The sequence below is a fragment of the Orcinus orca genome, chromosome 10 (assembly GCF_937001465.1).
Source record: "Orcinus orca chromosome 10, mOrcOrc1.1, whole genome shotgun sequence".
Classification (NCBI taxonomy): Eukaryota; Metazoa; Chordata; class Mammalia; order Artiodactyla; family Delphinidae; genus Orcinus; species Orcinus orca.
Window position 1 is genome coordinate 78,016,921 of NC_064568.1, and position 72,089 is coordinate 78,089,009.

The following is a 72,089-nucleotide window of genomic DNA, read 5'->3' on the forward strand; positions in this document are numbered from 1 at the left end:
TAGTGTTTTTGTTTTCTTCAGGTAAATACCCAGAAGTGAAGTTCCTGGATCATATGGTAGGTAGTTCTATTCTTAATTTGCTGAGGAAGCTCCATACTGTTCTCCACAGTGTTTTCACCAATTTACATCCCACCAACAGTGGGATGTTTACCAGTGCCAGTGTCATCAAGGTAGAACAAGCTCCCCAAAATGGCTGCCACCAGCATCTCCATCCCCAGGAGGAGTCCCAGTTGCCTCCTGCCTCTCTGGGAAGCTCTCCAAGATTAGCAAGTGGGTCTGACCCAGTCGCCTTTCAAACTACTGCCTCTGTGCTTAGACTTGGAGCGGATGACATTTTCCACATGCTCTTTGAGAGCATAGTCTCTGTTTCCTATAGCCCTCCAGCTTTCCCAAACCTAAGTCCCACTGGTTTTCAAAGCCAGATGTTCTGGGAGCTCATCTTCCTGATGTAGGACCCCCAGGCTTGGGAGCCTGACGCAGGGCTTGGACCTCTTGCTTCTTGCTCCTTGGGGAGTACCTCTGTGGTTTGATATCTCTTTAGTTTAAGCATCACTAACCTGGGGTTGTGGGTCCTGACTATACTGTGTCTCCACTCCTCCAACCCATCTTGTTGTGGCTCCTCCTTTATATCTTTAGCTGTGGAAATCTTGTCTGCTAATCTTCAGGTTATTCTTATAGATAGTTGCTCTGTAAGTGGTTATAATTTTGGTGTGCCCGTGGGAGAGGGTGAGCACAAGGTCTTCCTACACTGCCATCTTGGGGAAGACCTCTACTCACTTTAATCTTTTAAAATTTTTGTGGCTTTTACTCTCCTTTACCTAAAACAAAAGCACTACTTTTTTTTAATTGTTCAACATCTGGTGATGGCAATAATAAAAATGAAATTATATAAGACATGCTGCAGATGATTGAGAAGTGTTACTCAAAATATGGACCTCAGTCAGTCAACCGAGCATTACCTGGGAGCTTGTTAGAGGTGCAAATTCTCAGTCCCCACCACAGATCTACTGAATCAGAATCTCTGCAGAGATTCTGGGGTAGGGCCCTGAAATCTGTTTTCAGTTAAGCCCCCCAGGGGATTCTGACGCATGATCAAGTTTGAGGAGCATTGCTGTAGATCACTGCTGCTCATCATGAGGTCCTGAGACTGGAAGCGTCAGCATCACCCGAGTGCAGAATCTTGGACTATGTTCCAGCCTATTGCAATTATATTTTATAAGAGTCCCATGTTATTAGTAAACATATTAAATGAAGACCTAGATAAGCTCTCACTGGACAACTAACTCCAATATATTCCTTACATCTGTCTCCTGTCCTAAAATTGCTGATATTCATCTACTATGAACAAAAATGACTGTTTTTGATGGTTTTAATTCTAACCTTGCCTTTTCATATTTATGGAAAATGAAACCTAGGCAGTAATGAAATAGTAATCCACCGATGGGCTAAGTCTACTGACCATGATTCCTTTATTATCCCTAAACGGTGTGGTGGAGTTCGTACCAGCACTTCTAGTGTTGGTGTACAATTTCTCCTCCATTGCCCTTGCCAAGAGGTAGATTATTTGCTTCACCAATATTCTGTGTTAAAGCATTGAAACCTTTTGTCAACATGCACTTAGGGGATCCATTACACTTCCATCAGTCAGTACTGAGACTAGAATTAATTTATAAGATATTAAGCTGTGGTGAAATAAGCATTGGTTATGAGTCACAGCATGCTATTCAGCCCTAGTATAAATATGCATTAATTGTGTTTTTTGATAGTTCATAGACTGTTCTGAAGCTCAGTTTATTGATATGAGAAACATGGGAAAAATTGAATTAATAATTTTATATTGTCTTGAATTCCAACTCAGTGATTCAGTAATCACTTCAGTGACTTCAATGGCTAAAACAGGGTTATCAAACAGGTTTGCTTTGTAGGGGCAGAAGGAATCAGGCAAAGAAAGGTTCAGCACAAAGGGGAAGTCATTGGGGATAACACCATGCAAACAGGCACACAGAGGTATCACCAATTCTTCTCTGGTGCATGGATGAGTGTTAATAGGGCCACCAACGCAAGATCCTTTCATGGACTCTTTTCTGTAAGCATTAATGTTTGACCGTACATGTTATCACTTCCATTTTGAATGTCAGGTATATTTGTGCTCTCCATTCATCATAATTTCTGGATCTATTAGGGAAATTCTTGTTCCCTTTTGCCCCTTTCCGAGGCTGTGTTGGGCACAGCAGTGCTGGGGAGTCTGACAGCAGCTATCCCCAGACACAACAGACTTCCCTGGCATGCTTCATTTAATAAAAATAGTTTTTGGCACTAGCATAAAACCTTACATCCTTGAGTGTTAAATTATTTCATAAACATTAATTCTTGCAGAATTCCTGCAAGGCAGACATTATAGAGTCACAGATTCATGGACACTTGAAGATAAAAAGAACTTCAGAGATCATCTACTTCAAGTCACTTCATTTTTCACGTGAAAAAAATTGAAATCCTAAAAGGTGAAGCGACTAGTCCAAGCAGTTCTCTTTTTAAAAATGTAAATGCAAGACAGGTGAATAACTCCAAGCCATAGAATGCATTTTTAATTATTGTAGAAATTAAACTTTAAATTTCATTTATTAGTCTAGGGAGAAAGTTTATTCTATCTTTTTAAAGGCAGACCTAAAGGGTAGAGAAATGGGTAGAGATGGGTTAATAAAATGATGTGTCAGTAATGAGTGATAATTTAAAGTAGCATACCAGAAAGCAGAAGAAACAATGTTATTTCTACTCACTTAATCTGAAGATATGGAATGAGACAAACTGCTAGAAATGAGTCTCTCTTTATTAAATCTGACAACCTCTCCTCCCATCTTTAATCCTAGATAGATCCAATCGCCTCTTACCATTTTGTCACTCCTTTTTCCCACGTCCACATATTAATCATCTGTCACTTTAAAGGAAGAAGGAGTTTGGAGGGAGAAGAAAGAAACTGACCCTGAAGAGACCTACTAATCCATAAAGACGGTTGGTGGGAAGGTCATCATGGGATCTTTTTGCTTCTGTTCAGAGACGGGAGACTGACACAAAAGCTACTGAGATAATAATATTTATCCCTTAGGTGCAAGGCGTCTTCAGGGATTCAAGGCTGCTGTTTGAGACTTCACAGGCAGCAGAAAGATATCTTATACATACTAGAACCTACCACAAAGTTATAGGTACTAAATGCATAATAGTGGTACAAAGGAAGTGCTATGGGAGCACATGGAAAACATATGATTTCAAAATGGGTGGATTTGGGGAGACGGGGGGGAAGAATTCAAAGTGAGTCTAGAGAAAATGATTAGCAAAAATGAGGGTGATAGGGAGAGGGCATTCCAGATAAAAAGGAATATATTTAATCAGAAGCATCATGTTCTTTCTTTCCTTGAAAAACAAAGAGAAATGGAAGAAACTCCTAGGGATGAATAACAGTATTATGGTGCAGCCAAAGGACTAATTTGTGAAAAAATAATGCAAGAAAATGAAGATATGAATCATGATTATTGACAATGAGAAGAGTCCACTTGAGGGAACTTATTTGGAGCATTTTGGGAGAACTTACTGTTGGGTTGATAAATAAAATGAAGAAAGGTGAAACAGGATTACATTTCAGAGAAAATGAAGAAATATGAGATCGATTAGAAGACAAGGAAGGCCACAAACTCCTCACTTAATGCTGTGTAATACAGTCAGCTAAGCACAGCATTGACAGAACATTGGAAGACATATGGATTTGACCTAACCAAATAATAACTTTACCTTTCTAAACTGGGGCTAGCTTTTCAAAGTCTTCTTTCCCGAGAGACATGACTAAATCTACAAATGTATACCTCAAAAGATAATACAATGGAAGATGTGTGATTGGTAGCCTAAGAAAATGAGCAAGAGTTAGGGTAATATGGTAAATGTGAGTAGATGATGATATTTTAAGTAGTAATATTTTAAGATAAATGTGGTATCTCCTCCTTGAAACCATAGCAGGTTAGAGCAACTGTGACTTTAGGAATTATTATTAATATGCATAACAGTATAGATGAGTCTCAAAATATTTCTATTGAGGAAAAGAAGCCAAACTTCCACTCCCCTACCCCCCCCAAAAGAGCACATAGTGTGTGATTCCATTTATAAAAAACTCTAGAAAAAACAAACTATAGGAACAGAAAACAAATCAGTTGTTGCTTGGGGATTGGGGCAGGGTAGGGCATGAAGAAACCTTTGGGTACCATGGATATGTTTACCATCTTGATGCATAGTTTTATAGGAATATATATGTGTCAAAACTTATCAAACTGTACAGTTTATACATGTGTATTTTTTGTATGCCAATTATATGAATTTAGACATGAGGGAATCACTAGAGTTTCAAAATATGGAAGTATATAGTCAATATAAAACTAACATAGGGCTTCCCTGGTGGCACAGTGGTTGAGAGTCCACCTGCCAATGCAGGGGACACGGGTTCGTGCCCCGGTCCAGGAAGATCCCACATGCCGCGGAGCGGCTGGGCCCGTGAGCCCATGGCCGCTGAGCCTGCGCGTCCGGAGCCTGTGCTCCGCAACGGGAGAGGCCACAACAGTGAGAGGCCCGCGTACCGCAAAAACAAAACAAAACAAAACAAAAACTAACATAAATATATATTGCATTAAACAAGTAAAAATAGGTGAATACACTAAAATAATCAGTTCAAAAATAATTCATGATTAAATATTTGACTTTTACAATGGATAATTTTGGAGGTATATAAACAAAAATTAATATAGGAGTGCAACCACTAATGTCCATAATTTTATTTCCTGTTAAAATAATTTTTGCAATGTAAATCTAAATTAATTTGTAGCAGCTAGTTAAGTCATGATTATACTTCTCTGTTATTTAATGGTTTAATATTCATGTGCCACCATAGATCAAAGACTGTTTTCTTAGAAAAATATTGACTAAATTTAGCTTTCTCTTGGGAAATAAAGACTTGTAAAATTTAAATGTGCCTGAGAAATGCAAGCACAGCTTAAAAAGTAATGGTTTTTAATGGCTTTTAATCAAGAAAATGGCTTGTTAATGTAAAGCAAAATAATCAACAGATTCTTTTCAAATGTATGCGGTAGAAAACTTGAACGGAATGAATTTCTTCCCTGACTAAAGTCAGTATCTTTGTTTGGCCTTGAAATTTTTAACGATTACTGATGTGAACAATATTTATGTTTATTTTCTCAGTATCCAGAGTCTAGTGCTGTTTCAATGTAGATTTTCGTGTTGGGAAGATTTGAATTTAGTATAGACCCTGAGCGTTTCTTGCTGGGTAACTTTAAGCAAGTTATTTGGCCTAATACTTAATTTCTTCATTGTCAAATGGGGATAATACCAATATTCAAATCATAGGGTGTTGCTATGGTTAGATGAAAGTGATTCTAAAATACATAAATAGTGTTTGATATACAATAAACTTCAATACAAATTAGATATTGTTTTTATTGCTGTTGTTGTCTGGACTTGTTTGGACTGAAAGATCAATATGGGACCAATTATCCTTGTCATACTAAGTGCATATGCCGCCCTCTAGTGAATGAAAAAAGCACCACATTGGAAATTAAGAAGTGTGGCTCTTGTCTCAGGTCTGATATTAGTGAGCTGTGTCACCTTGAATGTAATATAATGTCTCTGACTCTTAGTGTTTTTTTTAAGGTTACAAAATGTTATTGGTTAGTAGCTTTTTAAATTTTCTTAAATTCTGTTGAAGTATAGTTGATTTACAATGTTGTGTCAATTTCTGCTGTATGGTAAAGTGATTCAGTTGTATATATATATTCTTTTTCATATTCTTTTCCTTTATGGTTTATCACAGGATATTGAATATAGTTCCCTGTGCCATACAGCAGGACCCTGTTGTTTATCCTGACTCTTAGCTTTTTTCATCTATAAAATGACAGGGTTGGACCATCCACTGGGTTTCAAAAATGCATATGAGGAGTCCTAGAAATATAGACAATTCCTTAGTTGATGCTCATTGAATGGGAGAAAAAGGGGGAGGTAAAAGAGATGGGGTTCAACTATCTCGATCTTTGCTTCAACCAGAACATCCTAGAGAATTAATGTTTAGTTTTGAATCACTTAGAAGTATTTTGCTTGAACAGAAATCCCATAGCTTTATAAGTTTGAAATGCACTAGATTTCATAATTTCTAAGGTTTTATTAGCTCTATAGTTTTGCAACTGTGTTTGACTATTATAAGATCTGACTTCAAAGCCTTTCATTAATACAATCATACTAAAGGTTGAAATAATTGTATTTTCTCATTAGGATGGAGAAATTCATATAATATGTGACAAATATAATAATTAACAGTTTTATGCCTTTATAAAAACCTTTTAAAAGAGGCATCATTACCCCATTTGAAAGACAAGGACAATGAGACTCAAGAAGTTTAAATCATCCCATAGATACATGATAGATTTGGAATTTAAACTCGCATCTAGCCAACTCCAAATATAATTTTCATCCTTTTGCAATTAACAAATCACCAATGAAAAGGCCAATAACAGAGGAAGAACTATCCCAAGCTGCCACCCAACCTGCTTCTGTAAAGTCCACATTGGGTCTCTGGATTGTTGAATTCAAGCTTTCACTGAGCACTTACTCTGTGTCCAGCACCTTAGATTATATAAGAATAAGTGGAGTGGAGGACCTATCTTCTAAGAGCTTATAATCTAGCCAAGAAGCTAGACCTTTAGTAGGAAGCTGTTATAAGAGTGAACACAGGTACATGGTATAGTCTAAGTTTGCTGAAGGTAGGAAAAATCAAAGAGATCATAAATACAGAAGCTCAGTCCATCTGCAAATAGTAATATTTCCAGATGTACATGAAATAGGGTGAGTCTGGCCAAGTGCTTCAGCAGGAAGGAGAAGGCACAGGTGTCTTTTAACATCAACTTCAGAAGGATAAGGCAGAGGCAAGCAGAGAAAAAGTTATGCTAATCATTTAAGTCTTTGGTTGGTAGCTGAGTTCCTGTATAATATCTGTCACAGTAGAGCAGCCAGGTCTTACAGCCTCAGTAAGCATGGCCATATAGCCCTTTTTAAGGCTGCCAGCCATAATCACCCAAACGGACATTGTCAGAAATCAGGAAAAGTCCAGGAGCAAGCAACCACTGAGGACACCTTCAAGTATCATTAAGGCCACAGCAATCACCATGTAGCAATTCTGCAAGAAGAACTGAAATTTTGAATGAAAGGGTACAAAATAGCAAACATAGGAGTTGCTTTAGCTTCAAAGAAAAACAGTGAAATGAGTGCAAACCTAAAAGGATGGAAGGAATTTCATCATTATGAGACTGCTGTTTCCCTTGGCCAAATTAGGTTTGATACAATCTAATGCATAAAGAGAGTGATCTTTTCGACATAAATTCTTCTGCGTTTGGGGAAACTCTAGAGCTGTCCTTATTCAATCTGAGTGGCTATGGGAAAAAGAAGATTCAAATAATGGAAATAAGAATTGCCATCAACTCTAAGCTATAACTGAATATTGGAAGTAAAATTAAGTATTAGACTGTAAAAATGAAATCCTTTAAAATGCTCAATAAAGAGCATATTGTATCTTCTGTTCTTTTTGAAGACTTAAGTACCTAGATACAGATTCCTTAAAATGAAAGCAAGCTCTGTACCTCTATAGCATACCTCTACAGCAATTTGTTTCATATTAAATAGTGTTTCAGCTATTTTTGTCTGGGATTGGTATGACAAAGAAGCTTATTTGTCTTCTTTTTATTTGAGAAACTGCCTCCTTCCTGACAGTAATGAGGTTGGCACAGCTGATGTGAACTTGATCCAGATTTCTAATGCATGCTGGGAGAGGGCTTTCCAAATTGCAGGATCGCTGGAAAGTGATCGCCAGTCTGCACAGTTCCAGTCCTTAAAGGGAGACCTGCTTCCAGTCATTAGTGTGGCTGAGCATGTGGTAAGGGGCCTCCAATAGAAGCAGGCCTTCTGGACACCCTTGGACTTCTACGCTTCTGGAATTTGGCATTGACTGTTTGCACTTCCTGCTTCATTGAGGTGACCCAACTCTGGGTGCATCTTTTCTGCTCCAGGCCCTGTAGACAGGGCACAAATTCCATACGATAACAGTAACATAAGATACATATGAGAGGCATATGAGAGCTGAAAAGGAGAACCACTGGAGTGGAGATGTGGAAGACAAGTCACAAGCACGGTGTTGACCAGTTATCTCAGAACCCAAGAGCAAACCTTTTACTCTCAGCCATGTTTTCTTCATTATAAGTCAAGCAATTCACTGATGGATTTACAGCAAAGGAAACATAATTATGACATGAGGTTTAGGGCACAGAGTTTCTGAGCCTCTTCTGCCACTACCTCCCTGCGTGTCTGATATGAACCCCTTGGCTTCTCTGAGTTTCATTATCCTTTAAAGTAAAATTCAGACCAGGAATCTTCAAGATTCCTTCTACTTCTAAAGTCCTAGGATAGCACAGTTTTATTGATATCTATTTTAAAATATGTTTTAACAATCATAGAAAAAAATGAATACAAAATAGTTCATTCTTCAGAAAAATACATTTCATATGTAGTGAATACAAATATATAGACAAGAATAATACCTACAACACAAGCTAATGTCTTTAATTTTGGGGTTTTACTGTTCATTGATGTTATTTTTAATGACATTTTCAATCTGTGATTTGTGTTAAATCCAATGGCTTTTTAAGTGCTGGAAAGACAGAGTTATTCTCAGCTCTGACTCCAATAATGACTTACAGTTAGGGTTAATTTGGGAAATTGTCTGAAATTGCAGAAAAGGCCCAGATCCTATTCTTCTGAGGTAAATTTGGCTGGTGGCTAGTGTGTTGCATTATCACGGTTTTTTCTTAATCTTGATGCATTGTATTGATAGATGAAACAAATTTATAGTTAAGCATAATTGCATAGCATCATAAACCTTCAGGTTTATAAAGTGTCTCAAGGATCATCTGGTTAAATCTTTACTCTGTACTTGAATCTTTTCTCCAATATCCCCCTAAGCAGTCATCCATCCCATATTCAGAATAGTTTCCAAGGTGCTCTAAGATTCTGACACCGAGTGGAGGCTTCAACGAGGTGATCTCCTCTGTTGGATCTGGAATGGAGTTCCTGCACATCTCTCCGTGTAAGGCTTGTCCTATATTTGCATGCCCTACCCCAAGTCTTATTATAGCTAGTACATGTTGGCTCACCATTCAAACTCAGTATGTCACTGCATCTTCTTCTAGGAGTGTTTCTAACCCCAAATTTTTCAAATTCTAGTAGAAGGGTGTATTTGTCACCTTTAAAACGTTTCTTCCACTGAACACTATCGTGATCATATTATCTTACTGGTGAATATTACTGGATTATCCAGGGTTTTCAAAAGCACCATTTTTAGTTCCGTTGCTTGTGGATTTATTTCTCAAGATACAGAGCACCTTTATTATACTCGGGTGGTATCTGGTGCATCTCATCAAATTGCTACTGCCTGTACTCTTGAGATTAAGGCACTATTATGCTGTTTCTTAAACCTGGTGTATTTTTTTATAGAGCAGGTTTTATTTTGTTATTTTATTGATAGATGAAATGAATAAATGGTTAACATAATAGTATAATATCATAGATCTTCAGGTTATTAAAGCATTTCAGGAACCATCTGGTTAAATCCTTATCAAATACTTGAATTCCTCCTCCCCCATCCTTCCAAGTGGTCATACATTCTATACTCAGAATATTCAGTCCTATAAAAAGTTTATTCTTCAAAAGCTAAATATTGACTTATCATATGACCTAGCAATTCCACTTCTAGGTAAATACTCAAAAGAATTGAAAACAGAGACTCAAAGGATACCTGTACACACATGTTCATAGGAGCATTACTCGTAATAGCCAAAAGATGGGTGGAAAAAACCAAGTGTCCATCAACAGATAAATAAAATGTGGTTTATATATACAATGTAATATTATTGAGCCATAAGAAGAACGGATGTCCTGAAAGGGCAGCAGCTGGCTTGGACATTTACTTCTAGGCTATGCAGTAAGCAGAGCTTTTCGAAGTAGGCATTCTGATCCAGAACTTAGAATACAGCCTTTTAGACGTAGACTGAATATACCAGAGTGTTTGGGTGCACATTACTATGCAAACAAATGTCTACACAAGTAGGTTTTCTACTAACAACCTCACTGGAAATGTCTCATGTGTAATTTCTGTTAGTGGCCATTTTAATGAAGTTCAGCACCACATGCTGGGTTGATGGTTTTCAACAGCAAGGTAAATGCAGACAAAATTACTATTACTGAGGATAAATGGGCCAGAAAGAGCATAGTTAAAATAAATAATTATTGGAACATAGCTTATAAAATTGAAAACAATCTAGAACTTTTAATCCTCGATGATATCAACGTGGATTCATGAGAGGATGTGAAACATGCTAAAATTTCTGTTGCATTAAAAAATGTGGATATAGATACTGAAAAATACCTTAGATTAACTAATTAAATACATACAAAATAGTAATGTAAGTCACTAAGATAATAAATATAGTTTATAAAATGTCTAAACTACTAAAAAAATTAGATTGACCCCAACTGAGTGAGGCCTAATGGAAATGAGATGCCTGTCTTTGCACTGTCATTCCTTCTCTTGTCCTTCTGTTGATAGAATTGCTCTTTCTAGTCATGGTACCTAAATCCCAAGCAACAACCATTGGTCTAACAGTAGTCAGAAGATCAAAACTAAGTCAGTCTGAATCCTTCCTGCACTTTGTCTTACTGAGGAAGAGATGGAAACGATTTCCCTGGCATGCTTCATTTAATAAAAATAGTTTTTGACACTAGCATAAAATCTTTCATCCTTAAGTCTTAAGTTAGTTCACAAACATTAATGCTTGCAGAATTTCTGCAACACAGAAATTACAGAGACACAGATTGATGGAGACCTGAAGATAAAAAGAACTTAAGGGATCGTCCACTTCAAGTCATTTCATTTTTCAACCTGAAAAAAACTGAAATCCCAAAAGCTGAAGTGACTTCAAACTACTTTTGCCCAAGTAGTTCTCTTTTTAAAAATGTAAATACAAGACAGTCATATGATTAACTCCAAGTCATAAAATGCATTTTTAATTACTGTAAAAATTAAACTTTAAATTTCATTTACTAATCTTGGAAGGAAGTTTATTCTGTCTTTTTAAAGGCAGACCTAAGGGGTAGAGAAATGGGTAGAGAAGGGTTAATAAAATGCTGTGTCAATAATGAGTGATAATTTAGAGTAGCATACCAGTAAGCAGAAGAAACAATGTTATTTCTACTCACTTAATCTGAAGATATGGAATGAGAGAAATTGCTAGAATTTAAAATAGTATACCAGTGAGCAGAAGAAACAATGTTATTTCTACTCACTTAATATTCTGAGTTATAAGACCATGAGCCTATAGGTATCACTATTCAAGTAGGAGACGTTGGGAGGAGAAAGCTGAGGGAATGATGCCAACAAAGAGAGGAAGCTTCAACTGGTAACAGAAATGTGGGGAGATTGCCTGACACCATTTAAGCCCTGACATCCTGTGGACCACTGGGCCCAGCTTCCCTTTCACTACTCTGTTTTCCTTGCTTTAGCCTATAGCTAAACATAAACACACGTGTACTTTTTTTTACTTTGAATTGTATATCACTTGGAATAGAGAATCCTGATCAAAAGCTCAAGAAAAGAACAACTTAGGTAACAAGTTCACATGATAAATTATTAACCTAAAATAATTTACTGTGTTTAAGTCTCATGATATTGAAATAAATAAAAATAATAAAATGAATAAGTAAATCAAAAGTAATTAAAATAAACATGAAGGATTAAATTTTCCTATGAGACAGATATCACTGGATTGGGTAAAAAGAATGTAAACAGAAAAACTCAGAATAAAAACAAATAGAAAAATCAAACAACATTCATTAAACGCTATTTTCAAGAAACACGTCCCAAACAAAGTGACACAGTTTAAAAATGAAGGATGGAAAGAAGAAGTACCGAGTAAAAACTTATTTTAAAAACTAGTGTGACAATATTAATACAACAAAAAGGTAGAATTTAATGTGGAGATTATTTATTTGGATAAAGACGCCTATTTTATTATGATTCAAGGTCTATTTTTCTAAGAATCTGTAACAATCAGAAGACTTTATTCTTCCAGCCACATCAGTTTAAAATACACAAAGCAAGCACAGTGAAACATAAGGAGTAGCAGATAGAGACGTAATCAAAGTGGGAGACATTGACAATTCCTCTCAGATCAAGAAGTGTTACCATGGGACTTCCCTGGTGTTGCAGTGGTTAAGAATCTGCCTGCCAATGCAGGGGACATGGGTTTGAGCCCTGGTCCAGGAAGATCCCACTTAGTTGCCGCAGAGCAACTAAGCCCAAACGCCACAACTACTGAGCCTGTGCTCTAGAGTCAGGGAGCCACAGCTACTGAGCCCGCGTGCGGCACCTACTGAAGCCCGTGCGCCTAGAGCCTGTGCTGTTGCAACAAGAGAAGCCACTGCAATGAGAAGCCCGCCTACCACAACGAAGAGCAGACCCTGCTCACCACAACTAGAAGAAAGCCCACGCGCAGCAACGAAGACCCAAGGCAGCCAAAAAAATCTTTTTAAAAACTGTTACCTTAATGTGAGCAAACATGACTCATGGGTGCAGTCATAAAGAAACTCTATTCTGCGTCTCACTGTCCTATTGTTTTTGTTCAGTGCCGCTACTTTTCCCCTTTACCCAGCCCAGGTTAACTGGCAGCCACACAATTTACCCTAAAGGAATAATTCCTGTTTAACTTATCAAACAGCGCCTTATTTCAGAGATTAAAATGTCTAGTCTTATATAATCATCAAAAACTCTAATCTTGATTTAAGTCCTCTCCTGGAGATCCCACTGCAGGGAAAAATCTAAGGAAAGGAGGTTAATTGGCTTTTTCTCTCTTTCCTCCTGTATTTCTTCTATTCCTTCTCCCCTTCTGGCTAGCTGGCTACTCTAATTATGGGATGGATGGATAGGAAATTGGGAGAGAGGCCATGCTGCTCTCTATAAATATCTGGTCCATGGAAATTGCAAGTCTTTTCCCCAAAACTTTGGAAGAGCAGTTTCCTACCAAACTTCAGGCCACTACTTTGCTCCCATGGAGGTCTCCTCAGCCAGTATGTTGTGCTTTATTTAGCCTCTTGGTCTTGACTCAGACCCCTGTCTACTCCTATGTCCCTCTAACTGCAGAGTACACAGGCTAAACTCTGAGTGGTCACCTGCAACCCCCTTTCTGTTGATGTGGGTGGAGCTGAGGGAGAGCACATTCCTCACTCTTTTTTCTTATGGGAGAGAGAGGGATTGTGACTCAGAGCAGAGTTCAGGCTAGAGATACCCTCTTCAGCAATTTCCTCCAAATCAACTCTTGACTCTAATATCCTAGATGTGAGTGAGGGACAACATGAATATTTCCTTTGAAAATTCTGCACTGCGGGTCTGCTACCTCACCTTGAGATGTAATTTGTAGTGTTCATGAGTATCAGCCCAAACTTCCATTGTCACATCTTCTGATATAAGTAATAACGGAAAGTTTTTGAATAACAATTTATTTTTTCACACTTTTTCCCTCCCAGCCGGTTCTCAGAGAAACACTTACAGCCTTAAATGCATTTAACAGAAAATGAAATAAACAATGAATAGATTAAGCCTTTAATTTGAGATCTTGGAAAACAATTCCAAGCACTTAGAGAGATAGAATAAACAAAGATAAATTCAGGATTTATAAAACAGAAGAAAAAATTTAAAAGTATATGTGATTTAAAGAGCCAAAATATAGATTTTTAAAATATATATTAATAAATAAAATATTTAAAACTCTAGCAAGTCTAATTAACAGGAAAAAAGAGAATTCACTAGTAATCTACATTAGAAAAAAGAAACAGATATAATTATAGATGTTGAAGAAATTAAAAATAAGAAAACACTACATGTAGATTTACACCAATATATATGAAAAGCTAGATGAAATAATCAGTTTCTAGGAAAATATGAGTGACCAAAGAAATGACTGAAGAACAAGTAAAGTACCTTAATAAACCAACAAACAAATTTTTTTAAAAATGGAAAAGTATTTAAAGCAGAAGTGCCTAAATGACATCTGTTTAGCTTACGAGTTCAGTCAAAGCATCCTATAAGGCACTTAATAATTCCTGTTACTTAAGCTGTTTCACGGTAAAGAAAAAGATTAAAGATTTCTTATTCATCACATGTCTGCTATTAACACCAAGCCAATAATACAAGAGGTACTGTTGTACCTCCTGTCACAAAAACTTAATAATAGTTCGATGTCACATAGAACATAGATATAATTTTAAAAATCAGCAAATTAAATTCTTTTCTTGTTAAAAGACTAAGATAACATAACCAAGTATATTTATCCCAGGACTGCAATATGATATATCATTAAGGAATTCTTTGTAGTTTATAATAGAAATGGTATTTCAAATACTTGAGAGGAAAGACTTGCTATTCAATAAATAGTATGTTACAATTGGATACCCATATGGTAAAAACTAATGTTATAATTCTACCACTCATCATATACAAAAAGAAACTCCATATAAATTGAATATCTATATTTAGAAGTTCATGGGGTTGTTGGAGGAAAAAAAAGAAAATATTTTTATTCCTCTGGGATAGCAAAGACCTCCTAATATGCTACAAGACCAAAGCCCCTAAAAGAAAAGATTGATAAACGCAACTCAGTGGATAGCAACATGTCCTGTAAAATGCAAGGTATCTTAAATAAAGTGAAAGACAAGCACCAGATTAGGAGAAAATATTTGTAAGAGAAAAAAACTATAAAAGTTTACTAAACTTAGTGTATTTTTAAAATGTTAACAATTTTTAAAAAGGCAAACAATCCAATAGAAAATGGAGCAAATAATACAATTTATAACTATAAATTACTAATAAATGGTAATAAATATAAAAGGGTATGCTCAATCACACAGGTAATCAGGGGAAAACACATTAAAACCACAGCGATGTGCCGTTTCCTGCTTGGAAGATTGGGTGAAAATGAGAGAACAGTGAGATTCTGCCAGGGTCTGGGGCAACTGGCATTCTCATCAGTGAGTGTGTGAATTGATGCAGTTTTCTGTAGAATTATTTGACTGAATCTATTAAGTTAAAAACAAGGTCTTCCCTTTGACTCAGCTGTTTCCTATCTAGGTATCTTTTCCACACGATCACTTATACGTGTGTTCAAGAAAATAATTTTGTTTGGCATTGTTGTAAGAGCAAAAAAAAAAGGGGGTGGGGAATGAGTCATCTATAATGTTCTGTCACTAAAGAATGGTTTAAAAGTTTATGCTATTAATTTATTTACTGAGGCGATATATGGAAAGTGCTTAGAACAATGCCTGGAACAGGGCAACAGTGAATAGCAGGTCCTCAGTGAATATTTTTAGAATGACTCTTATATACATGTAATGCTCTTTATTCTGTGATTGCCCCTCTATACCCATCCTCTGTCCTTCTCTGATTCCTAGGAAGATGACTTGCATTTCCCTCTGCTTTGGCCTTCTGTTGGTTTGGATCAACCCATGGAGGCACCAACAGGATGGGAGAGTGAGAAAGTATTTCTGGTATTTCTCCTTTGCTACTTCTCTGCCATACTGTGATTGGTAGTGACAGCATCCTTCTACCTATGGCCAGACCTCCCACTGGATACATATGGGCAAGCACCCAGGCCCACAGTCCTCACTCGTTCGAGGACCAAATCTCATTCTCTCCCTGCTCCTCAGTCCTCGAGGTGGTAACTGTTTTCTTCTGTTGCTGACACCTGGGTGCTTCACCATCCCTTGCTGGTTCTTTTAGTCCTGCCCATGCACGTTTTCTTCTTAGGAACACAACTACTACACAAGCTATGTAATACCATGCAGCTATTAAATAGTGTGAGGGGGTATTAGATGTACTGACATAAAAACAATTCCACAATGGGTATGTTAGGTTTTAAAAAGCCCAATACCCACAGATGTATTTATCCATATCCATTTATCCATAATTAAGATTTGCCACGTTTTGGTATAATGCTATTTCCAACACTTAGATATTTCAAATCCACAGTGCACTATAATGGAAAAAGATTAAAATATATAATACACATTTGGACAGTTCAATGGTTTATGAAGAACTTTAAATGTCAAAATATGTAAACGACTGATAATCTTAGAAAACTTGTCATTCCAGCAGCGATACTGGGGCATTAATGCAACCCTGCCTTAAGTCCCACACATTCAGGCTGTATCACAAAGAACAAGGATTCCATGGCAACACCAACTGGCTATTCATAGGACTACCACCAATCAGCATGCACTATAGCACAACAACATCATGCACTCTAATAACTTTAATTATGATGACACTTTGGTTTATAAACTGATGATCAAAGAACAGGCTATAAAACTTTAGAAAGTTCTGGTATTTAGACATCCAGATAATGTATCTCCTGACAAATTTAAATTCTGCTGGTTCAAAACCTCAGGAGTTCTCCAGGTGAAATCTGAAACTAAGGCCCATACATGAGGGCCTGGAGAGACTGAAGGAAGAGGCAGCTACTCGGGAGTGGTAGTTGGCAGGTTTAATAAGCAAGAGAACTTATGTAGGAGGCTTACCTTTGGTGCCACAATCCCCGCCAGGATCTTGAAAGTTTATGTAGAGGCCTTACCTTGGTTCAGTCGTGTGTACTGTCCAGATGGTCTCAACAACACATTGCTCTCTCATGGCTGCGTCCTCGAAAACGGCTCCCATTGTGGGAACAGTGGGTAGAATGTGCATCCCAAGGACAGGGGAGGGAATTGAGGTGCCTCCCATTGCCTGGGTCCAGCTCACGGGTCAACCAGTGGTCATGTCCTCTCCATGACCTCCTCCAGCAAATGCCTAGAAAAGGATATTGAAACATCAACGTATGAATGACAATGACCTCTGGGAATGGAATTAAAATTGGTTTGGGCATGGGGAAATTTACCTTTTTGTTCTCTAAACTTCTGTATTACTGAAAAACAATTTTACAGGGAACCCATGTTCATTTTATATTATGTAAATAATTTTAAATAAAATTTGATACAAAAATGATAGGATTTTCTTTTTTTTTTTTTTTTTTTTTTGTGGTATGCGGGCCTCTCACTGTTGTGGCCTCTCCCACTGTGGAGCACAGGCTCCGGACGCACAGGCTCAGCGGCCATGGCTCACGGGCCCAGCCGCTCCGCGGCACGTGGGATCTTCCCACGAACCCGTGTCCCCTGCATCGGCAGGCGGACTCTCAACCACTGCGCCACCAGGGAAGCCCGATAGCATTTTCTAGAATGGAATTTTGACAAAATTTTGGTAATTCTATGGAAGAGAAAAAGAAAAGAGAACAGTTTGACTATACACAGAGCTCTCTGAGGTCAGTATTTAAAAGAACGGGTTAAAAAAAATAGGGAGAAATTACATAGAGAGGTCATTAGGATCACTAAATGGATAGTGTGAACGAACTGCCTTAAATGGAACAGTCAGATCTGCAGCAAAATGGCCAGGATAGCCCAAAGCCCAGACTGTGTAGAGACCTATGAAAAAAACTTAAGACAATTATACATATATATATATATATTAGTTAAGAGCAGACAAGAAAATAAACTGAACAAGAGAAGAAACTGTTTAGGAAGATGTACACTTTTGTTAACTTAACAGAAACAACATACATACGCAACTATTATTTAACAAGGAGCTGTAAAGAAAGGGTGTCAGGTGGAATTGAAACTCATGAGAGAAGATAAGAGGGCAACACCTAGACCCTTTAAATGGTATTCAGTTTTCAGATACCAAAAGACTATATTCTAGTGTAATAAAAGAATTTACAAATGTGATCAAGAATACAACTGATAACCTTTCTGAATAGGAGAGGTTTCATGGAGATAAACCAATATCCAAATGTTTTAAAATGAGACATAGATTCTAAGCACTCAGTCTTAAGGAGGGTTGTGTGCGTGCGTGTGTGTGTAAAGTGATCTTTTAATTTCTAATTCTGTCAGTTTTTTTTTTTTTTTTCAGAGAATCTGTGTTAGTTTGCTAGCGTTTCCATAACAAAATACCACAGACTGGCTTAAACAGCAAAACTTTATTTTCTGACCATTCTGGAGGCTAGAAGTCCAAGATCAAGGTGTCAGCAGGGTTGTTTTCTTCTGAGGAACTCCCTCCTTGACTTGCAGACACCGTCCTTCTGATGTCTTCACATGGTCTTTCCTCTGTCTGTAGCTGTGTCCTAATCTCTTCTTATAAGGACACCAGTCATATTGGATTAGGGCCCACACTACTGACTTTGTTTTACCACTTTTAAGACCCTGTCTCCAAATACAGGCACATTATGAAGTGTTGGGGGTCAGGGCTTCAACATATGAATTTGGGAAGAACATAATTCAGCCTGTAACAGATACTTATCACCTTTAACTGAAATTTAATTATTTTAGTGCATATCTTACTATTGATGTGATTATGTAAACTTCTTAAACGATGAAATGCTAGTTTGCCTTTATATCTCATAGCATCTTTAACCATCTAGGTGATCATTAAGTGTTTGTTGAGAGAGAATGAATAAATTAATTAAAGGTACACAGTATGAAGCAATGCCTTCTCACCTCTGGAAGTGCTCTAATTCCAACTGTAAGATCATGTGTGAACACTGCTGCTGAAGAGAGAGAAATTAGAAAATAAAAATCCGAAGTTCCTTCTGTGATTACAGAGTGTGAGCGAATCATGACAGGTGCAGGGACAGCTGTAGAGAGACCTTTCATATCTCTTTCTTCTCCCAACAGGATGATGGCAACCCCCATCTCATCAGCCCAGTCTCCTCTTAGGAACTCATGTCGTATCAAGGCAGAGATGGCTGGCTCAGCGAGGTCCTGGCTCTTATGCACGAGAGGCTGGACCAAGGTGGAGAGCCAACCCCTCTCAGAAAGGAGCCTCCCGTCACCTTTGAAGCAACCACCCTTCAGAATAAACTCAGAAACTTTCCCTGTCCCTTTGTGGCATTTAGTGTCTTCTTGGGTTCTGACTGTATATCAGACATAGCGTATCCTTCCATAAACACGGTAACTGGATGATGAATTTGGACTTGGTAATGGACTTGTCTCAGCTCTAACACTTTTTGACAACCCTTCAGACAGTGTGACCAGAGCTTTTCAAAAACATCCTTCTGCTTGCCTGCTTGGTCCTACCCAGTGCTAATCCCTTGGTCGTCAAGAAATAGGAGTCTTTATGATCCTGATCATACTTGGGAGCTGGTTTAAACCTACAACATGCAACCCCATCTTGACCCTAACAAGGTACTGGGAACCTCATGTCATTAAATTCCACAGCCCTGGGAAGATGAAGGCTGTTCTAGGGAGCTGAACATAAATTAACAATTTATTTCATATCTTCATATGCTCAGAAATCCAAATCCCTAACTTCTAAACTAGTATTGTGAACTTTTTTTTTCAGATGAGGGCTGTTAGAAGAAGTGTTTTTCCAAGTTATCACAATTAATTCACATTTATGAAATATTCTCATTTCATTTCATTCTGTAAATAGGAGGCAAAGGAGAGAAGTGATCACCATCTTTCCAGTATCTCGTGACCTTTCCCAAATGTGCCTTTACACACATGCCTCTGTTCTGGACCTTGATCTGAAACGGGAAACTGGTTTACATTGTCAGTTATGATGGGAGGTGATGAAGCACAAGGGCAAAAAGGGCAATCACAGTCTCTCTCCAGATTTCCAATTAACAAGCAGGAAATTAACAAGCAGGTTTCCTCACCCATCTTGACACTACTTGAAAGCTTGATGGTTTCATTATCATTAAATTCTGCCCTTAAATGTTTTGGATGTTTTCTTTCTTTCTTTCTTTCTTCTTTCTTCCCATGATCAACTAATCTGTTAAGTCCACACCACAAGAGGTGAAAAATCCAAAAAGCATTGTCTTAGACGGTTCCCTGGATGAGACACAGGGTGACATGCCAAAGGTTTGGAGGAAGTATGCCCAGGAGATAAGCTTTTAAGGAAGTGTGGAAGACAGAACAGGGCAGAGGGAGAAGCTAGTCCACTACGGGGCTGCAACTGAGCCCTTGGTCCCTACTGGGAGCTCTGGGGCTGGGATGGCCCTTCAACATTTTCCGAAATTGAGATTCAGGGGCTTAGCTTTTGTATTCCCACATCAGTCAGTCATTGGCCATGGCTACCAGAGGTGTGGGCAAAACCTTGGGTGAGGTGGTTCTAGGCAACCAGCTGAGAGCAGTTCCCTTTGAGGACACAACTATGATCCATCAGCTGTGACATGGCTGTCTTGGTCCTGGTGATCCTGGTGCAATTTCCAGAGATCCTCTATAGCAATACAAAATCTAGAAGGAAATTAACTAACATAGAATGGAATATAGCTCTAATATAGCTCTCTGCTTTACACCTGAAAGTTATTTGAAATATTTTGTCATGAAAATTTTGTGAATTTTGCTTTATTACCTAAAACATGTGTGATTATTTTAATATAAGAGCAATGCTTTAAATAATTTACCAGTTTAATTACTTAATCTTTCTCCCTTAGATCTTCTAATAAATTGCTTATGGCTTATGCTGAGGCTTGGAATAGACTCCTGACACAGCATTACAAACCTTCATTGTATAACTCTCCCAGTTTGAGAAGAACAAGTAAGGCAAAATTAACAACAACAAAACAGTAATAATAGTAGTAGTAGTAGTCATAAAAATAATAGTGCCCAACATTTGTGCAAAGTGTTGGAGTTTTCAAAGTGAGCAACAGTATAGCATAGGGATTATAGAAATGGGTTCCAGATCCAAAGAGACTGTGTTAAAATCCCAGCTCAGATATTTACAAGCTGTGAAAGTCTGAGTAAGTTGCTTAACCTCTCTGGGCCTCATTTTTCTCATATATAAAATGTGGATTATAATAACCCCAAATCACCTGGTTGTTTTGGAAATAAAATGAGTTGATGTTTATAAAACATTTCAAATAATGCCCCCACAAAGAACACTCTTTAAGGTTTGGGTACGATACTACCTGCTTTATAAATAATGCTATTTTAAACACTGTTTCATAAGGTTTAAAAGTGAACACTATTTAAAGGTTGGCTAAATAAGTATTTCAACTGATCTTCAAAGCAAGGCTGTAAGACAGGAAATTTAGTCATAATCCATGCATGCAGATAGTGAGACACAGTAGCAGTTAAGGTCCTTAGCAAACTCATACAGCTTGTCAGTGGAATATTTAAGTAGAGGTTCCGTTTATTAAAACTGAATCCCTCTTAGTTTCTTTAGAAATCTTGTTTTTGAAATAGCCACTACAAACTTACTTTGATAAACCAGGTAGAAAGAAAAGGCTCTACTTTTTTAAATTGTGGCAACAGAATTTATTTTATCATGCAGTTGTCAAAGCAATACTCCAGACACTGCCAACATCTGGCCTATATAATAAATAGTTTACTCAGTTTAAGTAACTTCATGAGAGTAAGAAGGTGAGGGAAAAAAAGAAGTATCCTTCCTTCTCTACAAAAGAAACGTAGAAACAAAAATGTTTCTGTGTCTAGGTTCCCCCAAATCCTTTGTGGTTTAGAATAATAGACTTTTTTTTAGAACTGGAGGGAATGTTAGACATCTAATACCCTCAATTTATAGAATACCAAATTGAAGCTCAGAAAGGTAAAATAACCAAATTACAATGCTAATTAGACACAGAGCTGGTATTGAAAACTATGTAATTCTTACTTCTAGGGTATAATATTTCTTTGTTACAGGAATATTAGCTATATTATCTCTAGTTTCTCCCTCAAAGGAGACTTTTAAATCAGTCTCTATTTTAGACCAGAATACTCCCACATCTGGAGACCAAGCAGATAAGGACTTTAAAAAAAGGTTAATGTAATTTGCTGTTCCACATTATAAAGTCAGATTAAAATACAGGTATAGCTGTTAAAAGGGATGTCTTTATTCCTCTCTACTACACACACTGAAACAAAGCTGGATCATTTACTTTGTACTCTTTTTTCTTGCAGTTTCATGGGCTGACCATACTAATTGTGTTTAAGGAAAGCAATTGCCAAAAAGGTCCCTTAGACATGCAAATTTAATGGCCTATTTCTATAGTGCATGAAAGAAAACTCTTTGTGGAACTATGTTAGTGTATTTGAAGTTATCTTAAAAGAGTTTAAAATCTGCTTTTCCCTTGAGAAAAATATGGAACAAGGCATTTGGGCTAGCTGGTGCTAAAATAAACAATAATTTCCCTCCTTCTATATATGACCACTGACATCCCATCTCCTATTGCCAACACAAACCTACACCCAATTAAATCTATTTGACTGTATGAATTGAGGCTTTTGTTTACTGACTGAGAACCAGAACCAGAAATGGTCTTGGTTGGGTAGTGCAGGAGCAGGGGATTAAAAAGGAAGATTTAAAGGATGAGGAAGAAGGATGGAGGAGATGTGGAGCCCATTCCAAATTGGTCCCTTGGTTTGGTTTTGAACTGGCAGAGTAGGGATAGAGTGACAGAGCCAAAGGCCAATATCATAAGTTTGGGACTTTGAAGATTCTGGGCATGAGTAGAGCTGCTTCAGGACCCAAAAGACAAAGAATGGCTCAGAGATATGGATGCTGGTGCTGTTTCTGTGTGGAACAGAAGGCCATGGAAGCCAGCATCAGGAACTTCCACATGTAACCTACATGGCTGGACAAGGCGTTCCCATGACTGTCAGTGAGTGCTGTGAAACCACTCTGGTTTGGTCAGTAGATGTGTAACGGGGAAGTCAAACCAGGGAAGTAAGAACAGGACAGACATGTGGTGGTATCTACTGCTGGTAAGTTTGAATGCAAGTGAGGCATGCTATTGGTTACTCTTGAATATGACTTGGAGACACTTTGAGAGAGGGATAACGTCCTCCTGTTTTAGAGGTGAGGGTACTTGAGGCAGTAGCCATATTACTTACAAGTATATATTTCAAGTTATCCAAAGAGATTCCGTCATTGCCTTCAGTTACTCTTTTTACAAGTCTCAACAGGCTCTATGTCATCCATCAGAGAATAACAGACTCACACAGTCATAACTGGAAATGAATTATTTTCATATCTGTATGTTCACATATTATATACATGCAATTAATACCATCACCTCCAGCTCATTTAGTTTTACTCAATGCAGGGACATCTCTACAGTATATCTGACAAATGGTTTTCTAATCCCTGTGTTCTGTCAGCTCCAAATTATAGTAAACCCAAAGCAGTCCCTTGGTAACTCTCATTCTCAGTTCCTACTTCTAAGCCCTCTGCAGCAATAGATTTGCTCTTCTGTATGACATCTGCTCAAGTATTTAAAGACAGCCTTTGTGTCCAGCTCCATCCTGCATTTTCATTTTACCAATCTGACTATCCTATTCTTTGACCACTGTATTTATATCTGGGGTCCTTATCTTTCACTATCTTAGTCAATCTTCTCCATACACTCATTATTTATTGTCTTAATATAGCATTTAAATTGAGACCCAAGATTTCAAAGTGGGCTAACCTCAAGGTATTTCCTCACTTGATAAGGACAATGTATATCTCTACTTTCAAAAATAATGACCTTAAATAAAATATTAAATCACTGAAAGAAGTGGAATTAAAAGTAAATCATTTTATAATCTCAGCACCTGCCTTCTGTGGAAGGGTGTGAATGGAGATAAGTGCAGTAAAGTGCCTACTGAAAACTTGAAATATATCATTATGATACTCATGAAAATACTGTGGGGGGTAAGTATTATCACCTCCATTTTACAGAGGAGAAAACTGAGGTTCGGAGAAGTTACATAACTTGACCAAAGCACACAGCTGACATAGGAAAGACCCTGAATCTATGTGTGTATATACATTCATATATGAATTCAAAACAGTTTTCTCTAACTCTATCTGGTACTTACTTCTCCCAGTCCTTGCTCCTCCATCTTAGGTGATATTTTAGGAGAGGAGAAAAGCATCTAAACCAGCTTCTTATATACTTAAATTATTCACTCATCCTAATTTAAAAGATAGAACTAGGAGTGGGTAGGTATGGCAGAAAAAATTGTCCTCAAGGCATAGTACAGAAGGGCAACAATTCTAAGATGATTAGAGAGTTTCGGGCACTATTAATGTGGTAATGGGTGGAGATGGCTACACAGAGATAACTTGTGGTCAATTTTTACACCCAAGTATTTTCACATGAATTTATATCCTCTATCTTGCATGTATGTAATTCTTGTCAAGGGGGTGAGAACCAAACATGGACATTTACCTCAATCCTATTACATTTCATCTTTTTTTTTTTAAATGTCCATTTGTCTGGCCTGTTCATTCTGCCAACCAGTGAATTTGTTATTTATGTGAGCATTACATCATCCATATATTTGGGCATTCTGGGTCTTTATTCAGCCTCTGATCTAAATCTTGAAATGGACTGAATGTAGGGCAGAGAGGTTTCACACCTTTCTCTTCCCTGGCATATACATAATAAAGATCAGAATTGAAAAGATGAAAGGCTTCCTTGAAAGCATGCTCACTGGAGAAAATCTCTCCAGAATTACTAACATCAATGTTCCCTTCTTATTTTGTATCTCAAAAACAAAAAAACCAGAGTGTGGGTTGTCGCCGCTTATTGTCTTGGAGGCTGGGCCTGAGGTCCTGGATCAAGTCTCCTCTCCCCATCTCTTTGAGAAGGTGGGCTCTAAGGGTCCTGGACTATGGCAAGTGTGTGTAACAAGGAGATAGGGGGCTCCTACCAGGCCAAGTGGGGTCTCCTCTCACCCACCTCTGCATCTCTCCCTCATCTACCAGCTGCGGAGAACAAGTTTGCAAAGTTCCTCATGACCTGTCTCAAATGCTGCTTCTGGTGCCTGGAGAAATTCATCAGATTCCTCAACAGGAATGCCTACATCATGATTGCCATCTACGGCACCAACTTCTGCACCTCAGCCAGAAACGCCTTCTTCCTCCTCATGAGAAACATCATCAGGGTGGCTGTCCTGGACAAAGTTACCGACTTCCTCTTCCTGTTGGGCAAACTTCTGATCGTGGGTAGTGTGGGGATCCTGGCTTTCTTCTTCTTCACCCACCGAATCAGGATCGTGCAGGACACAGCACCACCCCTCAATTATTACTGGGTCCCTATACTGACGGTGATTGTTGGCTCCTACCTGATTGCCCACGGCTTCTTCAGCGTCTACGGCATGTGTGTGGACACACTATTCCTCTGTTTCTTGGAGGACCTGGAGAGGAACGATGGCACCGCTGAGAGGCCTTACTTCATGTCTCTCACCCTCAAGAAGCTTTTGAACAAGACCAACAAGAAGCCGGTGGAGTCTTAAAGGCCCCGCCCTCCTACCCCTCCCCGGAAGTCTCAGAATGGGTGCTTGGCAGCTGGGTCAGAACCCCCAGCCCATCGGGCTGACCTGAAGTCCTATCACTGCCGCCCCCTTCCTGCCCCTCCCCATCATCCAGTTACCACCAGTTTCCGGGAACCTGGAGGATTTGTGGGATCTCCTCCCTATGCCAAGGGCCAGTCCGCGTTTTCACGGCCGCCCCCCACCCCCCAAAAAAACTGTGCGATGAGTCTCTCCAGCCCCCACTGGCCCGGATGAGAAGCCCAGCGAGGCTTCTTGACGTCTGACATGCAAGGGCCCTCTGCGGGCTGCCCTCCGCTTCCTGTCCCCCTCTTATGACAGGACAGTGTTTGTGTCTGCAGCAGCGGTGGCCACAGGAAGTCCACTTTTCACTTGCGTTTGCTCCGGCCAGGATGCCAGGACCCGTCTCTGGGGCTGAACAACTGGTTACCGACTGCTGCAGGCATTTATTATTATTTTTTTAACCTGGACATGCGTTAAAGGTTCTGTTAGCTTTTTTTCTGTCATCACGGCTGAGATGGGGCCACTGAGGAATGCTTTCCGATGTCCCCTCCTCGGGTAGGGTTGGGGTGGGGGTGGGGGTGTGCCAGGTAGGGGTGTCTCCTGGCACAGAAGGCAGGCTGTCCGGGTAGGGAGGCTGGGATCAAGCTGGTGTGGAACAGGGGGGAGGAGGTCGCTAATAGCGGCTTAATGGAAACCGGCTGGCTGGCAGGTTGGGCCGAATCCCGCCGCCCCCCGCCGCCCTTCTCTGCCAGTTATTGACACAGCTCTCTTCGTAAGAGAGAAAAGAAACTGAATCCACCCAAGGGATGATTTCAGAGGAAGTGGGGAGATGGGCAGATGCCCTGGGCAAATGGGGGGACCCCTCCCCCCCGCCCAGTCACCTCCCCTTGAGGATCCTTTTGCCAAATTTGTTGAACTCGGGGGGAACGGGTGTGCTGGTTCCCCCTTCGCCATATCCCAAGCCCCCCACCCCACCCCACCCCCGCTCAATCCAATCCAGGATCCCAATCCGGGATCTGGAGAAATCCCAGCCTGGGGTTTCTGTCTCCAGTGCCTGCCGCCCCCTCCCCCGTTCTGTCCGTACAGCCCTACTTGTAACTGCATTCCAACCACTAATAAAGTGCCTATTGTACAGAGAAAAAAACAAACAAACAAAAAAAAACCAAAAAACTCTCAAACCCAAAAAATGTACCAGGTAAATACGCCTAATATCATATATTATCATATATGTCATATATATTATCATATCTAATAATACTCTTATGAGAAAGGTAATATTAATTTTATATTACTGATAAGCTAACTAAATTTCATAGAATGTAAACAAATCTTTTGATATCACAGAGCTCATAAGTATCAGACCCTGCTTATAAGACTGGTCTCTGATTTGGAAGTCCATACTATGAAGCACTACTCTCTCTAAATACCTGCCTAAGTCTTCTGTGTTTCTCAACTTTTCTATGTACTTGTTTCTCTCCTCAGCCTTTCCCTTAATCCTGTCCTCAGTGTGGGAACCTGGCAGTGGCAGAGTGCCAGCATCACTATCATTTTCTAAAAACAGAACTGCAGCCACCAACCTGGATTCTTGAAGATTCTTAAAACTTCTATATAGGGATCCTTTAAGTACACTCAAAAACTCCATGGCTTTATATCAATGTATACATGTTTCTCTATATATAACTGCTTTTTTAAGTTGAATTAAAGAATAGTTTGCCATTGGAAATTCTTAAGGGTTTTAAAAAGTAAAAAGGCTATTCATCTTTAGAATATGGTTTCACTGTGTTTCTTACTGACATATGGAATAGGTTAACAATTCTTTTAAGAATTCAAGACTTAGAAGACAAATCCATACCATTATATTGGATCATCCTGGTAAAATTTTAGGATTTTTTTCCCTCCCAAACGCTTACACTGTTGCTAGGTGTTGGGTAAGTGACAGGTTGATTCTTTAAGTCAGCAATGGATGCTGTGGGGAATAAAAAAGAATAAGACCAGAACACATCCTTAGGTAGAGGAGATGCTTAATCACCTTGTGATACTGGACAGAATACATATGTAAATAACAGGAATATAACCTGAATACAAACTTAATAGATGTTCAACAGCGTATTATGACAAATCTATGTACAAACTAGAACCCAGCATTTCAAAATGTAATTGCTTTTGACATTATTGCTGATTGAATCATTGCACTCACTTGGGATGGCTATTATCAACAGCCCAATTTTGAAATGATTTCTGAATTAACCATTAAAATGCAAACTTCCTTATTGAAGTTTTAGTCAGCTATTGAATGTAAATAAAATATCCCAAAGACCGATTTTCACAGAAGTGGGTCAGAACACTGCACACTGACTAAGCTTTCATCCATTAGCTTAAATCATAAGACCCTACACAATTCCTGAACATTTATGTGTAAAGAAAAACTAAACAACAAACTTGAACTAGTGTTTGAAGCAGACAAGGTGAACTAAATTTGGATCCTATTTATCATTCACAAATCTAATTATTCTTTTATTTATCTCCTTTCATTAAATTACAAATAGAAGAGCCACTAATACTTTTGACCTACATACATGTGCATCAACTTCACATCTTACTTTCCTGAGTACAGATTGAGATTTACTCAAAATTTCCATGTATCACCAGTCTTAACTGATATATGTTAACATATCATTGTCATTCAGAGTAAAATTCCCAAGGAACTATCTTAAGTATTGAATGTCCCAGTTATTCTTGCTTATCAGTCTGTCCAATATTCACAATACACTGATAATTGTACACCAGTTTATGCATGTGCAAATAATATGCATTAATGGACACATATTACTATATAATGGGATAAAATTAGGAACAGGTAGTTCAGGGCTAGAATGTATATTTCTGAGTTCTTGAAGAATATATAAATGCCTCTTAAATTCTGAGTGACATAGCAGCTGTTTCACCACAGTTCTCATCCCCTGAGTCCTTATGGGTAGAAAGACTTTATGTGATGGATGACAGGCTTCATCTATTATATAAATGAACTGACTCCTAGAGAAGTGATGTGCCTCTTCCTAGGTCATGTACCTATTTCATAGCAGAACCAGAACTAAAACCTCAGCTTGCCTATCAGTATAACAATAACTACTATTTTATTAGAGTCCTTGTATAGTGTAGGCACTTTACCTACAGTATTTTTAATTACAATCTTTAATGTGTGTATGCATTACCACTACCATATTATAAATGAAGAAACTGAGCCTTGGGACTTTAAACAACTTATCCAAAGTCAAGCAGCTGATGTGATGTAGAGAAAGCGGTTTAAGTCAGATCTTTCAAGCCTCCTGCTTTTACTAGTGTCGTGGATAGAGAGGCAGAAGCCTGGCAGTCACTGTCATTTCCCAAAGCTCTGTCTGGAAATGTCAGTCCCCATTGAACATTTGAGCAACTAGAGATCTTCCTCATTTTTACTGCCTACATCACCATCCCCTATTTCAGGGCAAGAAATCTATTTCAAATGAAAAAAACTTCTATCTCATTTTTTCCTTGCTTAGTTGGTTCTATCTCATTAAAATGTTGTTTCTCTAATAACATTTTAAATTCTAAAATGGTAAATAAGTCAGTGTTCTGAGTCTTGTGAAATCCACTTTCTACAATTTATTTTTCCTACCAAATAGTCTTTAGAGATGAAGAACCATGACATTGTACCAAGTTCATTGTTTAGAGGCAGACTTTCTCATGGGGGTATTACCTGTGGCAACTCCTCCTTTACCTCGGTCACTCAACAGATAACTGATTATTGCAGTACCTAATATTTATCGAGCTCTCACTGTGACCTGTACTGTTCTAAGCACTTTACATGGATTAGCTTGTGAAAACTACCTTTTGAGAAGAATCTTATTAATCCTGTATTACTGATATCAAAACCAAGCCACACTTTGTGGACTATTAGGCAATTCTGTAATGACTACTTAATGATCAATAAAGAGAATATCGAGGCCTAGAATTTTCTATGTAATTTGGACATGCTGTCCAATTCCACAGTTAAAGAAGCAGGTACTAGGGTTGGGCCAGCCGGCTTTAAATCCTGATTCATCATTTACAAGCCATGTCACCCTCAGCATGTTACCAAATTCCTATTTTTCTCATTGCATAAACAGCTCACAAACACAGAATTTTTGCCCAAATGACATTTATTTCTTAGTTGCAGAATTGATCCAACTCTCTTCTTCACTCCTGTGATTTATTTCTGTTAAGGATTTACTTCTCCAAGGCTGATTCCCTGCAGGTCTACTTCTTGCAAAATTCTATGGAAGTCAGCTATATCTGATGTTGAAGGTAATCAATCCAGGTAAAAGGCAAAGGTGGCTGAGGCCACAGGACATGCCATGTTGGATAGCTGCAACCACAAGGCTTGGACCTCCCTGGTTGTGCCATGCATGTGGCTGATGCCTCCACAGCCTTGATGAGTGAAGTTCCAGACTGCAACTGGCCTGCCATATTGCATGGTCACCACCACAAGACTGGGTAGGTCCCAGCCTCTGTCCATCCCATGAATGTGGAGGTGAGAACAGGGCTGGAAAAGTGTGAACTTCTGAAAAGGAGCAGAGATCAAATACATATCCTTCAATCTCAGTTTCATCTGTTCATTTTATCCATTTTAACTTGCATAAATTTATTTTCCCTCTCTGAGTTCCCACTTGACAGAGTAATTGCAGCTTTCTAACTGTAGTGAACAACATGATCAGAGGACTTGGGGGACAGTGTAACAAAAGTTTCTAACCTGTCTCTAAGTTACATTTTAGCAATTATTCACTACAAAGCCAGCCTCAGTAATTTTGAGTTATGTTTCTTATCCCTACTTGGGTTCCATTTTGTTTTTGTTCTTTGGCATTATAACTTAACATTAATGCTTTAACAATGGGCATATCAGATTGGTTATATCTTCACTAAGCAGTTGAGAATAGGAAATTTTTGTCTAAAATTAAACTTGAATAAAAATGGCCAGAAAACTTACAACTACAATGAAAATTACAAGGTTTCATTCTCTTTCACACATATGACATTGTGCATTGCTTTTTACAAAGTATTTGTGTATGTATATTTGGGGCAACTACCAAAATTACTGGCTAAACATTAAGTTAAATGCTGATAGTTCTTTTCTCTGTGTTTAATGTTTGGTTTCGTGTAATTGTTTTACCTGCCCATTAAAAGAAAAAGCCAAAAATGTTCATCTGCATTCAGATGTTGCTTGCTATTTTCTTTTCAGTTAAACATGCAAATTGTCATCATTGGCAAATTGACTATACAGCAATTAGATGGAAATCATCTCTTTTATACAATTTTTCTAAAGTATGAATATCTCTTCAATTTTCCAAATACATTTCCCTTTTTCTGTGTCTCAGGTTTTGCGTGATTTCTGTTTTTTTCATTTTTTTAATTGCTTTTTTTTTGTTTTTTTCATTCTCCAACACTTGCATCAAGCTGTGCTTTAGAACTGGATTTAGGGGTTTTTTCGTAAGGTATTTGTGGAACGTTAATGATGCTTTATAAAATACAGAAGAAAGATGTCTTAAGAGAATTGACTACATTTTAGATTAAAAAACATAGCAACAGAGACCAAAACCACTGTTTTAGTGGGAAAAATATTTCTTCTTTAGTGCTATTTGGAATATACTCATGATCATTTAGCTAAGGCTAAAAGTCTGTGACTGAGTATCCTCTATAACCTTTTAGACTTTCCTTCTCTAGCTCTAGCTTTTGTTTTGTTAGAGCCACAAATTTTGAATGTCTCCTAAGTCTGGTTCCTTAGCCCTCAGAAGTCTTCTATTTATATCTTCACTCTCATAGCTTTCTTCTCACCTCTATATATAGGTGATCTCTAGCCACGGCCTACATTCCAGCTTTACTTGTCTAAAAGTTGTTAGGATATATTTTTATTGGACGTCTTGAACTAAAAAAGCCAAGGGCTTCCCTGGTGGCGCAGTGGTAGAGAGTCCGCCTGTCAATGCAGGGGACACGGGTTCGTGCCCCGGTCCAGGAAGATTCCACATGCCGCGGAGCGGCTGGGCCCGTGAGCCATGGCCGCTGAGCCTGCGCGTCCGGAGCCTGTGCTCCGCAACTGGAGAGGCCACAACAGTGAGAGGCACGCATACCGCAAAAAAAAAAAAAAAAAAAAAAAAAAAGCCAAAAGTTGAGGCTTGGTGCTTTATTTTTGATGATTGCATTCATTGGTAAAGAATGAGATAAATCTCTGATGCCTACGCAAAACAATCAGTATTCCTGTTTCATCGACTCCTTTGCAGGAAGCCAGTTCACATGCACATTTTAAGCTGAATCACATAAACTCACTTCTAAAGTAAATATAATACATATATCATTGTGCTCCTACGATTTTGTTTTTATCTTTTTTACCAGAGTTAAAATATATAAAATTTACCATTGTAACCATTTTTAAGTGTACAGCACAGTAATAACTATAAGCACATTGTCTGCACCAGATTTCTATTAACTTTTTCATCTTGCAAAACTGAAACTCTATATCCACTGAACAACAACTCCTCTTTTCCACCCTCTCCCTAGCACCTGGCAACCACCATTCTACTTTGTGGTTCTGAGGGACTGAATATTTTAGATGTCTCATGTGAGCAGAATCAAGGAGTATTTATTTTCTCGTGACTGGCTTATTTCACTTAGCATAAAGTCCTCAAGTTCCATCCGTGTTGTAGCATGTGACAGGATTCCCTCCCTCCTTTTTTTAAGGTGAAAACTATTTCATTGTATGTATACCCCACATTTTCTTTATTCATTCATCTGTTGATGAACATTTAGGTTGCTTCCACCTCTTGGCTATTTTATATATATATATAGTGCTACTATGAACACAGGTGTGCAAATATCCCTTTGTAGTTCTGTTTTCAGTTCTTTTGAATGTATACCTATAAGTGGGATACATTCCCACTTATATAAGTGGGTGGGATTGCTGGATCATATACTGTTTTCCATAGTAGCTACACCATTCAACATTGCCACCTGTGGTGCACAAGGGATCCAATTTCTCCACATCCTGGCCAACACTTGTTATTTTCTATTTTTTGATAGTGGACATCCTCATAGGTGCGAGGTGATAGCTCATTGTGTTTTTTTAAAATAAATTTATTATTTTATTTTTGGCTGCGTTGGGTCTGTTGCTGCACGCGGGCTTTCTCTAGTTGCGGCGAGCAGTGGCTTCTCTTCTTGCGGCCAGTGGTGGCTTCTCTTGTTGCGGAGCACGGGCTCTAGATGCACGGGCTTCAGTAGTTGTGGCTTGTGGGCTCTAGAGTGCCGGCTCAGTAGCTGTGGTGCACAGGCTTAGTTGCTCCACAGCATGTGGGATCTTCCCGGACCAGGGCTTGAACCCATGTCCCCTGCACTGGCAGGCGGATTCTTAACCACTGTGCCACCAGGGAAGTCCCAGCTCATTGTAGTTTTGACTGGCATTTCTTTTATAATTAGTGATGTTGAGCATCTCTTCACATGCTTGTTGGTCATTTGTGTATCTTCTTCGGATAATTTTTTGTTCAAGTCCTTTGTTCCTCTTTTAGTTGGATTACTTGTTTTTTTTGTTGTTGAGTTGTGGGAGTTCTTTAAATATTCTGGATTTAATCTCTTGTCAAATATATGGTTTGAAAATATTTTCTCCCATTCTATAGTTTGCAATTTAATTCTGTTGATAATTTCCTATGCTGTGGAGTTTTTAAGTTTGATATGGTCCCATTTGTCTATTTTTACTTTTGTTGCCTGTACTTCTGGTGTCATATACAAGAAATCATTGCCAAATCCAATGTAATAAACATTTCCCCCTATTTTCTTCTAGGAGTTCTATAGCTTGAATTAAAAATGATGGTCAAAAGGAATAACTCAGAAAATTTTATATGTATATACATCCAAGCAGGTGGATGTCCAATTCAAAGTAATAAAATGGCCCTTAAACTGACCTTAAGTTCAGGATGAACCTTCTAGTTAATAATATTCAATTCTCAAAATTGAATCTAGTAATCACTTTGAATTATTGGGAAGCTGATGCACTTCTTAAGAAGGTTCAAAACATTCTTGCTCATATTGCCCTTCCTTTTAATTCCTTCCCCTTGAGTTCATATTATTTTCCCCAACTAATTTAGCCTTTATCTGCATTACAACTCAGGAAGATCAAATGACTACTAGCAGAATCACGCCTTCATGTTGTGAAGTACACAAGATTTGATTTCTCCAGAGACTGCCACTTTCTGTTTTGAGTCATTTAAAAATTTTTTGCCTAATTCATTTAACCAGCTATCTGCCAGGAATGAGATAATCAAAGCATATATGAAACCTGCCCTCATGGACCAGTAGCATGGGAAGTGGGTAGGGAGAAAGATATTAAGTGAATAATTTCACAAATGTATAAATGAGAAATAAGGTAAGAACTATGATTAAAAAAAAATAACGACATGGTAACAGATTAGGGAGTTCATCTAATCTGAGAAGTTAGACTTATTTAGAGAAAGGCTGTTTGATTTGAGATCTGAAGGATAAACTGGAATTGTCTAAACAAAGTGGCTGTGAGGAAGACATTGAGGCTAACGAAGACAGGCCATGTCTAAAAGTCTTGATGTGTGAGGAATCACACACTACACTGATTCCTGTACTTTCTATGGAGAATGGATTGTTGAGAGAGCATAAGTGGGAGAGGAGAGAGTGGTTAGCAGGCTAGTGCAGCAGCCCAGCAGAAGATGATACTAGCTTGGACCAGAATAGTGGACGCTTTGGAGACAGGAAGCAGAAGACAGCATAGAAATAGTTAAGATAGAAAATCAAAAGTAATTAAAGAGAGATTTTTGTGAGGAGTGAAACAATCCATTTCCAGGTTGATGCCTATGGTTCCACCTTGTTAGCTAGATGTATTGTTCTCTCATTTGCTGGGAGAGGGCAACCCCGGGCAAGAAGCAGTTTTGGAGGAAAGATGATGAATTTACCTTCGGACTTGCTCAGCTTGAATTTCCTTCAGGACATCTCATCTGGATGTGGAGAGTAGGTGACTGGATATACGATCTGAACTCAGAAGAAAAATCCTGACAATAAAGATCTGGGAGTCATAGATCATCCAAGGACCTTTGGGTGAGGAGTTAATAGAGAGGGCACTTAATTACTGAGTATGGGGTTTGGGAAAGGGCCTTCAGAAATCTAAGTATACAACACAGGTGAAAAAGAGCTTAGGAGCACTGAACTGATTCTCATGCTTTTTAATCCTGAGACTTTGGTTGTTTTTCTTTTTTGTTGTTTTGAATTTTGTTGGCTGAAACAATGATAAATTCTCTTCTCTTGATGGTTTCAGCTTCCTTCTTTCCTTCAGAAGTCCAGTTCTTTCATGCTTTCTACATAGTAAGGTGGTTAGGTGGTCGCCTATGTTATTTCAGGGATTGCAAGAGTGTCTCTGCTCATAAAGTTTACTGGTGAATGAAATATTAAGTCACTGGTTTGTCTTTTGGCTAAAGACTTTGTCATCTTCTGTTAACAAGAAAAACTCATTGGAGTTGTAACTTTTTAACCAGTAACCATTTAGTGACCTCTTAATTTGAATGAATCTGTAAGATCATTTCCTGAGAATGCATTATAATTGATAATTATTTTTTCTCTGATTTCATTTTTTTAAATTTCATTATTGAGGAGGAAAGATTAAACATCAAATTCAGCATGCAAGATGCACACTTATTAATCAATTTTCTTTGCTAATTTCTCCCTGGGTGTTTGCATTTTAATAGGGAATGAGAGTCTCTTTTAAAATCAAAAGAATAGAGGCTCTAGTGTGAACTATGCCTTGTGGTTATCTTTTTGGAAAGGTACAAGAATCTTCTTAGAATCAGTAAAATTTTATCAGCTGCCACTTAGCCCACTAATATTAAGAACATTTCAATGAAAAACCAAAAGGTGGATTTTCTCTGGTGGAAATCTCCTGTACAGAATACTGGGTACAATCATTTACATTTTCCTCTCCTATCATCCCTAAATAAAACACTACAATGCAGTGTTTATTTTTCTAAAATTGTGCTCAACAGAGTTGTGGCAAAGATATTGTGTGGTTCAAGGACATATCATTAGTACAAACTTACATCATAAGGCTTTCAGCCAAGGAAATTAAGATAACTTAAAAAAATAAAAACTACATTTCATTTGAGTGCTCAATTCCACTCTCTAGATCTCACCTTGATCCTCCTTCGGTCTCCTAACCTCACTTAAGGATTATTAAGACAATTGGTTATGCAACTGTCCTCCCTTCTTGAAATGCTTTCAGCAGCTTAAGTAAAATGCATCATGTTCCTTTTTAGGCTTTTCCATCTGTATGTAACCTCCCTGTGGTACTATTATAATAAATTAACAGAGAAGAAAATTCTGGGTCAGAGGGGAAAATTAAAAGAAGTGAACTTCCTCTCAGTGTTGTAGAATACATCAAGTGCTGTCTATTACTCTGACTTTTTATGTCTTCATTTCAGGAATTTTGGCAGTAGTTAAGATTAATTCTTTTTGTCCAGTGACACATTTAGTAAACACACAGACAGTGGACTTTCTTTCACAGAGTGGATGTTAAAATTCCCCATAGCCTCTAGAAAAAAGCACATAAAGTTGTGGAGAGACGCAAGTGCTCAAAATCATGTCCTGAAATTCATGTTAATATAAATGGATGCATGGGAAACCAACATGAAAAGTGATATGGTTTACGAACATGATTACTTAGACACCTGAGTGTTACTTTTCCTTCACGTTTTGCATTTGCTTGATTGGATTTCTTATTTTCATAATAATATGTGTATTAGTTCCATTGGTACCACAGCTTTTGTTATAATATACAATTCTTTTGCAGGAGATGAAATTGGTTCTTATTAATAAGTTGTCTTAGTCTGCTTGGGCTGCTATAACAAAATACCATAGACTGGGTGGCTTAAACAATAGATATTTATTGCTCACAGTTCTGGAGGCAGGGAAGTCCAAGATCAAGGTGCTGGCAGAGTCAGTTCTTGGTGAGAGCCCTCTTCCTGGCTGTAGACAGTCACCATCTTTGTGCACTCAGGTGATCTCTTTGCATAGATGTGGAGAGAGAGAGAGATCTGGAGTCTCTCCCCCTTCTGATAAGGAGACTAAGTCCATTATGGGGGCTCTTATGACCTCATCTAAACCTAATCACCTCCCAAAGAGGTGTCCAAATCCCATCACATTGGGGATTAGAGTTTCAAATGCGAATTTTTAGGAGGATACAAACACTCGGTCCATAACATAAGGTTTATTGAGTTTGGAGAGAAGACGGGAAGAGTAGAATGTCGTTCCAAAAGCTGGAGAGAGCAGGACAGGAAGCAATTTTGTAAGGGTTAGAAAAGGAGACTGTTGTTTCTGATGGATTTGTTCAAGTGGTTTCTCTTAAATAATACTCAGTTGCCATAACACAAATGGTAGGTCCATTAATTAAGGGATGTTGGAAATACGGTAAAACCAAGAGATGGGACTACAGGATTCTTGATTACGTGCTTTCAACTTGCTTTACATTTTACCTTCTTCTCCTGAATTTACATAATATCATGGCATCTGTCTTAATTATCTTTTGCTGTCTAACAAACTACTCCCCAAAATAGTGGCTTAACAATAAACATTATCTCACTTTCGTGTGGGTCAGAAATCTTAAGGTTGGGTGGTTCTGGCCTGATGTTGCTCATACCATGGGGGTTAAGATGTCAGTCAGGGCTGTAGTCATCTGAAGACTTGACTGAAGCTGGAAGATCTGCTTTTAAGGTGGTTCCTTGGCTTATGGCTAGCAATTTGGTACTGGTTTTCAGCAGGAGGCCTCCATTCCTCGCCACATGGACTCTTTAACAGGGCTGTCTTGAGTGTTCTCATGACATGACAGATGGCTTTCTCCAGAGAGATCAATTCAAGAGAGAGCAAAGGGAAGTTGTAATGTCTTTTATGACCTAGCTTTGAAAGTCACATTTCTTTATTTCTGCTAAATCCTACAGTTTCCTCAGATCAGCTCTACGTGGAAAGGAATTATACACAGGCCTGGGGGGGAAGAATCACTGAAGGGCCATCATGGAAGGTGGCTACTATAACATCTCTACAAAAATAATTTCTTGAAGTCCACAGCACACTCCTTAACAACCACTGCTTTTGGTCAATTCTGAAATGCTACCACTCTATTGAGAATGAAGAAGGACACACTAAGACATTTTTTCTTTTTGGACCTTGTTACGTTCTGCTAAGAGCCAGGCTTCTGCTAAGAGCCAGGCTTTTGTTACGTTCTGCTAAGAGCCAGGCTTTAGGTGTGAAACACACCTATTTTGCCACCTTCTGGTTATTTCTTCCACTTCTGTCATTTTTCACATTTTGTTTGTATGCCCAAACTTTTCTTCTACTTTTGTGATTAACTAGAACTTCCCCCTTTTTCTCTAATATTTGTCCTAAAATTTATTATTTCTTACTTATTCTTCTTCTATTTAACACCTTTTCCTTAAATTCCTTTGACATTAGCTGAGCTCATTCAGTCAAATTAAATTTATTTACAAAGTTATTAATTATATATGATTTGCCCTTCTAAGTGTTTTTGTATGTTTAGGGAATGTTCACTCTCTTAAAGTACTGAATCTTGAGATGTGGAATGAGCATTACAGTCAATTAAGGACCCTTTAGATACTGTTAACCAAAATATGTGTAGTTTTGAAGACTTCTGTTTTGGAGTAGGATAGACTAGTTCACAGCATTTCAATACTTTTCTGAAATAGTAAATTTTAAAAAAACCTATGAAGCCAAAATAAATTACAAACATCATCAGGAGTTGCAAAAGCAGGGAGAACTAGAAGTACTGAGATACCAAAGAGGGGAAACCTTTCGTAATTCAACTCAGAATCTGTAGCTGCTTTTTCTCTGAAGGCATTTGCCAGTATTGGCTGTGGGCTAAAGACTGAGAGTCTGGGCTTGCTGGAGCAAAGGATCATTGCTGGGGAACAGAGAAAATGGAGGGCCCAGTGGCAGTCACACCAGGCTGAAGTGAAAAAACCCTGGGATTCAAGGAGGCTCAACACTTGGCTGGTTTCCTCTTATGGATACTTGCAGCATTCCCAAGCTGTATTTGGTGGGAGTGATATTCCCTTAAAACGAGAGGGGAAATTCCTGCAGTCTCAAGGTGCTTAACAGACAAAAACTTCCAGAAAATGAAAGGCAAGAATTGAATATTCTTAGAGGGAGTGATGATTGAGACTGATCAGCTGTAACCATTATTTCCCCAGGGGCACATACCCATCTGGATGCAACTGAAAATTTCCTGAGTTTAGTGAAAAACATCAATCTATATTTATTAAACCACAAGCTGGAGAGTTTCTAAGAAAATCACACCTAGGCACATCATGATAAAAGTGCTAAAAACCAAAGACAGTGAGAAGGGGGAAAAAACCACTCCACCTAAGTATTTGCCAAAAAACCTTAAATATAACCCAGTCATTTTACTTTAACTTCTCTTGTGGCATGCCCTCCCTAAGCCACTGGTACTATTCAGAGTCAACAATCCCTCCGAAATTTAAAGTGTCAGTGTGTGTGTGTCTTGTTAAAACATGAGAAGAATCATGCAACTAGGCTTAGCTGCACAAATGGAAGGTGAATGTGAGCATGAGAGGGGTGAATTAGGATGTATTAAGAGAAAAGCTAAGGATGGTAGGATCTGAGGAATGGAATTTTTTCACCATCCCCACAGTACAATTTTAGTCTACTCAACTGGAATATAAGTCCATAATTCTCAGCTTATTGTGAAGTAATTCACTTCTTTGAGAATCTTATGTAAATAACAGACAGAATAAAAATTTGGGGTACTTTTTGGAGAGAGAGTGAATGTCATCTTTGAAACTAGTAAGGGTCAAGAACTTCAGATAATGAATCTTACTGAAAATTTTATAAACCTTGGGCCTTCTAAGGGGGTGCTATTAAAAATTGGATCCTATTCCATTCAAAGCTATTTTAAACATCAAGATAAGCCCATAGACAAGCATAGACTTGTCATTCACAGCACTGATAAGACTGACATCCTCTCCACAGGGTACAGTTGATGTAAAGACTGCAAAAGTCCTATGGAAAATAATCTATGTTAAATGAATTTGATCTCTAAAATTTGTACCCACTTAATAATAATGATGTTGGTATATACATGTGTAAGCCTATGAGGGTGAGAAAGACAACAATGTATAGATGTTGACTTTAAATTCATTTAATTTCTTTAAAGAAAATGTAAACAGTATGCAGACTTATTCGAGAGGTTGCTTGCATAATGATGAATCAAGATTTTACATTCTATTTTATGAATACCAACAACATAAATAGAGTTCATAAGAACAATGTTCATTTTGAAAGTTGCAGATTGTGATGCTTAGAATAAAAAGTGAGATAAAGAGTGTGTCTCTCTGTGTCCTTACTTTACCTCTGACTACATGGAGAATTCACTGTGTAAGGACTCTTGTCACCTCAAAGGCCAGGAAAGATGCCATGACCTATTTTATTCTGCGTCTTGTCCAGCAGCAGATGTATATTTTAGCAGTTGGAATCTGGATTATGCTAGTTCTAAGAGCCCAGGGAGAATCTTACATTGAAATAATTCTGTAACAACTACTGGAAACTCAACTCCTTCCTAAGTATTTGCCTACATGTTTACAGATTTATGCAACAAAATTGGGAACTCCTTAACACCGATCCTTAAAGATAAATTTTGTATGAAAATTGAGTGCAAGTTTCAAAACTGGTTCCATTTTCTGGGCTCAAATAATTAGCCATGGACATCACCTGGACATAAGATCTCAAGTAAAAAAATCTTACACATGGGGAGCAGTACCAACATGGAGTTAAGTGTATCTTTTCATACCCAGCTTCACTGGAAGTTCTAGCCTACTCTTCCCCAGTACATATCAGAGTTGGCTCTTGAACTCATAATTAATTATAAGAGCTAAAGCAGACAAAATATCCATCCAGGTGTTCTGAAGAAGGAGTTACGAGTGAGACAACTGTGCAGAAGATGAGATGTGTTCTTTATAGCTATAACCCAAGCAGAGATGATGAGAAAGCAAGTTAAGTAATTAATAAGAGTATACACAGGTGTGTAGAGTATGTTAACTAGAAGCCAACAGTTAATGATGATAAAATTGAAAACCAGTCATAATAAATAAATAAAACCTAATCTTCGATTTAATCTGGTTTTCTTATAATTCTAGAATGTTACAGGTATACCTTTTCTTCCTCATTAGAAATTAATGGGGGTTCACACTATTTAAAGCAATGGTAGAGGGATATTTATTAAAAGAAAATATGTTTGTTGTATAAGAATAAATGAAATCCAAAGAACATTATGTAAGAGTGTATTAGTCTGCTCAGGCTCCCACAACAGAATATCACAGACTGGGTGGCTTAAACAACAGAAATTTATTTCCTCATAGCTCTGGAGGCTGGAAGTCCATGATCAAGGTGGCAGCAGCACTGGTTTCCAATGTAACCTTCCTGGCTTGCAGATGCTTCCTTCTTGCTGTGTTCATATGGCCTTTTCATTGTGCCCGTATGTTCCTTGTGTCTCTTCCTTTTCTTATAGGGACAATTCTATTAAATTAGGACCCCACCCTTATTTAACCTTAGTTACTTCTTTCAAGGTTCTATCTCCATATCAGTGACATTAGGGAATCAGGGCTCCAACGTGTGAATTTTGGGGGAGATTCATTCAGTCCATAACAACTGGATATAAAGTATAATTCAAATAAAAATCTAAAAATTTAAACTATCTGAAAGAATATTATCCACTTGGAAGGGGGTTACTTCACATCACTTATCTCTAGGTAGTAGGATAAAAGATGATATGATTTTTATAGTATTGTTATTATTGTAATCCCTCTGCTTTTCCCTCCTAATTTCTCTTCAGTAAGCATGTATTACTGGTATGACTTTAAAAGGCAATCTGTCTAATATAGTATAATGCATAGCATTTCACTTTTTATTAACTTAACAACATTTAAGAGATCAGTGTTGTAATATGGCAAACCTAAGATTAGATTTCCAGCAGTAAGGGTTGAGACCTCCTGTGAATTCTTTCCAACAAACTGTGAGGCCATCATACATTCTGTTATTGTAATAACATCTTTAAATGAAGACTGTTTGGGTAGAGAGACAGAGATCTCGTAGGCAGATGTACATTCAGAGACACCACTGGCTCTCTATCCCAGCAAATGCATTCTGGTTTCATGCTTCTATTGAAACCTTGTCCACTGGGAGCTCCAATATTTTGTGAAGAGAAACTCTTTTTTTTTTTCTTCTTCTTTGAAGAGGAAGGTCAGGAATTAGGTGGAAAAGGGACAGGAAGCAGGGGCTAGGAGCTTAAAAACAGATGATGATACAAGAGTCACCTTTTTTATTATCTGTTGAGTTGCACTGTATCAGCACAAGTCATTTTAGCCATCCACAGGCAGTGTTCAAGAATACACAAGCCGACAGAGAGAGAAGATGGCGGAAGAGTAAGACGCGGAGATCACCTTCCTCACCACAGATACGTCAGAAATACATATACACGTGGAACTGCTCCTATAGAACACCTACTGAACGCTGGCAGAAGACCTCAGACCTCCCAAAAGGCAAGAAACTCCCCACGTACCTGGGTAGGGCAAAAGAAAAAAGAAAAAGCAGAAACAAAAGAATAGGGACAGGACCTGCACCAGTGGGAGGGAGCTGTGAAGGAGGAAAGGTTTCCACACACTAGGAAGCCCCTTCGCGGGTAGAGACTGCGGGTGGTGGAGGGGGAAGCTTCAGAGCCGCGGAGGAGAGCGCAGCAACAGGGGTGCGGAGGGCAAAGCAGAGAGATTCCCGCACGGAGGATCAGTGCCGAATAGCACTCACCAGCCCTAGAGACTTGTCTGCTCACCCGCCGGGGCGGGCGGAGGCTGTGAGCTGAGGCTCGGGCTTCCGTCGGATGTCAGGGAGAGGACTGGGGTTGGCGGCGTGAACACAGCCTGAAGGGGGTTAGTACAACACGGCTAGCCGGGAGGGAGTCCGGGAAAAAGTCTGGACCTGCCGAAGAGGCAAGAGACTTTCTCTTCCCCCTTTGTTTCCTGGTGCGCGAGGAGAGGGGATTAAAAACGCTGCTTAAAGTAGCCCCAGAGATGGGCGTGAGCCGCGGCTATCAGCTCAGACCCGAGAGACGGCATGAGATGCTAAGCTGCGGCTGCTGCCACCAAGAAGCCTGTGTGCAAGCACAGGTCACTATCCACACCCCCCTTCAGGGGACCCTGTGCAGCCCGCCACTGCCAGGGTCCCGTGATCCAGGGACAACTTCCCCGGGAGGACGCACGGCACGGATCAGGCTGGTGCAACATCAGTCCAGCCTCTGCCACTGCAGGCTCGCCCCGCATCCGTACCCCTCCCTCCCCCCGGCCTGAGTGAGCCAGAGCCCCCGAATCAGCTACTCCTTTAACCCCATCCTGTCTGGGCAAAGAACACACGCCCTCAGGCGACCTACACGCAGAGGCGGGGCCAAATCCAAAGCTGAACCCCTGGGAGCTGTGCGAACAAAGAAGAGAAAGGGAAATCTCTCCCAGCAGCCTCAGAAGCAGCAGATTAAAGCTCCACAATCAACTTGATGTATCCTGCATCTCAGGAATACATGAATAGACAACGAATCATCCCAAATTGAGGAGGTGGACATTGGGAGCAAGATATATTATTTTTTCCCCTTTTCCTCTTTTTGTGAGTGTGTATGTGTATGTTTCTGTGTGAGGTTTTGATATATAGTTTTGCTTTCACCATTTGTCCTAGGATTCCGTCCGTCCATTCTTTTATTCTTTTTTCTTTTATTTTTAAAAATTTTTTCATAATAATTTTTTATTTAAATAACTTTATTTTATTTTATTTTATCCTCTCTCTTTCTATTTTTTCTCCCTTTTATTCTGAGCCATGTGGATGAAAGGCTCTTGGTGCTCCAGCCAGGCGTCAGGGCTGTGCCTCTGAGGTGGAACAGCCAACTTCAGGACACTGGTCCACAAGAGACCTCCCAGCTCCACATAATATCAAACGGTGAAAATCTCCCAGAGATCTACATCTCAACACCAAGACCCAGCCCCACTCAATGACCAGCAAGCTACAGTGCTGGACACCCTATGCCAAACAACTAGCAAGACAGGAACACAGACCCATCCATTAGCAGAGAGGCTGCCTAAAATCATAATAAGGCCACAGACACCCCAAAACACCACCAGACGTGGACCTGTCCAACAGAAAGACAAGATCCAGGCTCATCCACCAGAAGACAGGCACTAGTCCCCACCACCAGGAAGCCTACACAACCCACTGAACCAACCTTAGCCACTGGGGACAGACACCAAAAACAACGGGAACTAGGAACCTGCAGCCTGCGAAAAGGAGACCCCAAACACAGTAAGTAAAGCACAATGAGAAGACAGAAAAACACACGGCAGATGAAGGAGCAAGGTAAAAACCCACCAGACCTAACAAATGAAGAGGAAATAGGCAGTCTACCTGAAAAAGAATTCAGAATAATGATACTAAACAAGATCCAAAATCTTGGAAATAGAATAGAGAAAATGCAAAAAACATTTAACAAGGACCCAGAAGAACTAACGAGGAAACAAGCAATGATGAACAACACAATAAATGAAATGAAAAATACTCTAGAAGGAATCAATAGCAGAATAACTGAGGCAGAAGAACAGATAAGTGACCTGGAAGATAGAATAGTGTAAATAACTACGCAGAGCAGAAGAAAGAGAAAAGAATGAAAAGAATTGAGGACAGTCTCAGAGACCTCTGGGACAACATTAAACACACCAACATTCAAATTATAGGGTTCCCAGAAGAAGAGAAAAAGAAAGGGACTGAGAAAATATTTGAAGAGATTATACTTGAAAACTTCCTTAATATGGGAAAGGAAATAGTTAATCAAGTCCAGGAAGCACAGAGAGTCCCATACAGGATAAATCCAAGGAGGAACATGCCAAGACACATATTAATCAAACTATCAAAAATTAAATACAAAGAACACATATTAAAAGCAGCAAGGGAAAAACAACAAATAAAACACAAGGGAATCCCCATAAGGTTAACAGCTGATCTTTCAGCAGAAACTCTGCAAGCCAGAAGGGAGTGGCAGGACATATTTAAAGTGATGAAGGAGAAAAACCTACAACCAAGATTACTCTACCCAGCAAGGATCTCATTCAGATTTGATGGAGAAATTAAAACCTTTACAGACAGCAAAAGCTGAGAGTTCAGCAACACCAAGCCAGCTTTACAACAAATGCTAAAGGAACTTCTCTACGCAAGAAACACAAGAGAAGGAAAAGACCTACAATAACAAACCCAAGACAATTAAGAAAATGGGAATAGGAACATACATATCAATAATTACCTTAAATGTAAATGGATTAAATGCTCCCACCAAAAGACACAGACTGGCTGAATGGATACAAAAACAAGACCCGTATATAAGCTGTCTAAAAGAGACCCACTTCAGACCTAGGGACACATACAGACTGAAAGTGAGGGGATGGAAAAAGATATTCCATGCAAATGGAAATCAAAAGAAAGCTGGAGTAGCTATTCTCATATCACACAAAATAGACTTTAAAATAAAGACTATTACAAGAGACAAAGAAGGACACTACATAATGATCAAGGGATCAATCCAAGAAGAAGATATAACAATTGTAAATATTTATGCACCCAACATAGGACCACCTCAATACATAAGGCAAATACTAACAGACATAAAAGGAGAAATAGACAGTAACACAATAATAGTAGGGGACTTTAACACCCCACTTACACAAATGGACAGATCAACCAAAATGAAAATAAATAAGAAAACACAAGCTTTAAATGATACATTCAACTAGATGGACTTAATTGATATTTATAGGACATTCCATCCAAAAACAAAAGAATAAACATTTTTCTCAAGTGCTCATGGAATATTCTCCAGAATAGATCATATCTTGGGTCACAAATCAAACCTTGGTAAATTTAAGAAAACTGAAATCGTATCAAGTATCTTTTCCGACCACAACGCTATAAGACTAGATATCAATTACAGGAAAAGATCTGTAAAAATTACAAACACATGGAGGCTAAACAATACACTACTTAATAATCAAGAGCTCACTGAACAAATCAAAGAAGAAATCAAAAAATACCTTGAAACAAATGACAATGAAAACACGACAACCCAAAACCTATGGGATGCAGCAAAAGCAGTTCTAAGAGGGTAGTTGACAGCAATACAATCCTACCTTATGAAACAGGAAACATCTCAAATAAACAACCAAACCTTGCACCTAAAGCAATTAGAGAAAGAAGAACAAAAAAACCCAAAAGTTAACAGAAGGAAAGAAATCATAAAGATCAGATCAGAAATAAATGAAAAAGAAATGAAGGAAATGATAGCAAAGATCAATAATACTAAAAGCTGGTTCTTTGAGAAGATAAAACAAAATTGATTAACCATTAGCCAGACTCATCAAGAAAAAAAGGGAGAAGACTCAAATCAATAGAATTAGAAATGAAAAAGGAGAAGTAACAACTAACACTGCAGAAATACAAAGGATCATGAGAGATTACTACAAGCAACTCTATGCCAATAAAATGGACAACCTGGAAGAAATGGACAAATTCTTAGAAAGGCACAAAGAAGATATACAGACTGCCAACAAACACATGAAAGAATGCTCAACATCATTAATCATTAGAGAAATGCAAATCAAAACTACAATGAGATATCATCTCACACCGGTCAGAATGGCCATCATCAAAAAATCAAAAAATCAAAAAATCTAGAAATCTAGAAACAATAAATGCTGGAGAGGGTGTGGAGAAAAGGGAACACTCTTGCACTGTTGGTGGGAATGTAAATTGATATAGCCACTATGGAGAACAGTATGGAGGTTCCTTAAAAAACTAAAAATAGAATTACCATACAACCCAGCAATTCCACTACTGGGCATATACCCTGAGAAAACCATAATTCAAAAAGAGTCAGATACCAATATGTTCACTGCAGCTCTATTTACAATAGCCAGGACATGGAAGCAACCTAAGTGTTCATCAACAGTTGAATGGATAAAGAAGATGTGGCACATATACACAATGGAATATTACTCAGTCATAAAAAGAAACGAAATTGAGTTATTTGTAGTGAGGTGGATGGACGTAGAGATTGTCATACAGAGTGAAGTAAGTCAGAAAGAGAAAAACAAATACCGTATGCTAACACATATATATGGAATCTAAAAAAAAAAAAAAAAAAGTCATGAAGAACTTAGGGGTAAGACGGGAATAAGGACACAGACCTACTAGAGAGTGGCCTTGAGGCTATGGGGAGGGGTAATGGTAAGCTGTGACAAAGTGAGAGAGTGGCGTGGACATATATACACTACCAAACGTAAAATATATAGCTAGTGGGAAGCAGCTGTATAGCACAGGGAGATCAGCTCGGTGGTTTGTGACCACCTAGAGGGGTGGCATAGGGAGGGTGGGGGGGAGGGAGACGCAAGAGGGAAGAGATATGGGAACATATGTATATGTATAACTGATTCACTTTGTTATAAAGCAGAAACTAACACACCATTGTAAAGCAATTATACTCCAATAAAGATGTTAAAAAAAAAAAAGAAAACACAAGCCTTCCGATACTATTTTGAACTGGAATATCAGTGATAAAGGAAGATGTGTTGAAATATGGCAGAGGTACACAACACTGCAGCATATGCATGGTACACTTTCAGAGTGGGTCTACTTTAGTGAAAGGTTTTGGAGAAATGTACTGTAAACCAAAGAAATCATGGCTCTGTTGTGACTTGGGATGGAAAATACATAAGAAGTTTTAAATAAAACTTGAAAGATAATTTGCTTCACAGGTAAATACTTTGACCTACACTACCAGATATCTAATAAATTATTATATTTCTTGTACAGTACTGTGGTGGAAATATCTGAGGACTCTTTTTCATCTATTCCATGGGGGCAAAAATTCGTTCCCGAGGGACAGAAAAGTCTTAGCTATTGCAATGGTTTGTGTCCCTCCAAAAAGCCCCAAATATATTAATACATATACAATCTCTCTGTGTTATTAATTCATTGGGAGGAAATAGGAAAAAATATTTAAAACATCTCCTTGGCAGGGGACAATAAAAAAGGTTTTAGAATCACTGATCTATTCAGATCAGCCACTTGGCTTTATTTGACTAGTTGGCTTTAAATTTGTAAACTTTAAAGTCAGTAGATTTTGTCCTCTATCAATCCTACCTATAGTAGAAGCTATTACAGAGAGACCTGTAGGGTTGAATAAAATTTTTAAAAAGATTGATATTGTTAATGTAATTTGTTAGAGAGGAAAGGAAGTCACTGTACATGGATTGAACTAAAAATAAAAACAAAACAAAACTACAGACCATGGAGGTTTTGTTTTTATTGGTCATAAAGTGTCCTATGATTATGATTTCTTTACCTATTAAATTTCTTTAGTGATTAGATGTTAGAGAAAAAAATAAAAACTTTATGGGAAAATATTTTCTTATAACTGAGAAATAAGCAATGAAGTTAGCATAAATGTAGAAAGATGTGTATAATCATTGCCCAGTGAACAAAGGTATTAATTTTTAATCTTTAGAGGAATGAAAATGGTTGATAAATATACTTAATTGGGAAGTAATATCTAACCCATGGAATTGCTAAACCATTAAATGAAAACAAGCTAGAAGAATGCTAGTATTGGTTCTGAAAGCATTTCACCTCTTAACTTACGCCAACTTTTTACCATAAATGTAGCAGATGATATTATTCTTTCTTTTTAGAAAAATATGCCATTTGAAGGACTTTTAAAGATTGCTTAATTCTGTTGGTTTAACATGCACTAGGAGACTGCCATGACCATTTTGCATATTACAGTCTGATGAACCAAAGTGTTCTGACAACCCTTTACAGCTTAAGTCACAAGGCGTTTAGAAATAGGCTGCTTTCCAAATCTTACCTTGAGAAATGATTTCTCTTCTGAAGACATGGTTTATAAACTTGAAGTATCTTTCTTTCACTTATGGGTCACTATGCTTTGTCTGTGCCCCTCAATTTAATAGTGGGCAGCATGTAAGAAAACAGTGTCTTTTATTTGGTCCTTGCCCCCAGGCTGACTTCTATGTCCAGCAGTGGGTTTTTATGGAAAGTACCAGAAAAAGGCTGAGAGCCCACAGTTTTAGTTATGCTCAGGCTACTGCTCTGCAGAAACTATTGACTCTACTGCTCATGAGGCTCAAAATTCACAGATGCTTAGTCAACTCAGATTATACGTTTCAGGCAGAGAATACCTCCCTTATTCAAACTGTATTCTCTTCCATCTCTGATGGTAGCCTGGCTGGCTTTACTCAGAGTTTTGTTTTCTCGTATAGTAGGCTGCTGATAACAGCTACAAGCAGCTCCATGCTATTTCTTCCAACAAGCCTGAGTGATGTGTCTGTCACTGTAACCATAGCAGGCAATTGTACGACCAAATATTTTATCCCGGGATAATTAAGGTCACCAGATTTGTAGACTACAGTATAAGCATTCTTTCTGTCTGCTGTTTGACAAAGGGCATATATATTTTGCATATTAAATCATATTACACATTTGTGGTTGATTGGGAAATTATAGATTTTTGTTGCAAAACATAAGCAAATTTTAACAGTATACGTTAAAGAGACCTGAACTGACACCTGAACTTAGAAAAATGTTGGTGCTTCTAGATCATTCAAGACGTAAGACAACCTTTATCTGCTTTTTGCTGTGTAATAAATCTGATATTTGGGTGTTGGCAGGATGAAATTAATCTCTCTGGATCATAGTTTTGCTAATAAACTATACATGCCATGAGGAGAAGAATTACATCTGCCTTGTTTAACAGTACAATTTCAGCACCCAGTGCAGTGCTAGGGACATAGTAGGGCTTCAATAAATATTTGTTCAGTTAAATTCAACAGAGTGATAACATGATTTCAAATATTGTAAAAAAGATGATAAGAGATAATTTTATTGGTTAAATCAGCTTTACCAATTCAACACTAAGCCCTTTTTTAGTTTTATAGCATTGCATGAATTGTTATGCTTTGTGATTTTATTAAATTGGTAAGTTTTAGGTAATATCTTTAATTCCTCCTTTGTCCAGTTTTTGTAAAGTCTCTCTTGCAAATATCTTTTACATCCTCGTTCTGAAGCTGTAAGCACACCTAAGCTCTTTTTTCCAAGGAGTCAGTCACTTAGTTTTAATTTATATCAAATAGTACATAAAAATGGTATATTAAAAATACAAAAATAAAATGATACAGAAGAGCTTATGATGAAAGGCAACTGTCTCTTGCTCCATCCCTCCCACTTCTGTTTTCAGTCCTTAGCAGCAACCTCTTTTAGCTGTTATTTTATATCTTCTGGTAGTTACCTTCAAAGCAGGGGATTTCATGCAGAATTACTAAATATTTAAGAAACTATCTGTGGTAAAATATTCTCATGTTTTTCCCGTTTACTTTCTCAGCACTTAGAACAGTGCCTGGCACTTAGCTGGCCCTCAGTAAATACTTATTAAATATATCAAAAACTTATGACAAAGAAGATTATCAAAAGAAAAATGTGATATTTCTCCCTAAAGCAGTACCAATTCTTTTGAGACAGAAAATGTCTAGGAAGCCAGAGGACAAAGGAATACAAACTCCCATTGGTGATGTTATTGCTCACTCCTATCAGTCTCAGAACAATTTAATGGAATGTAATCCCTTCCCTTCCACAAATGTAATTATGTACTGGGAACCAAGGGTTTCCCATATTATTTTGTGAAATGCAGCCGAACACAAAGATAGTAGCTTGACAGTTAAGATAATCTAATGACTACATTGTTGAGCAGGTAGTAAACCTCTTCCCATCATTCTTAAAACTGTAAAAAAAAAAAAAAAAAAAAAAAGGAAAAAACACTCATCTGCCCTAACCTAGTGACATAAACTTTAAAAAAAATCAAAAACAACCCAATTTTTCATTGTGATTAAATATGCTTATCTTTTGTGCTGGTTCCCTAGCCAACATTTTGAATCTATATTATGGTTCATAACTCTGAAACATGGCATCCCATGGAAAAAAATCAGCTTTTCCTCTTTTTAACTTCCAAATGTGTCATCTTGCAGTTGTTCACTTGTATCTGTTTACCTGCAAAGTCTAGTCATTAATTCTATATATTTTTTTAAATTTATTTATTTTTTGCAGTACGCGGGCCTCTCACCGTTGTGGCCTCTCTCATTGCGGAGCACAGGCTCCGGACGCGCAGGCTCAGCGGCCATGGCTCACGGGCCCAGCCGCTCCGCGGCACGTGGGATCTTCCCGGACCGGGGCACGAACCCGTGTCCCCTGCATCGGCAGGCGGACTCTCAACCACTGCGCCACCAGGGAAGCCCAATTCTATTTTTTAAAGGAGACAATTTAGAGGCAAAATCATGTCCACATACATATATTTATATGGACTTGAGGTAGATAAAACATTTTTTTACAGGTTTCTTCTCCTTGAGCTGGAATTTTGTTAGTCCTCAAATATCTCCTCCTGTGTGAACTGATCCCTCCGTTTTTCCTCTAGCTCCCATACTGACGACTACACTCTTCTAGCGTCGCTAGTTCTACTTTGTCTTGTAATTCATTTTGCTTTTTGCACCCTACCATCACTTGGATTTTCATTAAAATTCAGCATTTAATAAGATTAGCTATTCCAAATTTTGTGCTAGATGCAGAGATGTATTCAGAACATACAGAAGGCTGATATATATTTGAGTGAATAAGCTAATAAGTTGAATGGAAATGTCACTTAGAAGAAAACCTCTCAAGCAAAGAGCAGAAGTATCTCAGAAAATGAGACCAATATCCTTTACCTCGTTGGTTTGTAGAACCACATTTGCAATCCTATCCTGCTAGGTATAGAATACTTGTGACTCGTTCGTATTCTGTGTTTGGAAACCCACTATCATGTACTGCCTCCACCTGAGTGCTGACAGGGTTTGACACTCTAGCAGAGACTGGAGCTGGGTTTCTGTCCTGGTTGTATGTATCATAGGAAACATCATTTCTGCTTTGCTAGGCAGGCCCTGCCTTTGAAAGAATCCCTACCAAGATGAATGGATAAAGAAGATGTGGCACATATATACAATGGAATATTATTCAGCCATAAAAAGAAACGAAATTGAGTTATTGGTAGTGAGGTGGATGGACCTAGAGTCTGTCATACAGAGTGAAGTAAGTCAGAAAGAGAAAAACAAATACCGCATGCTAACACATAGATATGGAATCTAAAAAAAGAAAAAAAAATGGTTCTGAAGAACCTAGGGGCAGGACAGGAATAAAGACGCAGCATAGAGAATGGACTTGAAGACATAGGGAGGGGGAAGGGTAAGCTGGGATGACGTGAGAGAGTGGCATGGACGTATATACACTACCAAATGTAAAACAGATTGCTAGTGGGAAGCAGCCTCATAGCACAGGGAGATCAGCTTGGTGCTTTGTGACCACCTAGAGGGGTGGGATAAGGACAGTGGGAGGGATACGCCAAGAGGGAGGGGATATGGGGATATATGTATATGTATAGCTGTTTCACTTTATTATAAAGCAGAAAATAACACACCATTGTAAAGCAATTATACTCCAATAAAAAATTAAAATTAAAAAAAAAAATGAATCCCTACCAATGGCTCATGCTGATAACGCCACAGCAGAAAAATATATTTGTCTATTGGAATAAGTTGCTACTTTAAACAAGTCACAAATACTTCTCCGATCTTGTAGAATTTGGTGGCCACACTCAACTGTGTAGATAAGCTGTTGCGTGAAGAAGGTAAGGTAAGCTCACAAAGAAGCAATGTAGAATAGAATAAGAACAAATTCAATATTATAGATACCCCAGGAAACCTGAGGGAACAGAAGCATGACGTTTAGGAAATGTGCATTGTGGTCCTTTTTTCTCACCAACAAACTTTGTGACTTTGAGAAATTCTCCTAACCAGCTGGACCTCAGAGTCATCACTTATAAAATAAGAGAGGAACAGGGTATTCACCATATTCACCAAGTAACCTATAGATATCTGTGAAGCCATAATTGTTTAAAGGCAGAGTTTATACAATTCTTTGACACTGGAAGCCAGCAACCTTTACTCTAGTATCCAGGAGAAGATTGGAGCCAGAGAGAATTAGTACTGAAGCAGCTAATAATAATGTTGATTGAAAATTATAGTCTCTCAGTTATAGAGAAAGAAGGCTGATTTGTACTGAAGTAACTTTGGAGACGCGGCAGATTGGTCTTGATTAGGGCCTTCTCTGCTAGTTTCCTTGTGAACTTCCATGCACTGGGTGGTTATGGGTCTTCTCCATTCACACCGCCAAGGCTGTTAGTCCTCAAGTCAGCATTTCCTGCCTCTGAGAGAAATGGAGGAGCCACAGAATGGATCCTTCACACTAGAGTCCCTACAGGGAGCTGACCCCTGTTTCGCAATTGATCTACGCCTGAGTTTGGTTTAGATGGTTCAATTGTTCAAACTTATTTACTTGGAATCTAGGCAGGGGAAGCATAAACTGTCCAGGTCAAAACAGACTGTCTCACTCAGACCTGCTTTTCTCATTTAGTCTTCTCCCTAGAACCTCATGGCGTTGGGTATTGGCAGGGGGGTGGGGGGGGGAGGTGGATTGTCAAGAAAGCCTAAATGGCCCACTGTTAATGGGATTTAATTTTAGTTTGCTTTTCTTGAGAGAATTCACTCCCCAGTGTGAAGGTAGCAAATCCTCTGGAATGAAACTATAGTAATTTAAACAATAGCAACACAAATATTATATGATCACAGCAGCGTGAAAGATGCGATTTTGGGAACAGGGAATTAAAACTAGAATGCTCCACTAAGGACACGGAATCCATGGCCAACACAACTGTAGTCCCTAGTTGCCAAATAGCCCCAATTTCCTGGTTCTGGCAACAGGGTCCTGTCAAAATTCTCAGTGGCTAAACATCACCTTGGATCATTACAAAGGGAGAGCAAGTAGAAGCAATGAAAAATTCCACTCTGCCAGGTGAATCAGTTCGTGCAAGGAAGCCGTGATCCCTCTTTACCTTCCAAATATCATTTGGAGATTGTTTCAAGTCCTAAAACCTGAAGCCATTTAACTTCAACATAGTTGGGCCAGAGTTGTTGGCATATGCCTAGAAATTAACATGAAATTTCTATTTAGTGTAAGGAAAAATATCTCTCTGATTTGGTTGAATCTCAAAAGTTAATGGTTTTATTTTTCAGTTCATTTATTTCCAACTTTCATATTACATCCAAACATGTGAAGGCTTAGGATGTGGAAAAGCAGAAAACCTTATGGAAAAAAAGCATATTTTAGTAAACATATTTAGTAAATCCTGTCTAGTTATACCACCTAAAATGGAATTTAAAGTCACCATGTAATTATAAGTGGAGTCCAAGGCAGAGCAGGAATGAGAAATGCTGGCAAAGAGATGCTCCTCTTAGGCAAATTCTCCAGGAGGTTCTAAAAGAAGCACAGCTTCAGTTGTTGGAGCACTTAGAAAAGCAATACAGTAGGTCTTCTTCATCCATGGGGGATCTGTTCCAAGGCCCCCAGTGGATGCTTGAAACAGCAGATGTACCAAACTCTATACATGCTAGGTTTTTTTTACTATACATACGTACCCATGATAAAGTTTAATTTATGAATTAGACATAAGACGACATTAACAATAATAAAATAAAACAATTATAACAATATACTGTAATAAAAGTTATGTAAATGTTATCTCTCTCTTTCTCTCCCAAGATATCTTATTGTACTCACACATCTTCTAGTGATGATGTGAGATGATAAAATGCCTATGTGATGAGACGAAGTGAGGTGAATGACGTATGCATTGTGACATAGCGTTAGGCTACTACTGACCTTCTATACAGCAGAAGGAGGATCGTCTGCTTTGGGTGATCCTGGATCATCAAGCCATGACAAAGTGGATGGCTAGATGTCAGGAGAAGATGATGCTGATAGTTGGGGAGCAGGACGGCATGAGATTTTGTCACACTACTTAGAATGGCACACAATTTAAAACTTATGAACTGTTTATTTCTGGAATTTTCCATTTATTATTTTCAGACCATGGTTGACCATGGGTCACTGAAACTTCAGAAAGTCAAACTGCAGATAAGGTGGGGGACTACTATATTCTTTTGTTACTGTGGTTTCCACTCATGCCTTCCATGCTATGCTTTCAAAGGAAGGAACATCCAGCCCAGACTGATAAACCATGAGCTAGAAGAAATGGTATCAGAAACCCAAAAAGCAGCTCAGTGTCAGAGGAAATGACAATTCAAACAAGCCACTTACTGATTGTAAGATATCTACAACAAAGAAAATGTGTTTGTGACATCCCATAAAAACACCAGCTAATTTAATATTACTGTCAAGCTTAAAAATATATAGTTGAGGAAGTGTTAACATAAACCCCCCAAAAGAAAAGTAAGCAACAGGAGGATGTTTTAAATACACTAATGTGCTGTTTCTTTTTAGCTTTCAGGGGAATTATTGGGAAGTTACTATTACTAAGAAATGAATTATTAGTCTTGTTTGGGTTCCAAATTTTGGACTGAAAAACTTTGACCTCCTCTTAACATTGTTAGAGGAAATTCTCTGTGGCTACCATTCTACGAATAGGTATAACACAGAAGTGGGATGCTTGTACCAAGTGAGGGTTAAAAGTATTGATTAAACATAGAATTGTATCTGGCTGAGGGCAGGGATGCTTTAACAGTGAAGGTGATCTTCACACCTGCACTCAAATCTGAGGCCTCACTAAAATGATCATTGAATCACCATTTTATTGTTGAGGAAACAAAGCATGAAAGCATGGGGAGGTGAAGTTGTTCACTCAAGAACACTTTACTGTTAATCTGTGATTGAGCCATGATTAGAATCCAAAGTTCTTGACTCCTACTCCAGTCCTATTTGCATGACACTATCATATCTCACCTAATTCATTTCACTTAAACATAAGTTCACTGAGGTTGTTCCAGATACTGTGGACACAGCTCTACTTTGAGAAAGACAAAGTCCCTATCCTCAGGAGGGCATCAAAAGTGGAAAGAATATGGGCTTCGAATTACATGTATTTAAGTTTAAATTCCACCTCTGAGACTCACTATGAGACCTTGGACTAGTGACTCAACTTTTTGGTACCTTAGTTTTCTTGACTTGTCTTTACAAATGAGGATGTTGATATGTCTCAGAGTTGTTTTAAGGATCATAAGTAACACATGTTAGAAACATTCCGCAAGTGTCTGGCACACAGTAGCTCTTCAGTAAATGTCCTCTCATATTATTAACAGAGAATATAACAAGTAATAAGGTTACTTTAAGGCCAAGAATGAGATGAGTGTCATAGGGAGAGGGCACACTGAGAGCTATCAGCATTTAACGTACAAAAAATACATATACTGTGCAAAACACTACTGGATGCAGCTTCCTCTTTTAGAATCAAAGACAGCAAATTACTGAAAGAAATCTTGTTTCTAATGCCACTAGCTTTATATCATTTCCTACCACCACCTCCGGACTTGGGCTATATTGCCTGTCACTATCTCAAATTCTATCTCTTATATTATTTCCTATTTATGAGTTACACATAACAGATTTTCAATGTCATTTTCTTGAGCTCCATGGAAACGGCCTTAGTAACATTATAAGGATTTACTGGAACAAGAAAAACACTAATAATATCACTTGATACAACCTTCTTTTCATTCCCTATATACACCTGTCTTCAATATTATGTAGAAGTAGTTGCTACTATTATATAGGAGAGAAGTATCTGTGATATTAATATGTTCCTTGAATACCAATTTCTTTCTAAGAGCAAGCCAAATGTATATGGATACATTCCTCTCATGCTTTTATAAGCTTTTTATTTTCTTAAAACAGCTGTTGTTGCCCCATGAAAGACTTACAGGATACATTTATTTTTTAGTGTATTTCTCCACTAATAATGTTCTTTTTTGCCTTGGTGCTCATTACTAACAGTATTTGCATAAATATACATTTCTATCATTTCTCTCTGAATCATATTCCCCACACAGAGTTATAATCTTACATTTGTGTAATCATCATTAGATGCTGTGAAATCTATTAAAAATTTAAGTCACTAATACCAAGATTTCTTAGCAGTAGATAAACTTAAAACTACATATTTATGTGCATAAAAAACACTTAAAATCACAGTTAAATCAGCAGGGCTCTCTTTGTCTCCTTTCTGACCTTTCTGTTAAGCTTTCTGCCTCTCTTGATATCACACCCACGTCTTAGTATCCACTAATTTTTCAGCTGAATCCTAGGGGTATAAATTGCTCCACAGTCTAATCCAACTTAAATTCAGGTCCCTTTGCAGGGGTAGTTCTGAGGCCTATCTTAGTTCTGACCTTAGGAGGGATCGTCTTAGTTGTCTCTTTCCCCGGTTCTCTCTCGTCAACAAGGTGACTGACTTACGGCTTAGCCTGTTCCTTTCATAGTGCTATCAGAATCCTCTTAATTGCTCATCACTAAAATATTTGTTATATTCAAGAATGATTTTAGATTTGAACTTCCTACACTCTGTTTCAAACTGAGTTTGGGGGAACTTTAGAGATCTCTGTTCATATGGGCTACTTCTTCAGTAGAAAAAAAATCTCTGAGCCACTTTTCCAGAGCTGGAGGCAAGAGTAACACCCCTTTATATGAGCAGGGCACTGAGGGATGGCAGTAGCCTCTGGCCTTCTTGGATTGACTGTCCTGGCATGGAGTTTGTGCCTTGAATGAGCTGGGTTAATGGCTATTCGGGCCCCAGTATTCCTGTCTTACTGTGTCTGGGAAAGAGCTTCTACCCCATGAATGGGGGCTGGATGGAGAAAAGGACCACCTAATCCCCTGGCTGTAATCACCAGGGATTTAGCCTCTGCAATGCAAGTTGGGGCTGGAGAGGATGAGAAATTCTGGTGGCCTGTTCCTATCAGTGAGACGTCATACCCCTTGACGAGAATATGAGTGGAAGGAACGGCCCGTTTTCTTGGCCAGATACATCGGGAGTGGAGCTTCCATCCTGCTGAGCTGGAGAGGGTGAAAGACGGAGCAAGGCACGTTTCAGGTGTTACAGCCTCTGTTCTTACTGAGACTAAGTAGGTATTTTCTTGAATCGAAATTTCCTCATATCCTGTATGCTGCTAGGAAAATTTCCAGAGACTTTAAATGATTATTATTTTTGCTGTTTTTAAAATAATTCTCACTGGTTGTAGTTTTTTTTTTTTACTGGAAAACATGTCTGTAGAGCCCCCCAGGCTGCCATTCTAAAAGTTAACAGTTTGCTTTTATAAATATATATTTTTAAAATTTTAGGGCTCTGACTTAACATATCTCTAAAAGATCTTGTTAAAGGCAGAGTTATTAGATCCCTTCTGATTAATTTTGGAGTCAGTAGCACACACATGAGATTCTTCCCCTGAATTTATATGAACCTAGAAATTCCAATTTATGCTAAAGTCAGTTTGAAATGAGCTTTCTAACTCAGGCAAATGAGTCATAACCAAACCAATAAGGTATAGAATGGACTTGATATGAGTCATGTGTCCATTACTGTAGTCATAGCAATAGGTGCACTAGAGGAAGGAGATGGAAGAGGTGTTACGGAGATATAAATGCTAGTTCTTTTTTAAATATTTATTTATTTAGGCTGTGCTGGATCTTAGTTGTGGCACTTGGGATCTTCGTTGCCCTGTGCGGGATCTTTAGTTGTGGCATGTGAACTCTTAGTTTCAGCATGCATGTGGGAGCCAGCTCCCTCATCAGGGATTGAACCCGGGCGCCCTGCATTAGTGGTGTGGAGTCTTAGCCACCGGATCACCAGGGAAGTCCCTAACTGATAGTTCTTTACTTACTTTAAAGACATCTCATTACCTTCTGGATTTTTTTTTAGCACTTTCTGACTTTCTGGAACTACAATACGCACTGGGTTCCTTTTGTGGATTCACTGCCCGAGCCCTAGGATCAGTCATTTCTCTAAGAAGCCCTAGTTCCCTTTACTGAAGAATGGTATTAGAAGCCATGATCTCAGTGCTAGGTGTAAACTACTGCACTCATTGTTTATGAGCTCTTTCAATTGGAAGAGCAATTTTTCCTTTTAAAAATTATTTTCTGCCTTATACAGCAGAGTAATATATACCAGGAACTTAAGTGCATATTACCTCCTGATATAGAGACACACTGTACCATTAAAATCATCCTCAAAATGAAATTTTACTTGTGTATCTATTTTGTTCTCTCTTATCAACTATGAGAAATTTGTCCACAAAATCAGTGCTGTTTTGGATAAATTAGCTATTTTTCTCCCCAGACCTATCTAAGAAGCCAAAGGTAGGGGGATACCCTTGTTTCAATATCCTTTTTTTAAAAAATTTAATTTATTTATTTTTGGCTGTGCTGGGTCTTCCTTGCTGTGCGCCGGCTTTCTCTAGTTGCAGTGAGTGGGGGTTACTCTTGGTTGCGGTGCGCAGGTTTCTCATTGCGTGGCTTCTCTTGTTGCACAGCACGGGCTCTAGGCGCACAGGCTTCAGTAGTTGTGGCACACGGCCTCAGTAGCTGTGGCTCATGGGCTCAGTAGTTGTGGCTCCCTGGCTCTAGAACGCAGGCTCAGTAGCTGTGGCTCACAGGCTCTGCGGCATGTGGGATCTCCCAGACCAGGGCTCGAAACCGTGTCCCCTGCATTGGCAGGCAGATTCTTAACCGCTGTGCCACAAGGGAAGCCCCCAATATCCTTTTTAAGAACACATCTCCCAGTATTTTCTTTTCTTCAAATACTGAATGGCTAACTACCATGCTAAATATTTCTCTTTATCATGGAATCTTCATAAAAGCAGCACAGCTATGAATGGACTCACTCTTCAAGACAACAGTAATAACAGAAAAACAAATATCTCCCAAAAAGAGTTACCTGGCAAACAATATCATGACAGAAGGAAGAGTCCCTGGATCTGGAGAGAATAACAACTGGGGTCTAGAAATAACAACTATTTTCATTCTTGTTTAGGAATAAACCATAATAGCAAATAAAGGAACCTCTGCAGTGACTGGAAGTGCATTTTTCCAATGATAACATCAGAGCTGGGAGATGTGAGTAGCAAAATTTGGAGGGGAAAAAAGATAGGAGTGGCTGAGATGAACTGCTGCTCTATATGGCAACAGTGCTAAAGAAGTCACTACATGTATTAGAATATCAGTTGGATAATATGCTAAGGGAAATGAAAGAAAAACCCCAGTAACAGAATGGCTTAAATTTATGCCTGTATTATGTTCCTTTCTGTTTGCCTAAAAATTATTTTCATTTCTTCATTTTGGGGATAAAAAATTAAGTTACACAGATGTTCACAATTTTAAGGTAAGAAAACCCAAAGATAGATAGATTAATATCTCTTCCCAAATCACAATCAAAGATAATTTAGCTTTCCAAGTGTCTGCTTATGGACTATCCATGTAAATCACTGTAAATCAGGGTAGTTTTCCCACCATAAAAATGTACCTTCAGGACACATCTTCAACTGAATTTAAGCAGAAGAGTACTTAAAAAAAAACAACTCAAGAGTTGCTTGATGAAATAAATGTCCATTTTTGGTTTTTTAAATTCCAGTTGAAAGGTTTACTAATGTAGATGACACCTTATCAGTTATGATGCCCTCCTTTCAGTTTCCAATTGGTTGGGCTTCAATGAGTGCCTCTAAAGTGAAATCCGTGGTTTCATGAGAGTCATTAATATTTGCATTTAATGACTTCTCTTTAAATATCAAATTGAATTTTTCCAAATGACTTTCAACTAGAAGCTCCATGACACTGCTTGTAAAATTCCAGGGCCTTTGGGAAGACAATTCGTTTCTAAACCAACAAAATGCAGCAACTCTGAGTTGTATTTGAGGTGTCCAATGACCTTGTACTCTCCACTTATTCAAAGTGGATAAGGCTGGGAACTGAGAGAAATAATCCTTAAAATCATTTTAGAGTATATGGTTTATCTTTAAAATTAGTTATTGCAATGACTTTCCTGCCTTTTATACTGATAAGCATTGGAATGTGCATTAGACAATGCTTCAGCCTAGAAGAGGACCAATGAGAACTGATTCAAGACCCTCTATGATGTATCAGATGTCTTACATATATTGTAACTTACTGTCACAACCACACTTCAAGGTAAGTCTAATTATTCTTATTTTAAAGATAAGGAAACTGACTCACAGAAGTTACATAATTTATCTCCAATTTTATAATAGCCCCAATACCCATTCACTTTCCATTATATGCAAGTGATAGGTTAACCCCACTCAAGAGTTTTATTCCACACATTTGGCAAATAGACAGAAAACATTTTCATAGTTTCCCACCAATAGGTATGATCATACTCTTCACCGATACTTTTAGAGTAACTGCCTTTCTGTTTTGGCTCATAATGAAGTAATCATATCTATGGTAAACAGAAGAGGTAAAAATACTTACTTTAATACAACAAAGGGGACAAAACTACTAGAATCTCACCTTTAATTTCTTGTGTATTTTGCTTTAATACCATATTTTAGGGAGTCATAAATTCAAACTTCATTAGAACAGCACCCATGGCAATGCTAAGCTATTGTGTTTTAGCAAAAGAAAAAAAAGTAACTAACCAATTTTCTAAAATCATTGATCCTTTTGTAAAGTCTTTTATTTTTGCTTTTTTTTTGTTAAAAGCTGTTACAAATTTACATAAGTGTGTGAATCAATTTAGGAACTAGAATTAAAACTAGCTTACATTTGGGTAACTGATCGACTTGTTGATAATAAACATACTCTAGTGTGCTGAGAAAGGTTTCCTTTCTATATTTGGACTGAAATGGTGTCACAATTACCTAATAAATGGATCCCTCTTGATAAGGACACCAGTAATAACTTCCTGATGAACAGCATCACAGTTGAAGAGACTTAACAACCCTGCCCTTGGAAAAATTATAGCAAAGATGAGTAAAATTATAGAGAACAGGAGTGAGGAGAGGTTTTTCAGAGTGATTTAGGGCAGGACAGCCTGGCAGAATAAATGATCACTTGACATCTGGCTATTGAACAAGGAACAAAGAAGAGACTTGGTAGGAAGGAGAAGGGCAGAGGGAAGAGTTCCCTCAGGGAATCCACTTGAGAGAAACCCCTGAAAGGAGTACTATAAAAGCTTCCTAAGATTTTTAACCCTAGAAGAGAGCTACCTGCAATTTTCAAAAGGATTAGTCAATTTTAAAATTCCCAGGCCCAGGTGAAAAATTGATTCTTAAAATTAAGATTTTATTTCTAATTATAAAAATACAAGCAGCTCAGCAAAATGTCAAGTGGGGAGAGCACTTCATAAAAGCAGCCCCTACTGGTGTAACCTAAATTTCTGAAAAGTTCTCTCTAAGTGAATGTGGTCAAATTTTCCTTCTTACCAGTTTTTAAGGGTGTCACTGGTTTGATAGTCTACATAAATGGAGCTATATAAATAGCATTAAAAATTGGAATCTTCTCAACTGCATGCAGGTTTTCCAGAAAGAATATCTTCCTAACAGCACCCTTTTTAGACACCTCTGTTGAACCAACATACCGATTCCATCAGTAGGAGCACAGGTTTTGGAATTAAGCTGCTTTGATTAGAATTTATCTTCCATCATTTGGACAAGTTCTTCACTTTCTCTGCCTCCATTTCCTCATCAGTAAAATGCCATAGTTATATTTCTTAACTCATAAAATTGTGGCAATAATGAAAAGAAATGCATGAACAGTGCTTGGTACAGTGCTTGGCATATAATGAACACACACTTTATGTGAGCTGTAATTATTGTGGACAGGATGGATTACCCCTGGCCCCTAAAGGAAGTGCTAAATGCAGTGGCAATTCCTTAAGACTGTGGGATTTTAAAGATTTGAGTTTAAATTATGACACTGTCATCTAATAATTCAATGACCATGGCAAGGACCTCACTTGTTCAGTTAAAGTTTCCTCATGTACAAAATGGTGATTATGGATAACTTACTTCACAGTGTTGTCAAAATCGTGGCATATGTTAATGTACTTAAGGTATTCAGTGGTGTGCCTGACAAGTAGTTATTTCAAACAGTTAGCAATTACTGAGACCAATATCTATCCCAGGCAGAAAGTTATCTTTCTTTCCTACTTTTAAACACTTAAACAAAATTAGTGACTCATTGCAGGGAAAGTTCCTCCATCTTTTGGCACTATTATACTCTTTATGGTAAACAAAACAAACAAGCAAAAAACCTAAAATGCTGCAGCCCTGAAATTCTCATATCTTCTGCTTTTTCTCATATTCCCTTTTTCTACACTGAGAACCAAAAGGAAGTTAATTGAAAAATTCTAGGCATGGTTTTGATGCAGGTAATACTCAGGGGTCATGGCATCCCTGTTCTATATCTTGTCATTTTTCTCTTAGTGAATGGATACCCCTCCACTGATTCCTACTTTGTGCTCTCAGTAATCTCATTCTCTCTCTTCCTATCCTCATCAAATCCCATCCTCAGGGCTCCCCTCTATGCCACCTTGAAGTAAAACCTGATAAAACTGCGAATGTTGGACCTCTCAAAAATATATGCATTCAAACTGGGATAAAAATCTTAAACCTAAGAAAAGGAAGTAACTGCAATTCAACAAACAGATAGAATTCACCTTTGCAGCTGCAGGTGGGGAGGCACCAGGACTTTCCCGTAGTCCCTGAAGATTATATCTAAGACTAAAACTTAACCTGTCCCAAAGAGTATGATAATAGGATCAGAAGTATGCAATAGGAAGAGTATAAATGGCCAAAGGCACCAAATGGCTTTATATCTCATCTCTTTTTTTTTTCCTTCCAGTCTCCATTTACTTTCCATGCTACCTGGGTCCTAGGTTTGAATCCTAGTTTCATCACTTACTAGTTCTTAAACATAAGCAGGTCAAACAAATTATCTAGTCCTCAGTTTCCTTAGCTATGAAATGTTTAGAACTAGTGTTTATTTTTTGGAGGGGGGCAGAAAATTATTTAATGTATATGAAAGCACTTTTCAAATTCTAGCCAAGTAATTGTAAGGACAATGCTTTTCTGAACTGACTCAAGCTTAGCTATATATCTTAGACATCACCTTTTCTACTTCTTAAAATTTCGACTTATAGAGAAAGAGACAATTAAGAAAGCTCTTTGTAAGGGCACTGTGTAAAAATAATTTCAGACTTCAAAAATCAAACTCAACATTATTAACGATTGGGTGCTAATACCTTATTTGAAGGTTGTTGTGTAAAGTTTTTTCTGCTCTTTGTTTTCCTCCTTTATGTTACGATATTTTCAGTAATTCAAAAGTTAAACTATCTTTTTGTCTTTACACTTGTCCAAGAAACTCTAAAGGAGCTCTTGTGGCCCTACTGTAGGGATACAGGTGCTTCAAATGGAAAGGAGCTTCTCCAGACAGAGGTTTATAGAGTTTCTCCTGCATTTAGTTTTCTTTGGAAGGGAAGCCCTTTGTCAAAGTTTTTTCACCAAGCTTCTGCTGCAGATGTATTACTTCAGTTTAGCCCTGACTTGCTAGGGAAGAATAAGCAGATTCATGAATTATCCTCAGTGTATACATTTAATCAAGGGAGTGACTGTCATCTTGACTGCGTATTAGAATTTTACTTTTTAAAGAATGCTTAATTTTACATTTTACTCAAGGAGACAATTTTGAATGGAAATGCCTTTCATCAAGGCATTAATGTGATAATCAATTTTAAACTAGAATCAAGTCTAATGGAATTTCCTATTCCTTCTTTTCCTGTCATAAATAATAACTATCCATTTGTTATTTAAACGTATCAAGCTTATTCTATTCAGGTCTGGTAGAAGACTGTGAAGCCAGGCACATGGTTCTGCTGGGGATTTTAAATTAGCCAGTCATGCTCCTCATTTAGCAGATGAAGGAAATGCTGCTCAGAAAAGCTGAAAAGTAGTACAGGGCTTTGTCCAAGGTCACACCAATGCCTGTTGTTACAAAACCATGCAGCAGTGCCTCATCATTCTCTTTTGAGCATCTCCTACGCCTTCTCTCCCTTTCGACCCTGTCCTCTCTTTTCAGTTGTTGTCTGGCATTATGATCAAGTCCCCAGGATGTGCAGAAACTCTCAGGTGGTGCATTGCACTTGGCACTTTCCTTCCTTGTTCTATATCAGGAGATATTTGTCCCTTGTTTTCTTGACATATTATTTCATTATAAAGAATTAATGACTGATGTTGGATTGGCATACTCTCATGGTTTCCAGATAGCATGGTCCAGTGTTTTAACTTTTAGGGTCCAAATATCCCCCCAACTGACTTAAAATATTAGCTCGCAGACAGTCCTTTGGGTAATACTCTCAAATACGTCCTCTATTTTTCTGTTTCCTCCAGCCACATGTACAGTTACCTGCATTCTATCTAAGCTGCAAAGAAGACATTCTGTGTCTAATCCATTTTCAGTGTTCGATAAAAATGCATGACCTTATTCATAAATTATTTTTAAAATTTCTTTATCAGTGACTCATTATCAAACTTTCACTCCCATCTGGCAGTAACGAGATGTCCTTTTACCTCCCGGCTGGTGTGAAGCTAGAGGTCCACTGAAGAATCAGGATTTTCACCACTGCCCAGAAATGATGAGGCCATCACACTGTGGTGCTGGAGGAGATCACCTAGATTGCTAGAAATCCCACCCCCTCTTAGCAGTAACAAGGAGCCCCTCCCCTCATATTTCAGTGGAAGCCAAAAGGGAACCTAATCTTCTACCTCCACCAGGTAGTAAAGTGGTAGTAGCCCTTAAACCAGCTAAAATAGATGGTTTAAGTACAATCTAATGCCTCATAATACAACCCTAAAATGCCCAGTTATCATGCAAAATCACTAGTCATACCAAGAAACAGGAAGATCTCAAACTCTATGAAAAAAGCCAATCAACTGACGCCAGCACCAAGGTAACAGAGATGTTGGAACTATCTGACGACGATTTGAAAGCAGCCATGATAAAAACGGTTCGACGGGTACTTATGAAAATGATTTAGAGAAATGAAAAAAAATAATCAAAAAATAGAAATTCTCAGTAAGGAATAGGAGATATCAAAGGGAACAAAATGAAGAGAACAATTGGAAATAAAAAGTACAGTAGATGGGCTCCACAGCAGAATGGAAGGGACAGAAGAATCAGTAAATTATAAGACAAAACAATAGAAATTGTCCAATTTTAACAACAAAGAGAAAAAAACCCAGAAAAATGAACTGTACCTTAGGGACCTATGGGACTATATCAAATGATCTAGTATTTGTAAACTTAAAATGTTTCAATTTGTAAATTAAAACCACAATGTGATATCATTAACACCAGTCACCGGAGAAGACGCGGAGAAGCGGAATCATCTATATACTGCTGGTAGGAATGTAAAGAGTAAAGCCATTCTGAAAATCAGTTTGGCAGTTTCTTAAAAAACTGAATATGCAACAGCCATACTACCCAGCAATTGCAGTGCTGGGCACTTATCTCAGAGAAATGAAGACCAAAAACCTGCACATGAATGTTTGTAGCAGCTTTTTTTCTTAATAGTCTGAAACTGGAAACAACCAAAATATCTTTCAACTGTTGAATTAAACTGGTACATTTAAATTGTGGATTACTATTTAATAATAAAAGAGAATAAACTATTGACACATGCAACAACCTGGATTAATCTCCAGAGAATTATACTGAATGGAAAAGCCAGTTCCAAAAGTTTACATACTGTATGATTCTATTTATATAAAATTCTAGAAAGGACAAACTTACAGAAATGAAGAACAGATTAGTGGCTGCCAGGAATTAAGAAGGGGGATGGAAATCAATGTGGCTATAAAAGGGCAACATGTATAATCTTGTGGTGATGGAAATGTTCTGTATCTTGACTATCAATGTCAATACTCTGGTTGTAATATTGCACTGTAGTTTTGCAAAATGTTACCATTGGCAGAAACTAGGTAAAATGTGCACATGATCACTCTCTGTATTATTTCTTACAGCTGCGTGTGACTATATAATTATCTATAAAATAATTTTTAAATTCTATTAAAGAATTTTAATTCTTTAAAGTTTCCAAATGCCTGGAAAGGAAAATTCAGTATTCTGTATATTTTCTTTTGAGGAAATCAAAACGATATAAATAAACAATTTTGGATAGGTTGCATATTTCCTCCAGAAACTAGTTCATGAAAACTTATAAGCCTGACTGAGACAGTTAATGACTAAGTAAGCCTTAGACTACTGCCAGCCTCTGAATCCTACCTACTCATTTCTATTAATTATCTATATTAAAATTGTTAACATTTGTATCATATATGTGAGGGAATTGAAAAAATATGTTCAAGATTGACCAGTGGTTCCCAAAGCATGGCCTGAAGACCCCCTGGAGGACTCTGAGACTATTTTAGGAAACCACCAGGTCAAAAGTATCTTCATAAACATTATTTACCTCTTCACTGTGCTGACTTTTGCACTGATGGTGGGTAGGACCACTGGCACTTTAGCAAGAATTGAGGCAGAGACACTGAAGTGTACTATTCACAGTAATAAAAGCATCAGTTACACTTAAGAATGCCCTTAATGAAGTATTAAAATTTTTATTAAATTTCAACCCTTGAGTAGATGTTATTTTTAATATTCCCTTTGGTGAAATGAGAAGTGAGCATAAATCACTTCTGATGCAAACCCACACATGACAGTTGTCTCTAACAAAAGCACTTGTGAGATTCTTTGAATTCTGAGTTGAGTGAGCCGCTTTTTTCATGAAACACCATTTTACTTAAAAGAAAATCTGACACACAAACTCTAGTTATTCACACTTGGGTACTTGGCAAACATTTTCTTGAAAATAAACAAGGAAGTCTGTCATTCCAAGGAAAACAAATGACAGTATTTGTTGCCAGTGATAAAACTTGTGATTTCAAGCAGAAATTAGAATTTTGGAATACTTCAATCTATTACTATGAGACTGGTGGTGATATTAACAAATGTGATTTTAATTCTGTAGAATGAGATGTGTCAACATTTAGACGATCTGTGTAATGAACCAATATTTTACAATTGAGTGATGATGGAGTTAAGCATCAATAAAAGAACATTCAAAGTGCAAGAGAGACCAATGGATTTTAATGTAACTGAATATGAAAAGTTAATTGATTTTACATTGCAAATAATCTTTACGAAACTGCAGCCTGTATATTTTTGGTGTGGTAGCAAAGAAGAATGGCCACAATTATCTCAAAAAGCTATTAAAATTATCTTCCCTTCTGCAGCTATATATCTGTGTGAAGCCAAATATTTATCTATTTTAAACAGAGCAATATATTGCAACAGATTGAATGCAGCAGACAATACAAGCATCCAGTCACTTTCAATTAAGCCAGACAGCAGGAAAACTTTAAAAAACTAAAGTGAAAAAAGTAAATCAATGCCACTCTTTTCACCAATTTTTAAAAAAATACACACATTTTTCATAAAAATCGGTCCTTTATGTTAAAATGTAATGGATTTGTCATTTTTATTTTCAAATAAATGTTGTAAAACTTTCTTAGATTTGATTTTTAACATAGAATAAGCATAAATATAACAAACAGTCAAAAAACTCTTTGGAGTCTTCTACATTTTTAAGAGTGAAAAGGCTCCTAGGATTAAAGGTTTCAGTACCACTGCGCTGGCTCTTTTTTTTTTTTTTTTTTGCGGTACGCGGGCCTCTCACCGTTGTGGCCTCTCCCGTTGCGGAGCACAGGCTCCTGACGCGCAGGCTCAGCGGCCATGGCTCACGGGCCCAGCCGCTCCGCGGCATGTGGGATCTTCCCGGACCGGGGCACGAACCCGTGTCCCCTGCATCGGCAGGCGGACTCTCAACCACTGCGCCACCAGGGAAGCCCTGGCTCATTTTTATGTGTGGATAAAACACGTTGGAACACAGGCCTCTATATCCCTGTGGTAATAGCACTCCTTTAAAACATGCGAATCTTTCAATTAAACTATTGAATTACTTCAATTTAACTATTTCAGTTAAACTCTTGACAATATAGCTATATTCACTGCACTTGGAGCAGTACTGAATATACGAGTTTCCAAAACTGTACAAAAACTGGAAAGTGGGTAAAGTTTTTAAATTTTTTTTCCCAGCTGTTTTCCAGGTCACATAGGCTGTAATTTACTTTCTCCCCTTTTAAGTTCTTTAAATATGGAAACACTAAAGAGTAAAGTGAATGGTACATGTACTATTGTGAACCTCCATGTACTTAGCCAGTTACAACAATTATCAAAATTTCGCCATTCTTGGTTCAGTTATCACCTCTCCATTTTTTGTTTACTGTAGTATTTAAATGAAAATTCCAAACATTGTATCTTTCCACTCACAAATGCCTTAGTGCTCCTAACAGATAAAGGATGCTTAATAATATAACCATATATTTTAAAACCAGTACAATTCAGAATAATTCTTTATATTCACCTGATAGCTGATCTATGATCAATATTCCCTATTGCTCTCAAAAATGTCTTCATAATTCGTTTTCTAGTAATATGAGAATGTAAGCAAGTCCATATACTGAATATGGATCATATATTCCTTAATTCATAATATCGATAGTTCCCCTCTCCCCTTTAAAATGTTCATTCTTTATTGAAAAAAAAATTATCATATAAAATTCATCTCACTGTGCATTTTGCTGATGGCAACCTCATGGTATTGTTTAAAGAGTTCCGCTATCCATTTATTTCCTATAAACTTGATAGATATAGAAGCTTGAATAAATTCCGGTCTATTTTTTTTTGAGGGAGGACCTAGAATAATTCATAGGTGAAGCTATATATTTATTATTGCATTACACCAGAATAAATATTACTTTTAATAATATGGAAAATGATACATGGGTTCTGGTGTTGTAAACCTGATAACTTCATTTAAAATTCCCCAGAAGTCTTTCTTTCAGTGGCTTTAGCAGACATTGATAATCATTGCCTATGTGTACAATTTCATTAGAATTTTTGAAATGGTGATTTTTCTGATTCCATCATTACTTCTGCTCTTATAAGCTATAATTCCTCTATAAAAAAAGGAACATTCTCTTATCAACTATTTAGTTACAGTCCCCAAGGAAAGGCAAGGTAAGTGCATGATCTTTTGTATTTATTTGCCAAATTTTAGAATAATTAGTATCACAGCAACCTCCAAGAGTGACCAATAATTTTTAAAAATATTATTATGATTTTTATGTATTTTAACCCATTTCTCTCGTTATTCTTTTTGATATTGTTCCACTTTTGGCCATTGACAGCTTCTTCCTGTTAGCTCCTGTGTACTTTTACATTTCTGTGATTTGCCTGTTTCACCTAACAATATGGTTTGGAGATGTCTTCACAGTGTCTTTCATAATTTCCTTGCTTTCTGGTTTGTCAAGATGTCCCAGGTTACTCTTATACATTTCTTTCCCCGGGTCTGAATTAGCCTTTTCTCCAAAGAGCTGGTGCATTTTAGGGGGAAATTATGGAGCTCAGAGGCTGTCATCTAGGAATTAGTGCTGCTCACTGGCCTCACTTTACTGGGGTTTTTTCCTTGACCTATGTAGTGTACAGAGCTGGGAAACATGTACTCCTTTTAAAAAAGAAAAGTAAATCCACAGATTATAAAATTTAATTCAAATTTAACATTACAGCCTTTTTACTTGTATGATTTTATATTTTAATTTTTTCTTATATTGAAAAACTTAACTTCTAATAACATTAATATGAATAATTATTCTATCCTTCAATATATATAGATATCCATATGTTAATATTGTAATATTCTAATTAACAGTGATTGTTGAATGTGCATTTTCTTTGTGACATTAGGATGTACTCCCAGGTAATAATGAGTCAAAGGATAAATGCTTATGCAAATGACAGGTAGAAGTGGGTAGAGGGAATAAGGTGATGAAGATGGGTTTTGATGAAGAGGGTTACATTTAAATAAGAAAACCTGTGTTACCTTTGGCAGCTCTATGAATAAAATTTGAAAGGAGATGTGAACATTATGCACAAGGTTAGGAATAGTCCAAGATGTGAAGAACATTTATAGAAGTGTTAGCGTTTACTCTCCCCAGACCATTTCAAGTTACTCTTGTCCTCTTCCCATAGGTTGACTTCCAACTCAAATTCCACACAACTTTTAGCCAGTATGGGAGAAATAAAGATAATCTGAGTTACATAACTGAGGAAAATCTGGAATAATTATTGTAGACTTATGCACAAATTGGACAGCAGTCAAGAATTTTTTCGTGTTATGTCTAGCTGCAGTACAGGTTGATTGACTTTTTTTTTTGTCTTCTGTTAACAAGATGTTGGGCTATCTCAGGTTAATATTTTAATAAGCAAAATGGTTAGACAGTGAGATTCAACTGTTGGATAACTTATTTTCCAGTGGTCTTGGCATTACAGGGAGAGTTAAGTGGAGTTCTGTGGCGGTTTGCTACTTAGCACTTAATTTTTCTACTGACACCTGGAACGCTTGATAAGAAGCCTCATTCCTGCTAGGGATGGGGGGTGAATCTTTCTCTACCTATAGCAGGTGTTAACTTTTTCTACAAAAGGATAGATAGCAAATATTTTAGACTTTGTAGGCTATACTATCTCTGTTGTTACTACTCAATTCTACTGCTGTAGTGCAAAAGCTTGTAAAGGAATGGAAAGTGTGGTGGTATTCTGATAAAACTTTATTTACAGAATCCTTTGGCAACAAAACTCACCTCCCAGAAGTAACCTTGCCTCTCAGTAAATGGAGCCCTTGTGTTATCATCAGATCCTGAAGAGATTGGGGTTGGAATAAAGTCAGTTTCAGGAGCTCTAGTTGATGGCTTCTGTCCCAGTAATTGAACCGAGAGAGAAGAGAAGGAGTATGTTCCTTCCTCTCAGATCCCTTTCTAGTACCCTCAGGAAAGCCCCCTCTGTTGGCTCTCACTCTCTGCTGAAACGGTTTCTGGGAAACGCCAGTCTAGACTTCCAAAGAGGACACTTCAGGTTAAACTTAAATGACAGATTCCTTCATCTCATTAGAAGCACAGTTTGTACAAGGAAAGAGAGCACACCCAACCAGACAGCTGGAATAATCAAACATCCTTTGTTTTTTATTCTATTGTTCCCAAACCTGTTTACTTCCTTGTTTAGGAGATATGAACACCTCCATGGAAGGGTCAGCTCATGTGGGTGTGCCTTTGAGGGTCTCTTCGATGGTGTGTTGTGTAGGCATTGTTACCTATAAGGAGTCTGGTGGGTGATGTCAGGGCTTGTCTGCTGTGTGTGGAGGGGTAAGGGAGTTGGATAGGGACAAGGTGGGCAGGTGGGGGAGCTTCTGCTCAACCTAACAGTGCTTCTTCAGGTTCACTCACCCAATGCACTCCATGCCAATCTCTCCCTAGAGTTAGCATGTTCTTTCCTGCCAGAAAGGCTTTCTCCTTGCATGGAAGTAGGATCTTTCC

The 72,089-nt window shown here is 38.1% G+C and overlaps 1 protein-coding gene and 1 long non-coding RNA gene across 2 annotated transcripts; both read left to right on the forward strand.

Moving 5' to 3' along the window:
- The first annotated feature begins 15,056 nt into the window (after window positions 1-15,056).
- Window positions 15,057-19,060, forward strand: LOC125965676 (uncharacterized). Its single transcript, XR_007479886.1, has 3 exons — window positions 15,057-15,168; window positions 15,589-15,675; window positions 18,892-19,060. It is a non-coding gene; the product is annotated as an uncharacterized LOC125965676 (long non-coding RNA).
- A 5,680-nt stretch (window positions 19,061-24,740) lies between these two features.
- Window positions 24,741-26,602, forward strand: LOC101277091 (choline transporter-like protein 2). The gene has a single exon (XM_033423860.2). It carries the CDS (start codon window positions 24,820-24,822, stop codon window positions 25,441-25,443), a length of 624 nt encoding a protein of 207 aa, XP_033279751.2. The 5' UTR covers window positions 24,741-24,819; the 3' UTR covers window positions 25,444-26,602.
- The last annotated feature ends 45,487 nt before the right edge of the window (window positions 26,603-72,089 follow it).

What these genes read in the sequence shown, in the direction of transcription:
- LOC101277091 (XM_033423860.2), top strand. Translation starts at nt 24,820, where the DNA reads ATGGCAAGTGTGTGTAACAAGGAGATAGGGGGCTCCTACCAGGCCAAG.